At 36.4% G+C, this 51,707-nt stretch overlaps 4 protein-coding genes across 8 annotated transcripts; all 4 read right to left on the minus strand.

Annotated features, from left to right (window-relative positions):
- Positions 1-9,470: 9,470 nt before the first annotated feature.
- LOC306865819 (protein AMBP-like) lies at positions 9,471-15,842 on the minus strand. Its single transcript, XM_079410647.1, has 10 exons — positions 15,660-15,842; positions 14,438-14,580; positions 14,289-14,365; positions 14,092-14,208; positions 11,584-11,685; positions 11,458-11,504; positions 11,101-11,176; positions 10,030-10,197; positions 9,753-9,929; positions 9,471-9,635 (listed from the first exon to the last, which is right to left on the minus strand). Exons 1-10 carry the CDS (start codon positions 15,822-15,824, stop codon positions 9,607-9,609), a joined length of 1,101 nt encoding a protein of 366 aa, XP_079266773.1. The 5' UTR covers positions 15,825-15,842; the 3' UTR covers positions 9,471-9,606.
- A 444-nt stretch (positions 15,843-16,286) lies between these two features.
- LOC306865820 (prostaglandin-H2 D-isomerase-like) lies at positions 16,287-19,506 on the minus strand. The gene is made up of 7 exons (XM_079410648.1): positions 19,408-19,506; positions 18,694-18,833; positions 17,870-17,946; positions 17,679-17,789; positions 17,473-17,574; positions 16,515-16,549; positions 16,287-16,396 (listed from the first exon to the last, which is right to left on the minus strand). Exons 1-6 carry the CDS (start codon positions 19,492-19,494, stop codon positions 16,515-16,517), a joined length of 552 nt encoding a protein of 183 aa, XP_079266774.1. The 5' UTR covers positions 19,495-19,506; the 3' UTR covers positions 16,287-16,396.
- Positions 19,507-22,080: 2,574 nt separating this feature from the next.
- LOC306865821 (long-chain fatty acid transport protein 4-like) lies at positions 22,081-39,829 on the minus strand. Of its 2 annotated transcripts, none has more exons than XM_079410650.1 (13): positions 39,503-39,827; positions 36,431-36,592; positions 32,437-32,831; positions 31,327-31,485; positions 30,557-30,626; positions 30,335-30,426; positions 29,962-30,071; positions 28,172-28,381; positions 27,753-27,879; positions 26,824-26,961; positions 26,569-26,733; positions 25,116-25,262; positions 22,081-23,784 (listed from the first exon to the last, which is right to left on the minus strand). In XM_079410650.1, the coding sequence occupies exons 2-13, from the start codon at positions 36,589-36,591 to the stop codon at positions 23,627-23,629; spliced, it is 1,932 nt and encodes a 643-aa protein (XP_079266776.1). In that variant the 5' UTR covers position 36,592; positions 39,503-39,827; the 3' UTR covers positions 22,081-23,626. The 2 variants fall into 2 exon arrangements, with proteins under 2 accessions (XP_079266776.1, XP_079266775.1); XM_079410649.1 differs by having other exon boundaries at positions 22,087-23,784; positions 39,794-39,829.
- A 360-nt stretch (positions 39,830-40,189) lies between these two features.
- Positions 40,190-44,619, minus strand: swi5 (SWI5 homologous recombination repair protein). 4 transcript variants are annotated; one of them, XM_079410713.1, is made up of 6 exons: positions 44,402-44,619; positions 44,267-44,321; positions 43,933-44,042; positions 42,545-42,639; positions 42,019-42,131; positions 40,332-41,824 (listed from the first exon to the last, which is right to left on the minus strand). In XM_079410713.1, the coding sequence occupies exons 1-5, from the start codon at positions 44,476-44,478 to the stop codon at positions 42,067-42,069; spliced, it is 402 nt and encodes a 133-aa protein (XP_079266839.1). In that variant the 5' UTR covers positions 44,479-44,619; the 3' UTR covers positions 40,332-41,824; positions 42,019-42,066. The 4 variants fall into 4 exon arrangements, with proteins under 4 accessions (XP_079266837.1, XP_079266839.1, XP_079266838.1 ...); XM_079410712.1 differs by having other exon boundaries at positions 40,332-41,862; XM_079410711.1 differs by having other exon boundaries at positions 40,190-42,131.
- Between the last annotated feature and the right edge of the window lie 7,088 nt (positions 44,620-51,707).

Below are 51,707 nucleotides of genomic sequence, written 5' to 3' on the forward strand. Positions count from 1 at the left end.
TTCTGCAGTGAGTGTTTGTGGTGATGCGTGTATTGACATAGTGAAACTGGCTTAAAGAATTAGCTCTCTCTAAAATGAAATTCTTTCATCTTTAATCACCCTCATGTTGTTCCAAACCCACATGACTTTGTTTCTTCTGTGGAACACAAGAAATTCTGAACACTTTTTTCCATGCAATTACATTATATGGGAACTGGAAGGGGACAAAGGAATAGTTCATCCGAAAAACCTCAACCTCATTTCATTCCAAACCCGCATGTCTTATTTCTTCTGTGGATCAAAAAGAAGATATTTTGAATATTTTAATAGTTTTTGTCTATACAATAAAAGTCCAAAACAACACTGGATATTATGGAGCCCCAGATATGACATGTGGGAAAAATATTTATTACCTTAGCCACAAATTCCTGCGACGTACTAATACATCAGCAAGTAGCTTTTAAGTAAATCGTGAGCACGATTTAGTAATCCGTTCCCTCGTTTTAAAGGGGCCATATGATGCTTTTTTAAAGATCATTATCTTGTGTATTTGTTGTAACAGAATATGCGGACATGTTTTATTGTTCAAAAAACACATTATTTTTCAAATACTGTACATTATTGTAAGTCCTCTATGCCTCGCCTCTCTCAAACGCTTCGATTTCTACAAAGTCCCTCCTTCTGACAAGTGCAGTCTGCTCTGATTGGCCAACTGGCACAGTGCATTGTGATTGGCCGAAATGTTCGCGTCTGAAATGTTATGCTCCTTTCCATAATCGCCAGCTTCAGCTTTCAAAATTATAGTAAAGACAGTAAATAATGTCCTTAGTTTTACCATCAGTTCAAGCCTGAGAGGGGAACAGAGTCGCGTGACAAACAGTGATGATGCTCATATGTGTTTGCGCGCGCGCACACACACACACACACACACACACACAGGCTGCGTCTCAAATCGCATACTACTTGTGTAGGCACTACATTTGAATTCAAACGTACTTCTCGACCGTTAAAAAAGTACGTTCTATATGAATGAGGGTAGTATGAAGAGTAGTCGTCACAAAATTTAAAGAGCCCACTTTACTGCGAACATCAGCAATGTTGCTCGTAATTATTACCGCTTTCATCGCGTTTTAACGTTGATTGGTTCAACAGCTCAGAGGAGGCATAGGTCAGCTGCTCGCAGATCAAAAAAGTAAAGAGTGTGAAGACCATCGACTCCACCGGGCTAGGACACCGGCAGAGGATATTAGTATCGCTTTTTATTTTTATTTTATTTTTTTCCTTTATATGTTTACTATTGAAATGTTGTTGTTGTATGCATTTGTCAATTTTATTTAATTTCTGTATTTTCTTAAATGGGTGTGTATAGAGTATTTACAGAGTGTTAACTTTTAGTTTTAGTTACTTTTTCTTATTTGTAAGTCGCTTTGGATCAAAGCGTCTGCTAAATGACTAAAGTAAGTAAAGTAAAGTAGATCACGCCTTCATCGACAGCTTATGAAATATTTATCAAATAACGTAAGTATAAACACCAATTTAGCTTGCAAATTTTACCTCAAAATAAAAAGACACGTCTATGTGACAAAGGCTGATTTGGAGCAACGAAATAAAGTAATTTATTGTTATGAAGGAATACATATAAAAATACACAGGACAAACAAAAGACACATGAATCAATGAATAAACTTGAATGAATGCATACACATACATATATATATAGAGAGAGAGAATGAATGAATACAAACAATATATACATAGCCTAAATAAATATTATAAATAGATACAATATATGCATTATACTAAATTAATAGATAATATATACATATTCTAAAAAAAAACTATATACACATTTACAGACTGTGAGCCACCTGAATGCTGCTGTGATGGATCTGACCTTCGTCCCAATCAACATAAATAAATGGAAAGAAAGTGTAGTTTAATATTAATATTCTTTATTGTTTTGCCATGGGCTCTAAAAGCTGAAGGAATCTCTCCTCTCTCTGCTTTGTCTCGTCTTTCCTCTCTCTCTCTCTCTCATTTCTCGGTCTCTTCTTCTCTTTCCCTGGCCTCTCGTTCACGTCTCTCCTCTTGCTCTCGTCTCTCTCTTTCCTCGCTTTCCATCATCTCTCTCCATCTCCTCTCCTCCCTTTCTACTGCCTCCATTTCTTCTTCTGCTTCCCGCTCCTCCATATCGTGGATCAGCTCCTCTATGTCCTTCCTCTTCCTCCCTACTCTTTCAACGGTTGACCTCACCGAGGATGGTGAGGTTACAGCAACATCTGGTCTGGATGAGGACAGAATACCACCTCCAAGATGCTGCTGTAACCTCACCATCCTCGGTGCTGACACCAGTCTGTGGACATTTCAGATCCTACAAAATTTAAAAGCAAAATAGCAAGAAAGAATTGAAAATTTTGGGGTGAACTTTTTATTATTTTTATCTTACTTTATATTTTTGGAGCAGAATTTTTGCCCTCAAGCTTCTGCTCTGTCACAATAAATTCACAGAAATCAAGCACAAAAATAATTCAGTAAGACCTTTGCTTTAAGTGTTATTATGTACTACATTCAGTGTCAACAGCACCTGAATAAAACTACATTTTACATTATTTGTTTACTCAAAACCTTTGATGGCAGCATTACTCTTTCCAGTGATGAGGGCTACATTAGCGACTCTCCACTGGATAAACGAGTGTGTTCTTCAGTAAGGTCAAAGGTCAAAACAGTAAACATTAATCATGATCAATCTATTAATGCTACACTGACAAACTGAGGCATACTTATTAACAGTGGCTTGCTATGTGAAATATATATGAATGTGACATCTTATTACACCAACACACAAATAGCCTATTTTAGTATTTAATGATAGTTTAGATAAATAGTTCGACAAAATAAGCCGTGAATTTTGTTCTCCCCAGTTATTTTCAAACACGTGGTGCGTAACCTGTTACTGCTAGCTTAGTCAGTGTTTGATTTGATCAAAATTAGTGTCCAAAGATAGCATTGTTTTATCATATTTACAGCTTGATCTTATTTTCTGTGTTATTGTACCATACTTAATGTTTTCTAACAAAATTAAAAACGTTAAAATAAAATGTATAATATATAATACAATTATTATTTGTAACATATTTTATTACTATGTAGGTCTACTGTACGTATTACTGTATTAACTATTATGATTTCATACTAATATTACTACTACATATACTATTAGTAGTAGTAGTATGTGTAAGAAAAATAATATTGCACGTTCTTTTTATTGTACTTTACCAATCTCAAGTGCTACCACAGACAGTAACACAATAACAGTGTAACAATTAGAAATAAGTTCTGTAATAATTACAGATAAGATCTTTGGAATAAAATGCGGCCTTGAGTTTATTTTCATCAAAATATCAAGTAATCTGCGTAGAATTGACAATATGAGCTCTGTTGGGTTGTGTAAATAATTTGCGTGTGACTTGTGTATTTTTTCCCAGATGGTTTATTTGTACAGGACATCATTCAGGGCCTTTGCGAGCTGCAGGGCTTGTCTTGGCAGGAGGCTGAAGAGGTGTTCCTCCAGGGCCCCATTTATTACTCAAGGTATGTTTTCAATTTTTGTTTGTACAAAAACTGTTGGATTTTTGTGTTACACAACATTTCTGACAACAGCATTTATCTTTTCTTTTAGTGAAGTTGAGTTATTTGACAGAAGAATTGCTCGAGAAATGAAAAATCTCCCCTACAAGAATGCCATAAAGCATTTATTTTATTTGATGTTGTTTAATATGTAATATATACATTATTAACTCAATATTGTTTTTCACCATTTTCTCTGCATTGTTTACAGCTCGATGACTTGTAGGACCCCAAATAAAGGAGAAAATGACTCCGAGCACTATCATTTAGTGTATGTAAATATAGAATTAATGTTCATCTCCTAACTCAATACTAAAGAATGTGATAAATCCTTAATAATTAGGAAAACAATAAATGACTATGAAAATATTTAAGTAACTGAACAATTTCTATTTACATATATAATTAATAAAAATAAACCAGACTTAAATCATAACCTAGAATGTGAAATATTTTATATAATAATGCATTCAGTTATAGCGTAATATTTTATAGTAGAAAAATAGTGTAAGTTGCAATCTATCAGCAATTGAATTCAGGTTAGGTAATCTTATCTAATCAGGTTAGATAATCTTCCAAACAGCAGGTGGCACTGTCTGAAGAAACGATAGTTCTGGGTCTGAGTGTGCAGTTGGGCCTCCGGGCTGCAGCTTCATAATGTTGACACACTGCGTCTCCCTGACATGGCTTCATCAACACTACTGCGGTTACTGAAACCAGACCTTCTTTCTTTGCTTGAACATTTGGGCTGCATTATGCAAATATTTCCACATCATGACGTAGACATGTGGGCGTGTTTGAACGAGCCGTTTTAAGGGGAGTGGCAGTCTTAACTTTTATAAAGAATATCTCTTTGGTTTTGAGACTTTAGTCTTTGCAACTTCAGGGATCTTATCTATGCACAATCAGCTTGTAACACTCCAAAGAGAAAGGAAAACTTGAAATCGCATCATATGACCCCTTTCATGCGCACAATTGACTAATTTGTTAACTCATTTTAAGTACATTGTGTGCACAATTCACCTGTTTGTTCCCCTGTTTTAAGTAAATCGTGAGCACCTTTTAGGCCTTTTAATTTGTGACCCTGTTTTATGCAAATCTGTTTTGTTTGTTGAATTATTTGTGAATACCCTATTTCTCATTATGCAAAAAGGATGATTAGTTTATGGACAGGAGTTAGTAAAAGACACTCACAATTTTACTAAAATGATATAACGAATTAATAAATTGTGCTCATGGTTTACCTTAAAATGAGGTAATGAAATAGTTAATCGGGCTCATGATTTACAGTAACAAATAGGTGGGGAATTAGGAAAGCATGCGCACATTTTCTTAAAAGTAACAAATTAGTAAATCAATTTACTTATAATGAGGTAACAAGTTATAAATTGTGCAGACGTATAGGTAACGAATTAATAAATTATGTTGACGTATTAGTAAGTTGTGGGAATTAATTGTTAAATTGTGGCAACGATATAAATATTTTTTCCCAAATGTCACATCTGGGGCTCTGTAGGATCCTATTGACTTTCAATGTATGGACAAAAAACACTGAGACATTCTTCAAAAAATCATCTTTTGTGTTCCACAGAAGAAAGAAAGTCACACAGATTTAGCACGACATGAGGTTCAGTGAATGATGACAGATTTTTTGTTTTTCGTGTGAACTATACCTTTAAGAGTGTGTGTGTGTGCTTTGCAGTTCATAGCTGTGCATTCGACGTGGGCCTCTGTGGGAAAGTTTGGGTGTGATTGAATGTGTCTGTGAAAATGTATATGTGTGTGACCATATGTGTATCTGGAAGGAGAAGTGAACCCTTGTGTCTAAGCTGACTCACTTTGATCCTGTTCAGCGGTCTGAAACTGTTTTCCTGAGTTGTCAACAGACATGACACATGCACTCACGCAGACGCTCACACACTCTTTTCATATTTACACTCCAGCAGTCTTCCCACAGCAAAGACACACCACTAACCGGCCCCAGTCACACGCATACACACACACACACACACACACACACACATAAGATGCCTTATGTATCCTTCATTTAGCCAGAGCACTGTGGGAAACATGCAGATCAAAGGTTTGCAGGAGCTCTACAGCTGTTAGACTCATCTAAGTTCATGACTCAACATGTATATAGTAAGAAGACTCAATTATGTGAAACACCTTTCAGCTGTGCTAGAGCGTTTTACCAATGACACATACAATATAAAATAGATTTACATTTTCTGAGGAAAATGTGAGTGGTGCTTGCCTTTGTAAAACTCCAGCATGGTGCTGAGGTGTTCCCTGTGGTTTCAAGTGCATTGCTATGCAGCTGCTAAAGTGTTCTGAATGGTTTTTAGGATGCTGCTGTGTGCATTTTTTAAAGGCCTAGTAGTCTTGCGTAGCCATAGGAATATATGGCCGCTTTCATTGGCCAAGGCCCGCCCATGAGGCCGTTTGAATGAATGAATGAATGAATGATGCATTTATATAGGGCTTTATTGTGTATTGCTGTACACCCAAAGCGCTTTACAATCATGTGTGTGTGTGTGTGTGTGTGGGGGGGGGGGGGGGGGGGGGGGGGGGGCTCTCCTCAACCACAACCAGTGTGCAGCATCCACTTGGATGATGCGACGGCAGCCACATCACAACGGCTCCAGTGCGCTCACCACACACCAGCTACAGGTGGAGAGGAGAGAGAGTCATAGAGCCAATCAGGTGGATGGGGATTATTAGGAGGCCATGATAGACAAGGGCCAGTAGAGGGAATTTGACCAGGACACCGGGGTTACACCCCTACTCTTTACGAGAAGTGCCATGGGATTTTTTAATGATCACAGAGAGTCAGGACCTTGGTTTAACGTCTCATCCGAAAGACGGTGCTTTTTGACAGTATAGTGTCCCCCTCACTATACTGGGGCATTAGGACCCACACAGACCACAGGGTGAGCACCCCCTGCTGGCCTCACTAACACCTCTTCCAACAGCAACCTAGTTTTCACCGGAGGTCTCCCATCCAGGTACTGACCAGGCTCAACCCTGCTTAGCTTCAGCTGGCAACCGGTCTTGGGCTGCAGGGTGATATGGCTGTGAACCGTTTGACCGACATGTCAAACAACCAATTGTTCGTTTCGTTTAGCGTCAGGTTTCGGGGCGTGGAAATGTTGCCACAATAACAGACCGGTGCGTGAAACTCTCGGATGTATTTTAAAGATTATTTGCCGCGAACATTAAATATTTCACATACTTTTGAAAATCCAGCGTTTAATTGACCCTGATAAGCGTTTGTCGTCACATTTGTAAACACGACGACTTTCTTCTTTCGTGAGGGGGTTTGGCGCCACGGCATCTTTGTTTCCCGGCGGACCGAATATAAACATGACACTCACGTCTCCCGGAAATCTGGTTTAATTCAACCAGTCAGATGACGACTTCGACATTCCTGAAGTGTTTCCAGAAAAGTGTGCCATATGCATCAGCCGTTTAGCCAATGGTCCGTGGGCGTGACGTCTGAGGCTGAGACTAAAGGCCTAGTAAAATTAAAACTATTGGTTGAAATGTGCACTGCAGTCCAAATTCAAAATATTGGACAGAGTTGTTTCTCCTGCCCCTTTCTCTTCAGGCTCAATGCTCATGCAAGTTGCCAGATTGAGGACACGCAACAGGACAGAGGGCCATTAACAACAAGTTGATGGGTTGATTTATCCGCATTTTAATGTTCCTCTAGTCATAGAGCTTTTTATACCAACCTGTGAGCTTTGCGTACAAAAAGTATTCTTGTTGCTTCATAACGTTACGGTTGCACCACTGATGGCAGATGGACTATTTTGACGATGTCTTTCATACTTTTTTGGGCCTTGATCGTATCTATTACTTTGCAATCAATGGGACAGTCACAAGCCTCCTGGTTTTCATCCAAAATATCTTAAATTGTGTTCTGAAGACGAATGAAGCTTTAACGGGTTTGGAACGACATGGGGGTCAGTGATTAATGACAAAATTTTCATTTTGGGGTGGAGTAACCCTTTAAGAACTAGTTTGACCAACTAGCAGTTGAGAGTAATCAGTCTTACTTTTCTAATTTAAATTGGACCAATCTACCTTTTTGTAGCTGACGAAGTTATGACCAGTCTTGAAGAAAACAAATGAAATGATTAACTTTTAACACTAGTGTAAGCTGTTATGTATGGGTGCTAAAAGTAACAGCACATCTCTTCACAACAAGCTTCAGGTTTTGAGGTGTTTTTCATGTCTATTGTACAAAAAGTGCAAAATTTCAAGTTGAAAACCTGAAATCCCAACAAGTATGAGCGACTGTCTTAAAATAAATCACTAATAATCTTTCTCTATAGCAGATGGATGCAGGTAAATAAACCGGTAGTGATGATATTCTAGGTCTAACTGCTCACATGTAGTTTAGCATTTTCACACGGTGTTTCTTCACGGTGAACGCCCGTGTAAGAAATGAGTGCGATGTCTGAGGAAGTTCAGATTTTGCATTGTTTTTGTGGTTGGCTGAAACTGAAAAGTGTGATTTAGTTTTGTGTGTTTGCTGCATCAGCATGTGCTTGCGGATATTTGTGTGTGTTTGAGTACACGTCTTGTGCGGTTTCATTGCATTAATACTATAGACACTTTTGTAGTTGTCAAACGTTAGTGTAAGCAAACCTGTGGTTCCTCTGTTAGGGAACTGGCTTCATACATCCACTAAAACACATAAAAGTAAGAGCAAAACAGCTCAAAAGCTTGGGTAACATTTGACTTGGTTTGATATTTAGTAGCTAATGCTATGGCATTCAGACAATGTAGGCAGGCATTAAGTGTCCAGATAGTGTGTGGATGTAGAGTGCTGTTGTGAGCAGGTGATGTGGCCCTGGCCGGAAGGTCACTGAAAGCCGTCAGTTCCTTTTTCCTCTCCGGATATTCCCAGCATTCTCCCAGCAACATCACCAGCCGTGAATTCTGAGAAACAGCGGGCAGGAAGCCTGGCTGGGCTGCTGGGGACTTTGCTCAGAATGGACTCTGGACTCTTTTTTTGCCCGTATGCAGGATCAGCTTTATGAGCCTGGACGTATTGCTTTAGTATTATAACAAGAGCGAGAAAACTGGTCACAGATCAGCAGTGCAATCAGATGAGCAGGCAGTTTCACACAAGTCCAGAGACTAGAGCTGGCAAGAAGATCTCCTTCAGTAGACAACACTGACCTCTCCTGGTCACCGTCAGTCGAGGAGACCAGGCAATTATAAGAAAATGTCCAGTGGGAAAAAAATTAAAATAATAAAATTAAATAACAAAAAAAAATGTATATCATAAATATAAAATGAAAGTGAATAAATTGTAAAATGTAATATATATATATATATATATCTACTGAAATTTTATTTTGAAAGAAAGCAAAAGAAAACAAAAATACAATACAGTAAAATATAATAAAATAATGAAAAATTGTGTTTTATTTTTTACTGAATTTTGTTTTTAAAGAAAGTATTTTTAAATAAAATAAAATAATTTTATTGTTTTATAAAATATACACTGGACAACAAAATAAAATGAATTTAAACAGTAAGCTAAAATAATAAGTATTTTATTTTTCACTTAATTATATTTTTCAAGAAAGCAAAATAAAATGAAATGAAATAATTTTGTTCACTGATTTGTATTATTAAAGCAAAAGAAAACTAAATAAAAAAATAATAAATACAAACAATAATTTTATTCAAACTGGACAACTAAATAAAATGAATTTAATACAGTAAAATAAAATAATAAAATATTTGTAATAATTAAATAAAATAAAAATAAGAATAATAATAAGATAATAAAATTAAAAATAATATGTATCTTAAAATGTATTAAAAAGGAAGTGCACAACCAGTACATTAGACAGGTCTTTATTTATTAATGCTGAATGTGAATGTGTTAATGCTGATGTTAATGCAGGTTGGAAACTGATCCTTGTTGCACTTTTCTGTTTGAAACAAAGTAACGCTCCATTTTCATTCACAGCATTCTCAGTTCACTGTGAGAAACTCGTCATCTCCTGCAAATACATAACAAAACAACACAAGCGTCACAATTCTCCTTTCAATTTTGATAAAAACATGTACAACATTCATGAAAAAATCTGCTATTTTCTGGTGTAATGTGTGTGTCCCACCATTTCTCATCATAACGCCGCAGTACTCCTCACACTCCTTCTTGCTATAGAATTTATTGCCGTTGCCCTTGCAGCCTCCATATTTGAAGGACACACACTTCCCCGTGGCCGAGTCGAAGGCCCACAGGTCTGAGAACACTTTACAGGGACCAGCATCCATGGGCAGCCTGCAGGCGGCTGAGGGACCAAATAAAGTGTGTGTAATAAAACCACACCACAGACAGATGCATTGAGAGCAGGTCACTACACCCCCCCCACCCCACACACACACACTCACCCTCAGTGCGGCAGCTCTGCAGACACTCCTTTTCAGTCACAAAGTTGTTCTGGTTTCCCATACAGCCTCCATAGGTGAACATCTGACAGGCCATGATGGAGGAGTTGTAATGGTAGCGCTGCAGCATCCCAAAACACGGACCTGAGTCTGGCTGGGACTTACACGCTTCTACACACACACACACACACACACACACACACACACACACACGGGTCATTTAACTATAATATCAAAGCAACTCTTTAATTATAATCATTTTTAAATTATAGTATATATTACATGTTATAATTTATTATAACCCTAGAAGATTATAACATTCTATAATATCAAAGCAATAATCTTTTTCCCCCCTAAAGATTTATCATTACATAAACTGGTCAATAGTGACAGTAAAACCATTTAAAATGTTACTTTTAGATTTCTATTTCGAATAAATGCAGTTATTTTACATGTTCTATTCATCAAGGAATCCTTTAAAAAAGAACCATGGTTTCCACAAAAATATTGAGCACCAAGTCAATGAAATTGTAATATTCAGCTGAAATTAAAATTATATTTTACAATATTGTGTTTTTACTGTATTTTTGATCAAAACGATTTTTTGATTAAACGTAACCTTAAAAAAATATAAAAATAAAAAAAATTAAAAAAAATCAACTCAAATTTCTGAACAACAATGTATATTTAAAATCTTTATATATATATATAAATATATATGTGTGTGTGTGTGTGTGTGTATGTACACACACAAACATCCCCGCCCAAATAATAATTAAAACACATTGTTTTCTTGCTAAATTTTAAAAACTAGCTCAGCTGTGTGGATAACCAATCAAAAGGCAATTTTTTTTTAATTATTACCCATGACCTTAGTAATTTTAATAATAATAATAATAATTTAATTAAATCGTTACCAACCAGTCATGAAATCTACAAAAACACCCAGTAAATAAACACTTACATTTTATACTTTATTAAACCATAACACATTAATTAAAAATGTGTCAATTACCACATATGATATTTGTTTACATACATATATGAAAGCACATAAGTGGCACTATTGCTCACCTGGTCCTCTGAACATGGGTGTATCGTCACCCGATCCCTCCTCAGGGGCCGGCAGGACCACATTCCTCCTCGCCCTCTATTGAGATCGAATCACATGACAGGATTATTAAACACGCTTCTATCAGTCACATAAATAATTCTGTCAGATGTGACAATTATTTATTCCCCCTCAGGTGTTGTTTGCATGGATTCAGCAGACTTTAAATCATTCAAACGTTCTCCATTTACGTCCCACAAAACACAGGTTTGGAACGACATCAGGATGATGTCATTTTTGGTAACTATTAGCTATTAGCTAAAATGTAAATGTTCAGTGTTTATGGTTTTAGTTTATGGTGTGTGAGCTGAGGTCTTCACCTGGATCTGTGGTTCTGGTGTGACCTGCTCACCTGGAACACATTCACCTGACGACACAGAGCCAAAAATAATGACATCTGGTCTGAATAAAAGCGTGGTTTGCATTGGTTTGTGTCGTGAGGGTACCTTTGTTCTTTTTGATAACTATAGTGTCTTCACTCATTCCCTGCTCAGCCACCAGAGTCTTGAAGTCTTCCATGAGAGTGGGTCGCAGCTGCATAGCACGTCCTACACAACAAACACAACCCGTTCCCATTCAATGATCAAAACTGAATGTTCTCTGAATGTTCAAAATGTCCAGTTTTTAAAACTTTAAGGGAACATTCCATTTGATATTTTTTGGTCGCATTTTCTTCCCTCCCTACCCTTACCTCCCCTGCTTGCTCTCTCGTCTTGTCCTTGTCTAACACTGAAGAGACTCTCTCTGCACTATTCGACAAAACCGAAATTATGGATCTGATCAACTGGTCTCTTTACACAATTGACACCATCTTCTTGACTAGAAGTTTGGGATCGGGAGAGCCCGGGTGTCCTGCTGGAACTTTCGCAGCTGGCTACACGATGGACGCATCGGAGAGGTGGCGGGTCGTGTGTCTGGCGGCTCTTTCCGTGGAGGACATTGAAGACATCTACCTATTCGGAACCATGATAACTGGGTTTCTGCTGATTGGATTAGGCGTTGCCCTGAATTATCGGAGAATTAAGGAGACGGGAACAGCTGTCCAAAACCTCACAAGGCTGCCCTTCATGATTGAAGCAGTCGGCAGAGCGGTCGCCTCTGAGACAGAGACTATTAACCGCAATATGGATTCGATCACGGATAAGCTCTCGGCTTTGGAAAGGAAAATTGATGGACAAGGAGATCAGAATGGACAATGAGAATAGCTGTGAAATTAGGCAGCTGTTCGCCCAAAGACCAAACAATCTAATCTCTTTTCGGCTTCCCAAAACAACAGAACAGCTTGGCAAGGTTGTTCTGGAATCTAACTCCCCGGACGAATGCTGCAGGGAGACGCTCTTTCTTCCCTCCCCCCCTCAACAGACACCTTGTGATTGTCGAGTGTTTGGGCTCCGGCCAAGGTCGTTTCCATGGCAATTGCTGTGTCGCACCACAATCTGCGGACTGAGACAACTTGTTTGGAGTGCCAGCGCGGCGGATCTCTAGGCACACGAACTTACACATACACACACTCATACGCTCATATATACAGATATTCATTCACCTCCCTTTACCCACATCCAACGCCTTTCCCGCTTCTTCCCGTCAGTCTGATAACGGGTCTGTGTTAGCGCTGTAATGGCTGCAGACCGGATGGCTGGTCGTCTGAAATGGATTACTCTCTGCAAGTTCCTGTATTGACTGTGCTCTATGCTGAGGTTTTTTGTCTGTTCTCACACTGTACTCCCGTTCAGGAGCATAGTGTGAGGATTATTTTTTTCTCCTTCCTTTCCTCATGTTGTGCTGTATTTTCTTCTCTATTGCATTTCGTTGCCTTGTATCTACATGTGCAATGACAATAAATTGAATCCAATCCAATCCAATCTTTACTCAATATCCTAATGATTTTTTGGCATAAAAGAATTATGGAGAATCAATCCATTATAAATCATTTATTGTTATTGTGAATAACATGCAATCATGTAATCAGTTAAAGAGTAACTGTAGTCTGATTACAAGTATTTCCAAATGTAATTGAATCTAATCATAAGTACTTAATTTTTGAAATCTGATTACGGAATCCAGATTACATGTAATCAATTACTACCCAGATCTGTTACTGAACACTGTAAAAAATGACAGTGATTTTAATGGTAAAAAACTGAAAATGCTACAGTAAAAACCTGTTAAATGGTTAACGGTAAGTTCCTGTGAAATCTACAGGGAAAACCCGTAAACTGACGTTCCCAGAATTCCCTGCGTTGCATTTCAAATTATGTTTGAATTTGATGTTTTTTCTTTGAAATAACTGTTTCTTCTTATCAGTTCTGTTTATTAGGGTTGTATGTTACATCTAATGTTGTTAAATTAATGTTTATTGCATATTTCAGTTTAATGAGTCTCACCATGATGGTGTTTAGTGCTTGTGTGAATGATACTGTCCACCTTCTCTATATGCTATTGTTTAAAAGTTGCTTGTGATGGGCTTTGGTTCATCATGTGACTTTCTCATCACCACCTATATTTGGTGGTTATCAGAGTATTTCAAAGGTTCAAAACAGATTTCAGCACTTCAGTAGGTTGGTATATTAACATTATATCAGTTAATGAAATTACTGTATTTAACTGTAAATTTAAGTTAAAACCATAAAACCTAAAATGACGTTACCGTATTTTTTTACGGTAGAATTCCAGCAACCACAGCTGCTGTTTTTTTACCGTAAATTTTACGGAATTTGTTTTACAGTGTAGTATTACTCTATACTCCCCAATGTTTTTCAAATATACACTCTTAAAAATAAAGGATCCATTTAGACAAAAAAGGTTCTGCTATGGCATCGTGAAGCACCTTTATTTTCAAGAGTGCAATATTTTTACATTTGAAAATCCCTAGAAACAGTATGCAGTACTATTTTGATTTGAGATCATGAAAGACCAATACTAATTGTGTTCCAAGAAGAAAACAGATGTTTTACCGTAGAGTTTGACAGATGTGGTTTTTTCACCGCCTGGTTTTTGTTTATACATCACCACCAGAGCGTACTCATCGTAGTTTGTGTGAACCACATAGGTGTCCACGTCAGCATTCCACTCTACATGAGCAAAGACACATACACAGCAGTGAAATGACGCAAGGACACTCTGTGATTGACAGCTGTGGAGCTGAACTCACTGGCGTTGTGGTAATGAAATCTTCCAGGGGTTTTGGTCAGCTGATATTCTCCACTGATGGATTTACAGGTGCCATGTCTGCAGAATAAACACACAATGCCTGTCATGCGGGGTCTGTTTTGAGTAGTGTGTTGATTGGATGTGCTGTACCTGTGGCCGCTCCAGGTCATGCTGATGGTCTGGGTCGAGCCGCTGGACTGCAGCTCCATAGAGCCGATGGCTGCATCTGCCTTGTGACGCTTCATCCACGGGCATGTGGACGCAATCGCAATATCATACCATTTGCCCATCAACTTCCAGAGGAGACGAGGAGGTCAGATTAAGAAAAATAAGGTCAATTAGAGGCTCAAATGCAGGTGGATGTGGACGCATTAGAAGGATCACATCAGGCCAGATTATAATATTCATGGTAATAATGCACTGCACTGCATAATTATTGTTGTATAAATATACATTACAATTGATTTTTTTAATTTTCATTTATTTATTTTAGGGGCATATCTTTTACAGAAGTTATAATTGTTATTAAGTTATTATTATTACACAATTAATACTTGTTTTGTTTCATGTTTATTTCACGTTAAAAATTTTGTATATATTATATGCCATTTCTTGTTTTATATAGCCTACTTTCTCATACAATATTTTATATTAATTACAATATAAGAAACACTAAAAAACAGATAGCCTTTTAAATAGAGATGATTTTTCTTCACCTATTTCATGAATTGATTTGATTTATTATTGACTTAATTTATTATATTATTAATATTTATAGTAACATATTCAGGACTGCATATATTGCCATTTTTGTTTTATACAGTCTGCTTTCACATAAAATATTTTTATTACAATATAAAACATCACCAAATTGCAAATAGCCTATAGAATTAAACACTTATTTCATGATATTTCTTGAATTGTGTTATTTCATGTTGTATATATTGTTTTCTTTTCCTCTCATAAGAAAAGTTTAAATGTAGTTTATTTTTATTACAATATAACATATTGACAAAATGAATAAATAGCCTATAAAATGCTTTAAACACAGATAGTTTTGTCTTTTTACCCAGTGTTTTCTAAAATTAGTGTACGTAAACAGATTCCCATTGTGACAGCATACCACATTTATTTTGACCACTGGGACATGTTGTCACAAAAGCTTAATAAGTGATAAGTCAATTATGTCTTCTTTTCCCTGGGCAATAATAGTGGAAATAATGTCTAGTTTTTTTGGCTAATTTATTTTTAGTTGTTTGTGTCGAACTGACTACACAGAAATATTTTACAAGTGTAGTAATAAGTGTGGCAACTAATCCAGGTCTGCTCTATTCACAAACAGTTTCTTAAACCTCCAAAAGGCATAACTTACCCGGGTCACATCAAAGTTTTCCTGGGGCTGGAGGACAGGCTCATCAGGCAGCGGCCCAGCATGCACCAGGCCCAGGAGCGGCAGCAGAAACACCATAACAATACACTTCATTCTGACTCTCTGTGATCCAAATAAAGTTGTGAAGAACCACGACTGTCTCTCCATCCACAGGACATCGACCTGCTGGCCATGTGTGCAACACCACCCCCAAAACCAGTCCAGCAGAACAAACAGAACAAAGGTCTTCTTATCTGCCTGTTGACTCCAACCTATTTGTGCTTTGTGTGCTTGTTTGCTCTGGCTGAAATTCTGACATGTACAACATTAATATATTAGCACGATTCTATGAAATAGTCCAATAATAAATGTTTTGAATTTACAAAACAAAACAGATTTGCTCTGCAACAAATACCATACCCTTAGAATTAGATTTGTATGTACAATTACCAAACATCTGTCACAAAAATGGCATCCAGCGAGCGTGATTTTTCAGTCACAAACACAATAACCAGTTCATATTTTTCCTTTTAACACAATCTTTGAGAAAAGAGATGTATACTGTATAATTATTTGCACATTAACTTTCATTTCTCATGCCAAACTCCAGACACATGAATACACACAATATGAACAGAAAAAAAAAAGTTTTATTTTTGCCAGGAAAGATCATCAGAGATGTAATGATATACAGTGTTTTTTCATAAATATAACTAAGCATGATGATACGTTTCCTCCAGCTGAAAGAGAGATAAACAAGTAAAAAAACAATATTCAAACTGAATGAATATCTTCTGGTGGTGTCACGAGGTGAGAAAACGGGGATTGAAAAAAACTAGATACGAAGCTCTCACTTACCTAACTTCCTGAAGGAGGACAGTTTTCTAAAAAGACTAAACAAAAATGAGAAATTGTGAGAATTTTGCAGACAGTACAACTATTTTAGACAGTCAATAAACATTTAAATGGATTGTGAACAAAGGTTGATTCTTAAGCAATTATTCGTGTCCAACCATGTATAATCTTTTAAAAAAAAGTACTTCAGCCACACTTAAAAATATGACTGAATGTCATTCACTGCATGCAAATTAAATTCTTCCCTGTAATATATAATAATGCTGAAAACAGTGTGCCAAAAGAGTAGTATGTGTGAATTCAGAGCATTCGAAAAACAGTCAAAATAATCCGATTAAAAGTACCCGGATGACTTGCTACTTGTTACTACTTGTAAAATGTTATGTCTATATATTAAATATATTCACATATAATATAAATATATATACACATGTAAATATTTTCAAAATATATACTGTATGTGTGTGTATTTATATAAACCATATTTTGGATACGATTAATCGCGATTAAACCTTTGACATCAATAGTGAATTTATATTATGTACATATCAATATAAACAGTACACACACATATATATATATAAATATATATTAAATATTTTTGTTTTAGAGTTAATTGATTTTACAGTCCTATGCATGAGTTTCTTTTTCTTCTACTGAACACAAAAGAAGATAATGTAAAGAATGTAAGCAACCAAGTAGCTGACAGTACCCACTGATATTAGTCCTCATAGTATTTTTTTTTTTACATACTATAGAAGTCAATGTCTACAGTCAACTGTTTGGTTACCAACATTCTTTAAAATATCTTTTTTTGTGTGTTCAATAGAATAAAGAAACGGTTTGGAACGACATGAGGGTGAGTAAGTGATGACCCATTTTCATTTTGGGGTGAACTGCCCCTTTAATTCAAGTCCAGATGAAGTCAAACTTGCGGGTGTAGGTGATTTGAGTGGTTTACCAGCAGCTGGTGGAGTCAGTATGGAGTCTTTAGAGAATCCTTGAGCTGTGGCATACACTCTGAACTTCTCCATCACATCTGCCCTCAACTTCTTAGTACGACCTACAGTGAAATTACAGGCACTGAGAACAATTTACAAAGTCAGAGGAATAAGAACGCCCTTCTAAACAGCTTTAGTTGCTAACGGTTGTTTATCACAGACTCACCATAAAGGGCCACTTGTGTGAACTCCTTGTTAAACTTCTTGTGTTTGAGGACCAGGGCGTACTCTGTGTAGTTGGTCTCCACCACAGTAACATCCTTCACCCGTCGGTGGCCTTTAAATTACGATAAAAACTGAACGGTAGTATCTTTTTCTCAGGCTCTGATCAGTCATATTTGTCTTATGTTGACTCACGAGTGCTGTAGTAGGTGAAGACGCCGGGCACAGATGTCTTCTTATAAATGTAGACCTTAGAATGACAGCCAGAGGAACTGGAGATGATCACAGGAGATGAGTGAATATAATATATTTAGTGCTGTCAAACGATTAATCGCATCCAAAATAAAGGTTTTTGTTTACATAATATATGTGTGTACTTTGTATATTTATTATGTATATATAAATATGCCCACACACAGTATATATTTAGAAAATATGTACATGTATTTACTTATATTCATATAATTTATATTATATTTTCCGAAATATATACATGAATGTGTGTGTATTTTCATATACATAATAAATATACACAGTACACACACATATATTATGTAAACAAAAACTTATTTTACTTTAGATGTGATTAATCATGATTAATCGTTTGACAGCACTAAATATAATATAATATCAGTTATTTTAGAAACTATTCTTAACTGTTTTAATGAAAACAAATGACAAGAATCGTCACACAGTATGTGAATATAATATATAACAATTTTAAAATGACAATAACAATCTTTTTGGAACTATTCTAACTTCATTATGAATTAAAATGAAAACAAAATAATTTTCTGAAATATGTTTCTCAGTATTAACGGAGTTCAAAGTGCTGTTGTTCTGAATACACTTATATATACTTGTTGTATGTAAAAAAACTTGTGCAATAGTATTATATATATATATATATATATATATATATATATATATATATATATATATATAATTAGTTTTACTGTATTATATACAAATAATTTTTCCTCTGAAAACAATCGTAGGTGAAAATGGGTGTCCTTCACCTCAAACTCCACATGGTCATGTTGACGTTCCCGTTCTCCTTCAGCTGCACTGTGCCCATAGAGATGGTGAGTTTGTTTCTGTGCCGCACAAAACCTGGGGAATCATAGGCCAGACCGACCCGATACCACCTCCCTGCAAACTGAACAAACACAGTCCAGCTCACAGATATCCCATCTCAAGAAAATAAGCACAATTAGACAAGGACGTCTTGGGAAAACAACAGAGAATACAGCCAAAATTTTTTTTTTGCCTAATACTAATGTCCAATCAGCATCAGATAACAGAACTGATATTTTGTGCGTCTTCCCTTAAAAAAAATTTTTTTTTTCATAAAATCTCATGAAGATGCCTTGAGAACTTGGCAGAAATCACTCGGTTCTTGTGACCTTTGCCCTGAGCTGTTTGTCTGCACTGTCTCTACCGTTAATGCAATCGCTGTCCCCTCAAACAGCCCTGTAGAGCATTGCCCCAATTAACATGTCAGTATTTCAGCCCTAGACAAGAAAAACATCCCTAAACAAACATTATTCAGCTGTTTCAATCTCACACAACACCAGCCTGAACTCAACAAAGACCCACTTGCCAAGCTGCTGTTTGGAAATTGATACTAGTCCAAAACCAGCATAACGGAACATGCTGTACAATCCTACAGAAAAAGGCACCTAAATGTCATTTCATGTGTTTAAAACATCAGCTAAAGTACAAGTTCTCACCCGCTGAAGGTCTAAGTTTTTCTGCGGTTGGACGCTGGCGTCAGACAGAAGCATCAGCAAAAAGATGCTCACCAAGCCGATCTTCATGGTGACGTTGTAGGAACACAGCCAGGGAATGTGGACTCTCGGGGTCTGCCAGCCACATTAGCTCCTCCCCCTCAGCCAATCACATGCAAGAACACACACCTAACAGAGAGTCCATTCATTGAAGGTACCATGTTTGAAATGTACAAATATTACAATTTCCATCCCACAAAGTCATAAATGTTTCTATACTTTACACGCAATAAAGTAAACAAACAGGAGCAACTACAAAGAATTAATTTTTTTTTATTAATATTGATTCTTGGATGCCATTGTTTCGAAAGAGCATGATTTACAGCTAGTCTTTAAGACTAGAGGACTTCAGTGTGACGCGGCACACCTCACACACCTCCTCTACATCAACACACACACACTCGCTCACACACACACACACCACCGGCTCACTCATAGTTTCCCTTCTCTCATCTGCCTCTGCATGTTGTTCCTGAGTACTGAACAGAAATAGACAAAATAAAAGTGCATTTATGATCAGCCTTTTCAGAGGGGTGACAAATCGGTACAATTTATAAACAAAACCAAGGAAAAAAAGGTCAGTTTTCCTCCATAACTCACAAAACACATTGGCTTTGGTGCTCAATAAAACAAGATAAAAACATAAGTTGTTACTTGAAAATGGTCCTTTGTAGCTTTAAAGCTATATTGATAAAGCAAATAAAAAAAATCCACAGTAAATAATTTGTTAAATATAAAACATCTGATATCTCTCGTAAAATAATTAGCAGTGAAAACATGAACTCAATTTTGGATGGCAACTCAGCCATTGTGTGCATGAGGAGGGAGCGTTTATCTCCTGAATGAGCACAATCTAATGGACACACATGAGAACAACAATGCATTTCACCTACTGCACGCTGATAACGGGAATGTCACATCATTTCAAGAGGGAAAATAATAATAATAATAAAACAAATTAGACACACACTTGCACACATAAACTGATCCTTTGCAACGTTTAAATTGGGACTAAATCAGAAAACAGACAGCTTTTTATGGTACAGTGGAAATTCTCTAAGTATTTAAAAAAAAAAAAATAAATACAAAAATTATTCACAGCACTGGTTTTGCATTTCACATTGCTAACACCTGAACAATATATGAAAAAGACAGAAATCTCTGTCAAAACACATTACTGAAGCTGAAGGTTGTTTGTGTGTGTGTGTCTGCAAGTGTGTGTCTTTTTACGTGACTGTAAAAAGATTGTTTAGCCAAAAATTAAAACTTTTGTCATTGTTACTGACTTTTATGTTATTCCAAACCTGTGATTTTATTTTATTGGAACACAGAAGAATCTAAAAATTGTAAAACGAAAAAAAAATCACCATAAAACAGACTGAAAATCAAGTTTTCAAGTTGAAATTGACTGATTATCTTCCTCGCCTTTTGAAACGCTTTTATTACACCAGGTCTGTTGTCAATGTGACACTGCTTTTTTAAATATGTGAAATGGAGAAGGACATTTAAAAGCTGCAGTAGCAGGAATACAAACGATCAATTCTGCTCTTCTTATGGCTTCAGAGGACTTGGAATAAGTCACTTGGATTTTTTTTGTCCATTTCAGAATCTGACAGTTGTTGTGTTCCACTAAAAATGATCAGCATTCAGGTTTGGAAAGACATGAGGGGATTCATTTTGGGTTGAACTATGCCTTTAACTGGGAGATATAATCAAGAGAGGCCTCAGCAAAAGCCTCTTGGAGAGGATTCTTGCTGTCATTGGACCCAACTCTTAACACACACTATCCCGAGAGAAAGAAGTGTCTGTAGAGCAGATTCCAGACGTCATATTGTGTCTAACATATAACTCAGCACATAAGATGTGCTTTCCCTCTCTTTCACACACCCAGAACAAAAAAAAAAAAAACAGATTAACAGAGAAATAAAGCTCAACCCACAAAAAATCATTACACATCATTCTTTTACAGAATTACAAAAGAAATGCAAGTGATAAAGGAAAGGTCAAACAACAAAATAAAAACAGGAACAGGTATTGATGGAGACAACTGCATCCGATTGGCTGACTAACCAATGACATCACTACTGCACCCTTGGCTTTAAGTATCAATTAAAGTCTAAATCCCATGTACAGCTATTGGAGAAAATCTCACTTCATCCCAAATGAAAAAAAAAAAAAAAAAAAAACGTATACATTTTGAATGAATAAATTAATTCCTTTTTTTATTGTTTTACTGAATTTAATTTATGCTAATTCTAATGAATAAAAAGACTTATTGCAATGAGAACGAGAATTTTGTTTGTCATTATGGTAATGAGAACAGAATTTTTTTTTGTCATTGTTATGGAAATGAAAATGAGATTTTATTGTCATTACAGTAATGAGAATGAAGAATTTATTGGCCTTATAGTAATGCAAATTAAATTGGTTATTACAGTAGTGAAAATGAGATGTTATTGTCATTACAGTAATGAGAATTTTATTATCATTATGGTAATGAAAATGAGTTTTTTTCCATTATGCTACAGAGAATTAGATTTTTCTTATTATGATAATGTAAAGTCGTTTTTTTTTTGTCATTACGGTAATGAGAATGAGATTTTATTTTTTGTTGTTATGGTAAAAAGAATACAAAGTACGGCAAAGTGAATTAGACTTTTGTCACTACGGTAATGAGAATGAGATAAATTTGGGGGGGGGGCATTATTTTTAATGAAAACAAATGGCAAAACAACGTAAAATAGGGTTCGTTATTTTCTAGGCTATATATTTTTATAATGTGTTTCTGGAGAGATTCACCCAAATAAGGTCAAAACAGTTTTCTGTTTTCCCACATCTGTGCTGTACGGTAATATATAGTGGCCAAAACAGTGACTTGGAGAAATTCAAGTGCTGTCACACAAAATCATCTCGTCACACGTGCACACTTAAATACTATTATATTGAGCTGTCAGTGGACGACGGAGAACAGGAAGGTTCGCAAAAGGAGATCAAGCTAAATACATGTGGAACAGAAAGGATGCCCATAGATGTAGTGCTGGACACTTTGCATGATGGGAAGGGCGTACAAGCAAGGTCTAGAAAATAAGCTAGCTGTCTAAGAGACATGGAAGAGACGTCTAGGGTCAGTTAGTGTAATGATGCAGGACGAGGGCAATAACACTGATGACAGTAAGGCACAGTGCTCTGTTTGCGTCAATCATTCATGCTGCTGAAAGAAAAACTAGAACTCTGATGACAAATAGCCTATATCGCTTTCCCTTCCTTCTCCTCCACTGCCGCTCTCTTAGGTCTGGCGCCACTATGCAGACAGATAGGATGTTTGTTCTTTAGCACCAGAGAATTACACTACTTTCATTCGCCTCCATGCAAACTCTGCTATAGTGTCCTGTAGAGATTCCTTGTTGGGAACTTAACGGTCTTCACGTCTAGCAAAACTAAGCAAACCCATGAAGCCCAGTCTGCACAATGTCGCACCGGGCTGATCGTTAAAATCTGCTTCCATGCTGATGCTGCATACTAAACGTCTGGAGAAGTACAATGGACACAGTAGCAGTGCAATCATGGACGTCTTCAACGCAGCATGACTTGTATATAGATGATGAGCTATTCTACAACTTAAATATATTTGGTGCATGTTAAATAAACAGCATTGTTCAAGTCATGGCAGCTGGCAAGTGCACAGCCAGTGCTGTGTTTGTATTGCACGTCGATCCTCGTGGTTTTGGTCTGGGCTTGAGGGCGCATTCAGTCGCTTGTCAAACCCGTTAAAATGAACATGTTTCAGTCTCGAATCCTGTAGCCAGGCGAGCATTGTGCAGCTGAGGCAAAGGGAAAGCTTTACCATTTGACAGACCTGTGTTTGGTCCTTGTGCCTTTCCTTGATGTTTATTTTTTTGTATTCTTGTTTGCTAAATTGCTTCATTTTTTTTTTTTTTTTCAAGATGGCCGTCTGGCTGAATGCCGCCTCAGTCCCGTCTCGGTCATAAGAGAGGTGGGCTGTGAGAATGAATCAACGGGGATTTGAATACACGACCAGAATGCATTCCTGTGCCCCTCACTGTGTTTGCTGAGGTAATGAAGGGCGGCGTGACGAGGGGGTAGGGTTTGAGGGCTGCTGAAAGCGGGGTGATGAGGGAATGGGTGGAGGTTGGTAGTAGTCTCATAATTTCTGCTTTCCTGAGACGATGCTGCGATAGAGCTCTACATTCAGCTCCACGTACTGTCCCTTAGTGCAGTCCAGGAAGTAGAGTTTATCAGAGACGACGTTGGGGTCGAATCCCTCCCGTCGCATGTCTGTCTTCTGGAATTTGAAAGTCCCTGAAAGAAAAAAAAAAAACTTTATGCTACGCATTGGTGTACTGTACATTCTTTTGGCTCAATTATCTGTAGTTCACCGGTGCATATAAAAATAATTAATTCAGTGATTTCAGTGATTCTTTTTCCAAACTTCAGATTTTGTTAAAGCCTTAGACTGTATATCTTCCCCAATTGTCAAATTTAATCCAACAACCCTGAACATGTCAGAGAAAGGCTGCCCCAAAATGAGCAGATGGTGCAATATAACTTATATGCACTGTCTCATGTCAATTTAAAGGGTCCATAAATAAGCTACAGCACAGTACAATACAAAACGTTCATTCTTTGGATTTTGATAGGTATCTGCAGCAGTTTAGAAATGAAAATACAAGATATGCAGAAATAAAATTAATACTGTATGTAGATCAAACCTATACAACCTCAAAATAAAACAGAATATTTTACTTAATTCTATGCACTAATATATCAATACATACGAATTAGAATTGGCTAAAATTGGATTTTGCTGAAAAATATGTTTAAAGAAAGGCAATAAACAAGAGTGTTGCTACTAATAAAATGTATATATAGAAAATGTTCTTAATCTTTCCTTTCTGACAAGATGGAATTAAATGCCAGATACATCTTATTGTTTAAGAATAATACCAATAATATCTAGAAAAAAATGCAGCAACTTTTAATGGTAAATATGGCAGAAATACACAGGTCTTTTAAATTAAAATGTCTATGCTTTGCTTCTTCCAGCTGATCATTCAAAAAGATCAGACAAAATCTGCACTCTTACAACCATCTGTAACATATGACAATATAAAGGCCATAACTAAACATTGTTATAATTCATCCATAGTAGCCCAATAAACAATCGCTTGGAATAAATTTGTGGTATTCACTGCTCTGAAACATTTGAGCTTGTTTTTACTTTGAAACTTGCAGTGCTCACATTTATTCAATTAAATAACAGACTTTTGAAGTTTAATAACCACATTACGCCATATTGTATCATGAATCCGTTTTTTTAAGACCTCCTAAAATATATTAAAATATTTACATGTTAAAACTTTAAGGACCTGCGTGAACCCTCATTATATTTAGTGGTGTCTTGAAAATGGCTGAGAAACAGCTCTTTAAATCCTTTTACAGGAACAATGCTTTAGATACGGCAGCAATGACGTGTTGCATCATTTAAGGGTGGAATGGAAAATGGCAATAAGTTACTGGCAAATTAATATCATGATTAAGCCTAGAAGAACTCTGAACATTTACATTTTGGGCTCCGTTCTAAAACAGGATGGGATTGTTACTGTGACTGAGTTAAGTGTGCAATATCTCACCTGTTTTGTTCACTTCTGGTAAGAAGCGCAGAAAGACAGGCCGGGCATAGGGCGGCAAGGCCTTCTCCAGGTCCTGGCTAAACCTCACCAGGTCTGTGGTGTGCTCCGGGTCTGCTATGGCTGCCATCCCTGCCTTGCCTTCAGCACCTGAGGGAAAACATCCACATGCATCACACAACGGCAACCGCCAAGCCTATAAGCATAAAGAGACACCATGAATTAAAATAAACTGACTAAGGAGATCATTGCCTCTCCAGGTCATATGTCACTTCTCCAAGGACAGAGATCTATGAACTACTGCAGACAGGATGAGAAACAGTGATGTTTTAAATTACTGCACTGCTACTCCAAAGAAAAAGTTGTTGTGTTTTGCTGTGCCGCTTCTAGCTACACATTGCATTCTCAGCATTGCCACAAGAGGCGCTATGGCAGCCATTTGAGTAAAATCCTCTTCTGTTCGTTTTCTCTTTGATGCCATCTACTGTTGTCTATTTATGTTTATGCTAACGCCAAGGCTATAGAAAACCCTAATGATTTCAAAATCTCACGTAAACAGTTTTCTTGCATGGTCTGTTTATCGATTTGCATGTAGACCCTTAAAACATTTCGATGCTTATCAGCGAATGATGTACACACATACACATCTATATGTTACAGACCCACAACTCTAGATCTGCTGATCACATTGTTCTGAAGGTGAGTGCGCATTTTTCAGCCGGCAGTCTCAAATGTACCGAGCTATATTCAGCACTCTTCTGCTATTCCTTTATAGATCTAGTGTAAGCAAAACCGGAGCCAGGCCAAGAGAAGACTTTGTTTGGCTGTGCATTCCCAGAATCCTTCAGGAGCTGCTGCAGTTAGCTTAAATTAATTATTCTGGCTGGGCACCCGATGATTCATGATAATACTTCATGACAGTCAGAACACTTAAAGGAACAGTTTACCACCAAAAAAAACAAAAATAAACTCTGTGCCCTCTACTGTCACAATATCAACTTGAATCTTAGATCGTATTGTGTGCAATTTTGTTTGGCAATTAACCATGTAATAAGCAAGATAATTGCCAAATTCAGCACAAAACCACTGCAGAGGTTTATTTTCCTTCCACTTGAAAATATAGTCCCTGATGAGATTGGGATGAAATGTGATTGGTGGGAAAATAAATATAGAGAAGGACGGTCACACTTTATTTTAAGCGAGTTAATTCTCGCTATTAACAAACCAAAAGCTAAGCTAATTTGCTGCTTATTAATAGTTAGTAAGGTAGTTGTTAAGTTTAGGTATAGGGATGTAGAATATGATCATGAAGAATGTGTGCTTTTTAAGTATTAATAAACAGCCATTATGTTAATAATAGACATGCAAATAAGCAACTAGTTAATAGTGAGAATTGTTCCCTATACTACAGTGTTACCAGAAGGACAAACCGAAAAGATGAGAAATGTGAGATTACCTGGCACCTCCACTCCATACACCACCACATCTTTCATGTCCAGCAGGCGGCTCAGCGTTCCCTCCACCTCAGTGGTGGAGACGTTCTCTCCTTTCCAGCGGAACGTGTCTCCTGTACGGTCTTTGAAATACATGTAGCCGTAGTCGTCCATCACCAGCACGTCCCCTGAGAGAGGAGCAGCCAACAACTGCTATTATCTAGCTGAGCGTATGGAAGGAAGTGTGCGGTTGTGTAGAGCATTTTAAAATACGATACCTGAGAGATAGGCACTATCTCCTTTTTTGAAGACATCGTGAGCGACCTTCTTATTAGTGGCCGATTGATTGACGTAGCCGTCAAATCGTCTGAGAGGATCGTTTTGAATAATTCGGCCAACCAACTGACCAGGTTCTCCTGAGAAATAAGGAAATGGATTTTAAATTACAGTTTTACACTTTCTGTAGTGTAAATTATATATGTACTTAATGTTAAAAACCCAAGCTCACTGAAGACAAGTAAACAGACAACGATTAAATAAGAATGAGTAACTAATTACAAGCAATAGGACAAAAAACTACAGTGGAACAAATAAGAAATGCATACATTGTATAAAATAATCACATGTATAAAACACTGCATATTCTTTACTGTATAAATGAAATATATATTTCTAATTAAATTTACGAAAGTGATCTAGTCAAGAGCATTGAGAGATTTTTCTCTTTTGTTGTTTAATATGAATGACAGACAGCAGGAATATTAGACTGCTGTCACTTTAAGAGCTGCCAATCTACCACACGCGTTTTCTTTCACTAAATACCTAAATTATTGGGTTTACGAGGATACTTGCAAAGACGGGCATTTTGACACATACAAGTGTGTGTATTTAACCATTCAAGGCCTATAAAGCGGCAAAACTAACTCAATACTCCTGAACTCTGTGAGCACCATCTTCACGCAAGTGCACCTCTCTGACAGCGCTCAGAAACAGGCTCTCAGACAGTGCGCACATATAGCTAAATTATTTCTCTTTTCCTGTTGATTGCATTTAGTGGCTTAAAATCATTTGTTTTTAAACCACAATGCTTAAAAACATGTGTTTTCGTGACCACGTAACACAACAACATCACATTGCCCACTCCTTATACGAGTTATTCATCAATTCAAGCCTTTGTACATGGCATGAGTGTGGGAGAGTACTGTACCTGGACCACACGGGATACAGACTCCATCAGGTCCTCTGATGAGCTCCATGGTCTCCTCGTCCACCTTGACCAAGCGGATGGGGTAAAAGAAGGGCAGGATCCGGCTATTGAATCCACAGGCACCCATCTGCAGTCAAAACAACATGTTACAACCATCTTCCACTCTTCAAAACTAAATACTACCGAGCAAATTAAACCAGTCACAGCATTTCTATTTAAATATAGCCCATAACCACCTGTGCTTGATTACTGAACATCTTGTAAATGGCCTCATAAAATATGGTAATACACAAAGCAAATTGCTGCGCATGTATCCTTTTCCATATGCCTTATCCACTATTGTAGAGGTTTAAAACTGTGTTACTCATAAAGGCTGTTTACAGACACTCCATCTAAAGTGTGCTTTTGTCAGGGCAGACCTTGTTATCGAAGTTGCCCAAGCTACAGTTGCACTCGGTGGCGCCGTAGAACTCTGCGATCTGTGGGACGTTGAAGCGGGTGGTGAATTCCTCCCAGATGGACTGACGAAGGCCGTTACCGAGGGCCATGCGGACCTTGTGTTGGTGCTCCGTGGCCTTCTTCGGCTGATTCAGCAAATATCGGCAGATCTCGCCAATGTACTGCACGATCTGAGACATACAATCAAATATCAGTTTTCAAAACTCCCTTTAAGCTCCATTTCCATGCAGAACATTAATATTAATAACATATTTTGCAATCACACAACTATAACATTAAAGCAGAGGCCTGAAAGTCCTGGGGATATTTACTGAATGCACAATATATTGACTATTGTTTGCCATAACAAATTATGCAAAATTGTTATGATTTTAATCATCTGCTCTATTTAGGCTTGAAAGACCATGTCAGTAGGTGGATTTCACATCAACAACTTATGTTATGACTCATGAGTATGATCAAAACTATATGACAAAAATGCTGGTAGACTTCTAAGGATGTGATGTTCAGAACACAGTAATTATCAGAGTGGGAAGTGATGCCCTCTGGGGGCATTTGGCCAGGGGTGTTTTAACACCACAGACAAGGTTTGAGAAAACAAAATCATTATGAAAATATTTCCTTAAAATGTTCTTCCTAACTTCAGATCTAATTCTCATGTCATATATAACTGTGACGTTCTACAAAACAACAAGTTTTAAAACTTACTGGTGAAAATGAGATGGTCAAATCTGTTTTCTCTCAGGTACATCTCAGTGTAAAGCTTCACAGTGAACTACTACATCACTCTCGTCAGCATATCAACAACAAATATATATCTTGACTCCATACAGTCGTTATTTTGGGAAAATTCCAGGTATTTTGGGCTGTGTGATTATAAAAAATATGTGCTAATATAAAATTAAATAAAGTAGTCTATATAAAATTGCAAAATAAATCTACCTATCAGTACTTTTTTTACTTAAGTACATACAAAAATTGAGTACTTTTGTACTTTCACTCGAGTAAAATTGAAAAAGCAGCACTTTTACTTGTACTGGAGTAATATTTTATTATATGTATCTGTACTTTTACTCAAGTACTTGATCTGTGTACTTTGTCCACCACTGATTGTAGGAATAAATTACATTTTAAAAATATTCAAATAGAACATTTAAATTGTAATATTTAACAATATTACTGTTTTATCAAATTTGTATCAAGTAAATGCAGCTTCAGTAAGAATAAGAGCACTTTAAGAAAATAAATAAAATGTAAAAATCATATCGACTTGAAACTTTTGAACAATAATGTGTATAATCTATGCATTTTTTCTACATACTCTTTTATTGTGTTTTTTTGTTGTATGCTTGCTAAGGCTGCATTTACTTGATACGAATTCAGTAAAACAGTAATATTGTTAAATATTGCAATTTAAAATTTCTATTTGAATATTTTAAATGTAATTAATTCCTGTGATGCTAAAGCTGAATTTTCTGCATCATTACTCCAGTCTTCAGTGTCACATGATCCTTCAGAAATCATTCTAATATGCTGCTCACGAAACATTTCGGATTATTATCAATGTTAAAGAGTTGTGCTTTATATTTTGGGGGAAATCGTGATGCATATTTTCAAGATTCTTTGATGAATAGAAAGTTCAAAACACCAGCATCTTTTATAGAATTATAAATGTCTTTTTTAATATTCACCCATCAGAAACTGAAGAACTATTCAAGCAAAATTAATTCTTGTATATTCCATTACTCACTGTGCAGTTGTATTTGATACAGTCATCCCAGAACTTTGATGCGCTGAACTTCTTCCTGATCACTACAGTCATTCCATGGATCAGACACTGTCCAACTCCCACTATGTTACCTGCCAGAGAGAACAGCACTGGCCTCAGAACAAACCTACCGCTTTCTTAAAGATTAAAGACTCACACACGCCAACATATGCTTAAATAATAAAACAAACTAAGCTGTTTTTCTTAAAAGAGCACTGGACAAGTCAAACGACCTTATATAGACATCCATCAAAACAAAATCACAAAACTGTCACAGGAAGTAGCCTGAACCAAACTCTGTGACAGGAAATGCACATATGAAGAAGGTGTAGAGAGCTTGTGTTCAGTGATGTACCGGCTGAGTGGTAAAGTGGCAAACAGTCATAAAGCACATCCTCAGACTTCATTCTGAAACCATAGTACACCAAGGCAGCCATGCGGTAATACCTGAGGGAGGAACGCAGGAAAGACAGGGTGAAAAACCGGGAACTTGATTCATTGAGAGAGAAAAATTAAGGAGAAAGCAGGGAAGGAAAGACAGTGAGAAATGGAGAAATTAACATTGTCAAACACTTACCGACTGTGAACAACAATAGCAGCTTTTGGCATTCCAGTGGTTCCCGACGTGTAAATGTAAAAGAGGCGATCTAGAGGCAAAGAAGAAGAAAAATCAAACTAATGTGATTTTTAACATGCTTTAAAGGTCTTTTTAAAAGTTACATAAAAAAAGGATTATTTTAGTGTTATTGAGTTACTATTATAATTTTTATTCATATTTTATTGTTGCCTTACTGCCTCTCTCCGTCTATGAATAATAAAACATTTGTTTTTATTTTTAGATTTTATTTCATTTGAAGTTGAATTAAAGTTTTAGTAACTTTATTTTTTTTAGTTTTAGAAATATTTCTCTAGAATTTTTATTTAAATTTTAGATTGAACTACGTTTGCAAATCAAGTTAAACTAAATGAAAATGAGAAATACTGCCTTGGCAACTAGCTTTTTTTTATTTTTATGTTAAATTTTATTTTATGTCAGGTAACAAAAGTTTTTTTTTTTTTAAGGTTTTGATATTAGTTAACTATAATAACCCTTAATGGGAATATTCAGGACTGAATTCAATGCCAAATTTTCAAAATTCTCTGAAACATGTTTGAATGTATTTTTAAAAATGTTATAATAATAATAATTGACATTCAGCATAAAGAAAAAAAATGAAAGCTAAAAAAAAAGGATAATTGCAATACAATATTTCATTACATAGTCATACAAGACAAGACTGCGTTCATAGTGATATATATTTTATTTTTTGTATTTGGGCTTTAAATGTTTATAACTGTCTGTCTTGCCTGTGAAGCTGCGATCTGGTTGTCTGGGCTGGTGTGCAGAGGTCGCCTCCAGAAGTGGCTCGAGATGCTCCGTCCCTTCAGGAACCTGTTTGGGGTCCCATTCTCCAGAGCAGAGGAGCTTAACAGTCTTTCCCATGGAGCTGTGCACCTCACACATCGCTGAGACAGTGAAAGAGCGGGAGAAATAGATGAAGTAACCACCATCACAGAGACAAATAATGTGACAAAATGAGTCTAGAAGTCTCCTCAGAGAAAGCAAAGCTGGAAATGTGAAATCAATAAGAAACGAAGCTGACTCAACATGGCATGCTTTATGATTCAGTCTCCAATTACTTAAGAGACGACTAGCAAACTCGATTTCATTAGGATTTCGCTGTCGTTCGTGACCTCTGGTATGAATCCTCTTTGGGGCAGTGAGGTTATTTCACACGGTCACCTCTGGCCATAATAAATCTGAACTCTGCGCTACTCATTCATTCATTTCTCTAGAGTACACACTCTCGTCTTTGTCCAAGTGCCACTTCCTTATTTGCTTTCTGTAGAGTGTCATTGCAACACTTCTGAACTGCTGCCTTAACCGATACTATATTGAGCCAACAGATCAAAAAATAAATCCTTGTCTAAAATCAACATGAAATCAAAACTCACACTATTTACCCTTCTATTACACATTCTCAAGTAGACCGACCCTTTTATTACAGTAAAAGTGTAGTAACCATGTTTTTTTGGTGTATTGATTACCATTTGTATAACCACAGTTTTACTACAAATACCATGCTTAAACTATGGTTAGTGTAACTATATACATAGTTTAACTATAGTAACCATGGATTTTTTTAACCATGGTTAATTTTCGTAAGGGAAGCTTGATTTTTGAGAATTTGTTTGTTTATGCAGTTGACAAACATTGAGTTAAACAGCATTTAAAAATATATTTCCCCTGTAAACAGCCTATAGTTAGGAGAGGTTTGTTAGTAGTTTGTAGCATAGATAAATACTTCTTCAAAAGCATGGTTTGACTGTGGTTGAACTACTTTAGAAGTGTAGCTTGGGAAGCTGCAGTTTCATTGTAGTTTCCTCATCACTGATAACTGTGGAGTCTCTTCTCACCATCTGTCAGCTCACTGCCGAACACCACGGCTTTGGCGCTGGAGATGTTGACACAGTGCACCAGAGCCTCCAGTCTCAGGTTGAAGTTGATGAGAGCTGCCTCCACTCCGATCTTTGCCATGCCCAGCCAAAGCCCCACGTACTGACAGCGGTTCTCCATGAACAGAGCAATCACGTCGCCCTCCTTGAAGCCCCTCTGAAGCAGAAGGTTAGCCACGCGGTTGGAGTAGTCGTCAAGCTCCTTGAAGCTCCATTTCGCGCCCGTTCCTTCAAAAATCAGAGCTGTCTTGTCACCGTATTTCTTGACAGACTTGGCAAAAAGTTTGGGAACGGTGTTGCGCTCACGGAGGTTCTTTCTGACGTTCAGTTTTACCCTCAGCAACACACTGGCTGCACTGCAAAAGAACACATTTTGATATGACATTATGATTACGATGGCTTATTCTGGGCAAATTCTTTAAAACAACTTTTGAGTAAACGTTTCACTTAAAGGGGTCATATGATGCGATTTCAAGTTTTCCTTTCTCTTTGGAGTGTTACAAGCTGTTTGTGCATAGATAAGATCCCTGAAGTTGCAAAGACTAAAGTCTCAAAACCAAGGAGATATTCTTTATAAAAGTTAAGACTCTGCCACGCCCCCACGTCTACGTCACGGTGTGGGACTGCCCAAATGTATACGCAATGAAAGAAGGCAGAACTATTATTCTCGCTGTAGTGTTGTTGCTGCCGCCGGCGCCATGTCCTGGAGACGCTATGTTTCGTTGTGCAAGCGAAAGTATTTTGTTTGGGCTTCCAAAAGAGGAGACAACTAGAAATCAGTGGTTAAGTTGTATTTACAACACTGTTCCAGAACAGTTCAACCCAAATATTAGAGTGAGTGCAGCGCATTTTACGGAGGACTATTTCCTGAACCTGGAAGAGTAGCTTACAATACTGGCTTGCACAAAGGCTGTTTCTATAAAGTGGGGCAATTCCAACTTTGCAAGGACAGTCTGATGCTTCTGACGCTCAGCCTGTAAGTATGTTTCTGCTACTGACAATACAAAAGCGCGTTGTGAGCTGTGTAGAGTAGTGATTGTTGTTTGTCGTTTCTCTGATCACAAATGCAGACATTGCAATGTTTATGCGGCGCGATGCAACGCAACGCGTAAAAAGACAGTCATTATAATCAGTAATTATGTCCCCACTGGATGCAACAAATGTCGCGTTTATAATGGGTTTTATTGCTTTTGTGTCATCGCACCGGGCCACGGCATAACAATACGATGAGGGGCTTAACATTTCCGTCTCACGCTTGAGATATTCGGCCAATCACAACGCACTGGATAGCTGGCCAATCAGAGCACACCTCGCTTCGAAGAACGATGAGCTTTGTAAAAATCGACGCGTTTCAGAAAGGCAGAGCATAGAGGAGCAACAATAATGTACAGTATGTGGAAAATAATGTATTTTTTTTTACCTTAAACCGCATAAACACATTGCATTACACCAAATACACAAAATAATGTTCTTTTTAGCAACGTCATATGACCGCTTTAAAATAATTACTCTACCGGTCAAATGTTTGGACTAATTCTGATGCTTTTATTGGGATATTGGGAATATTGTGAAATATTATTACTATTTAAAATAACACTTTTCCATCTGAATATACTGTAAAGTGTCATTTATTTCTGTTATGCAAAGCTGAATTTTCAGCATCATTACTCCAGTCCATAGTGTCACGTGATCCTTCATAAATCATCCTAATATGCTGATTTGCTCAGACATTATTAATTATTATTGGTGCTCAATTATTAATAATGGTTGTTATTATAATTAATGTTGAAAACTAAAGCTTAATATTTTTGTGGAAACTTTTTCATGATTCTTTGATGAATAGAAAGTTTTTAAAAAACAGCATTTATTTAAAACAGAAATCAATGTAACATTATGAATGTATCTACTTTATCAATTTATTGTGTCCTTGTTGAATAAAAATCTTACATTCTTACAATCTTAAATCAACATTTAAAAGTTGGGGGCAAATATGATGGGTTTACAAAATGTATGCAGTAGAAAATGTATAATGATAAGCATAGATAATAAGAATAAATGTTTCTTGAGCAGCAAATCAGCATATTAAAATGATTTCTGAAGGATCATGTGACACTGAAGACTGGAGTAATGATGCTGAAAATTCAGCTTTGATCACAGAAATAAATTACATTATATAGTCAAAGAGAAAACTGTTTTTAATGTAATAATATTTCACATTATTACTGTTTTTACTGTATTTTGATCAAATAAATGCAGCCTGGTTAGCATAGGAGACCTTTATTTAAGTAAAGAAATCTTGATTATTCCAAACTTTTGACCGGTGGTGTACTTTACACCATTGTGTAGGTTTAATATATATAATCATCTGTTTAATGGTAATGGTGGTGATTCTAGCCTCATCAACTTCTTGCTTCAGTGACAAATAACAAATCTGTAAGTGGCAGGAAGTAGTTAGCATGGTGTTCTAGCAAACACAAACACTGTCACTCTGCTAAAAGCACTGATCCCTGACCCTTAGGAGTCCTTACGTCCATTAGCAGCTATCCTAAAAGCCTCAGTCCTCCAATCCAGGCTCTTACGGAGTAATCTGTGCCGCTGATATGATAAACCCACATCTCCAGGACCTGGAGAGTAAATCTCCTCCACCAGTGACAAAACTGATTGTTAGATGAGGTTTTGCCTTTTTGCTATGCAACAGCAAACAGAGAAGTTCACTTCTGATTAAAAAACAAATTCCTCAAAGTCTTAAGACACTTAGCAATCATGCTTCAGATTACTCAATTCACATTTCAAAACCTACTCTCTTTGAGGAAAAAACCAGCTGAACCTACCAGGAACAGCCCAGAAAGCCATTTCAACCACTTGTTCCCCTTAACAAACACTCAGCCCGTAATACAGGAATATGCGGTTGTGTTCGCTGAGGAACTGTTCAGCCAGATTGAAATGCCCCAGGTTAATATGAACATTAGTCACAAAACCACATCTACAGACATAAATCAGATTCTTTATCAGTGCATAAAGACTGTCAATTAATACATTACTAAGCAAAATTAAATATTGCATTAATTAAAAAAATTATATTTTACTTTAATGCATTTACTTAACTTAATTAACTGCTACATCAGGTATTACATTATTATTTGTGTGTTTTGATGTATAGTAGACAAAAATATGTAGGACCTACATGCAAATTTCTTTACAGCATTTTTAATAAATGAGATGGGACTAGATAGTGAAGGAAAACCAAGTGTCCAGCTTGTAATGAATTTATGGAATTGCAGAGCTGGAATGTAAACAAAGGGTGGAAAGCTAAAATAGAGGATATTTTTTATTTGTTTTAATTTGACATTTTTGGTCCCTGCTGAACTACTGTGTTTCTGTATTTTTTAATAGTTTTGATGACTTCAAAAATGTACTTTACTGTAGATATATATATATATATATATATATATATACACACACACGTGACCCTGGACCTCAAAATCAGTCATAAGTGTCAATTTTTTCGAAATTGAGATTTATACCTCATCTGAAAGCTGAATAAATAATCTTTCCATTGATGTATGGTTTGTTAGGACAATATTTGGCCGAGATACAACTATTTGAAAATCTGGAATCTGAGGGTGCAAAAAAATCGAAATATTGAGAAAATCACCTTTAAAGTTGTACAAATGAAGTTCTTAGCAATGTACATTACTAATCAAAAATGAAGTTTTGATATATTCACGGTAGGAAATTTACAGAATATCTTCATAGAACATGATCTTTACTTAATATCCTAATGACTTTTGGCATAAAAGAAAAATCAATAATTTTGACCCATGTATTTTTGGCTATTGCTACAAATATACCCCAGATACTTCAGACTGGTTTTGTGCTCCAGGGTCACACACATTTATATAAACCCTATAAAGTATAAAAAGACTAAAAAGGATATTGTAGCAAATAAACTTACTGCAAATCGCGGTATATGGTCTTTGAAAACACATGTAAGGAATTCCATCCTCCAGAACCCAGGAAGAAAATGAAAATGGACGGCAGAACCAGGAACCAGGACAGGCCGACGAACAGCCTGAGCACGAAGAGAAGGGCCGTGGAGCACGCCAACCGCAACATCCTAACACACACAAACAACACAATCCTTCACACACCATCACCTGACAACTTCAACATCCTCTCTCAACACTGGATTATTGCATTTACATTTCATTTGACCTGTGTGATATGAAAAATGTTGTTGCTCATTGATAAAAGTGATAAAATAATCATCATAAACCTGATAATTATAAGGGCTGATATGCAAAACTCTGAGAGATTCCGAGATTAACACAAGATAAGTCTCTTAATCATATCAAGACAAGATAGCTGTTGAAGGTACAGCAGTCCAGAGTACTTTTATCATCTGGGAGAAAAGTACGACGCTGTAACTTAGATTTCAAAATGTGTTTCTTTTATTTTTTTAATTGAAATATTTAATGCTGCTTTTATTTTTTTATATATTATACGTATGAAGGTTATCGTTAGATATACAAACGGAGGTTACTTTTGTATCTCTGATGTGCACTGTAGATGGATACAGATGATCAAACATTGACAAGAACTTAAAATGTTAATTATTAAAATGCTCCTTTATATTAGAAAGCATTGAAGCGTTTCTAGGCCTTCTTTGGCATTAAAAACACCTGTAAAGTAACTAGGGTGGATTGAATGTCAGTGACGGAAGGCAACAGAGCTATTTGATCTGTACTATCCTTTCCAACAGCTCATCTGAAAGCAGATGCAGTATCACATGATCCCTAAGTGCACCTATATAGGGAAGACCGGGGCTAGTTGTCACAAGGGTTTTATCACAGTAACTATAAGATTTTGAGTCAAAAGAACATAAATGTGGGTTTTCCATATTGGTTTCAAACATCTAGTTCACATATTATCTTAATTTTTGTGAAAATTTTCTATGTATAATATTGCTGTAGCAGTTAATATATAGCAGGTTGCAAAACACTCTGAAATACATTCTGGTATGAATTTAATCTATATATGACCCTGGAGCACAAAACCAGTCTTAAGTAGCACGGGTATATTTGTAGCAATAGCCAAAAATACACTGTATGGGTCAAAATGATCCATTTTTCTTTTATGCCAAAAATCATTAGGATATTAAGTAAAGATCATGTTCCATTAAAATATTTTGTAAATTTCCTACTGTAAATATATCAAAACTTCCTTTTTGATTAGTAATATGCATGGCTAAGAACTTCATTTGGACAACTTTAAAGGCAATTTTCTCAATATTTAGATTTTTTGGCACCCTCAGATTCCAGATTTTATATCTCGGCCAAATATTGTCCTATCCTAACAAACATCAACGGAAAGCTTATTTATTCAGCTTTCAGATGATGTATAAATCTCAATTCAAGAAAACTGATCATTATGACTGGTTTTGTGGTCCAAGGTCACATAAAATGAATTGTGAATTATTATGCAGACAGCTTAATAATTAGACAGTTAATTTCTGCTTTCTGATCGTGTTTGTCAATATTTAGTTTAATTAACTGTTTTTGGTGTTTTATAATTGTTTAAATTTAGCTCAAAAGCCATTAAATAAGCTTCCCATTGTGACAGCTTATGCCACATAGTAAGAACAAGTTAATTTTACACACTTTAGTAAATCAAAGTATGTTAAATGAACTGTATATCTGTGAATGATATATATATTTGCTCTGCATCTTGTAGACAACACTTCAAGGTGTGTCTAGAAATTCTATTAATCAACCTACTCTGTAAAATAGCCTACTCACTGGCGTACATGTGACAACTAGCCCCGGTCTGATGTACCTATAGGTTATACGCCATCTCACACAAACTCAATCTTATGACTGACAGCAATTATGGTTACACATCGTCGTACGTTTCCGCAGCACCAGGGAAATCCTACAATGTGCGTCTGTCTATCCAGATCCTGAGCGAGGGATGCTGGAGAGAATCAACCAGCATCCCTCAATCCCTCTGTTCAATCCTTCAAACATAATGATAGACGTGCTGTGGGTGCGGATGGATATTAAAGCGATGCAGAATAGCCAGCATCATCATCATCATCAGGCGAGGGTTACCGCAGAGCCTGGAAATCTGAGCGAGCACATTTGCTATACAGCACTGTAGTGATTCATTTCCGCGAATCGGCTCTTTTGAACAGTTCATTTCAAAGAACGGATTCAAAACACCTTTTCAGAGATTATTTTATGCCATTACGCCATATATATATATATATATATATATATATATATATATATATACATGATTACGCCTCGCGGTGCTTAGAACACAAATATAACTTGCGTTTATAGCAAGCAATACTAAGATTTTCATCTCCAAATTGAAAGTATTTGTATATATTATAAATAACTCTCTATATAGTGTGTGTGTTGCTTAAGTGGTAAATATTTCAAATACTTTTATCCGTAGTATTTATGCCTGCTGTTTTAGGTTCCCTAGTTCAAGGAGTCGGTCAGTTGTTGATTCCAGAACCGCTCGAACCGATTCGTCAACGCATGGCTCAGTCCGTTTATTGACTCGGTTGAAAAGATCCGATTCAAAAGAACGAGTCGTTCACGAATCGGACATCCCTACAGCACTGCAGTACACTGAGGTTCACGCTACTGTTACAATAAGGAATTCACTCAATACATTATAACGTCTTTACACGAGCAAGCGTAAACTGTAACGTTATATCATCATCAGGCTCGGTTGCGCTGCGTTATTTGCTGTCCGTGTTTTATATTGAAACGCTCAGTGCGGATATCTGGCATCCTATCCCCTTTATCTGGATTTGGATCAGTTAAACTGTCCCATATGTACAGCATCCATTACCCAACATAAGCAAGACACAATGTATGCTAATGCTACTGTAAAGATCGGTAAATGCATCTTTAACTGGCAGCTGCGATCATGACGATTAATGATGCAGGAGATTCCGGAAATGAACAACGGTTAAAATATTTGAAATGTAGGTGTGTGCTCCGGGAAATACCTTGATTTCGGTCTCCGAGGTCACAATAACGTGCGTATTATGGCAGAAGGGGAACCTGTCCCGTACGATCCCACCTTGATCGGCTTTAAGCGAAACCTCCGTCGCGTTTACCTGCTGATGCACGCGCGCCGGTGTGTAACGGCCACACGCCTGCTTTTTACCGAACAACCCCGGCGTCTTTGGTAGACTTTACCCCCGTTTATTTCATTTTTTTAATTCTTATCTGGTATCGCTTCATTGTAACGATGGCTCGTAGCGCTGGTAATACCAATGACCTTATAATTTTCTTACATGAGTCCGCCTCCTCTCTATTCGCCGGCGCTGTGTGCGCATATTGATTGACAGCTCTTAGAACCAATCGCGTTCTCCTACTGGCCGTTTCGCCCAGGAAAGGCGGGGCTTAAAGTCCTGTCAAGGAAATGTGGCCCAGCATGCGAGTCATCACGGTTTCCACCCGGTAGTCGCAAAGCAGCTCCGCAGGACCATGAGGCATGATGGAGGAGGGCTATTGTCAGATATCTCCCATCTGCTGGCCATTGTAAAGGCAAAAACAGCTGTTTGTGTACATTAAAATGATATAATGTATATGGCAATTCAAACGTGTTAATAGGCAGGGCTTTTTACTTTAAATTAATGCATTGAAATTGTATGGAAGGAGTCAAGGATGATTATTTTACTTATTTTTTTATATAAAATGCAAGAATCAGTCTTCCGGAAGCGTTAAACCACGGTTCATATAGGTTCATATAACTTTACTTTCTCTTTGGAAAAAATGTCTGGATTATTAAAGATGCAAAATCAATTTGACCATATTTTCTTTCTTAATATGAGTTTATGGTTTTGTTGTGCACAACCAGTACCAATTACTATGCATAAAAAAAATCCATCCTAATAATCTTTCATCTAAATGTAAATTACCAGCCCTGTCGTTTAAACAATTTACCTTTTTGACTGACGTCACAAATGCCTCTTATTTCAATCCCTTATAAAATGGGTTGGGGAAAACATGCTTTGCCTAACAAATTACTTTTCAACGAATCTGTTCATGCTCTTTTATAACAAATTACAATATTTTCTGGCTTATATATATCATATTTTGGCATGTCCGAGAACAGTAATAGAAGCAAACAGACATTTCTTGTTTTAATTTCGTATATCCACTTCACTTCAGATATCATGTTTGGAAACATTTTACAACTGTCAGTTTAACAAGGCAAATTTGCTATCAGTGTAGCAGATGGTTTTTATCTATGCTATCCAAAAATATTGAGACAGAGTCCAATATTCGCTATCTTAACTTACATAAAGTGTATTTAGTTCAACTTTAACACAGTTGGATCAGTTTTTGTAACAAGACATTTGAGCAATCACACAAACATGGCATATAAACTTTGAAATAAATACATTTGTTTGTTTTCTGTAGTTAGAGTAACAAACTGAAATTGGAAACCAACAGTAATGCATAGTTAACTCAACTTGCCATGGACTTGCTCGAAGGAATAGTTCACCCATAAACGAACATTTGTATGACTATTTACACTGTTCCAAACTTTTAAGACTGACTTTCTTTAGTGGGACACAAAATAAGATGTTTTGAAGCATGTTCATGCTGCTCCTTGCTATGCAATGCAAATGGCCTGTAAGTGTCTAAATAAGAGTTGTGTGAACATTCTTCAAAGTTTCATCTCATCTCATTTTGGGTTCCACTAAGAAAGTCAGTCGCACAGGTTTTGAAACAACATGAAGGTGAGTACCTGATGACAGAAATGTCATTTTTGGGTGAACTATTCCTTTAAGTCACCAGATTTGGATGACAAGTTTATGGGCGTAGACAGATTTTCATACAGTCTCTCATGAAGAAAAACACCTTGTTTTTGGCACAAACACAATGTGAGGAAAAATGTGTGCAGCGGAGGAGCTGAGATAAACTGTGAGGCAATTCTTCTCACAATGTTGACAGAAGCCTTTCCATTTCTTTGAAGGTTTATATGTATCATGGACTGAGTTAAAGGAGTAGTTCACCCAAATATTTGTTGAAAATACTCACCCTCAAGCCATCCAAGATATAGATGACGTTGTTTCTTCATGGGAACAGATTTAGAAAAATGTAGCAATGCATCATTTGAAAGTGAAAACATCTTTCTGATACATTTGTTTCATACAAACATACAGGTTTTGACTTCACAAGACATTCACTGATGGACTGGAGTGGTGTGGATTGTGATGTTTGTATCAGCTGTTTGGTCTCTCATTCTGACGGCACCCATTCACTGCAGAGGATCCATTGGTGAACAAGTGATGGAATGCTACATTTCTCCAAATCTGTTCCAATGAAGAAACAAACTTGGATCTTTGATGTCCTGAGGGTGAATAAATTTAGCAAATTATCATTTTTATTGGAACTATTACTTTAAGCATGTTAACTTTACTGAAACATCTCAAATTGACTCATCCACCACAACAGCATGAAGAAAACAACCTGGTGTATTTGCTAAATACAAATATATAACACTAACAGTATTAAGATGCCTTCCAGTTACTCTATCTCCTCTAAAGAAGCTCAGTCAGTCGTCCAACTCGAGGCCAAAGTGACTGTACAAGTCTCGTGTGGTCACTCCACGCAGGCCGGCTGAGAGAGACACAGAGAGACAGTTGTCTTTGTCAATGATCACATGTGGGAGAATGACGTGGCACAGACCCCCTCTGGCCCTCAGACCATCTGAAGTCACAGCAAGGCTAGAGCGGGCAAGAAACTCAGCATGCTGGGAGTCTGAAAGGGTCCTTTATATTACAGAATACAGCGATAATACCGGAGGATGCCATTATCATAATCCTGACACTAGACAGAAATGCCAAGCGTATAGAGGCTACATGTAACCCACTTATATGAGTGGGATGGGAGATGTGTGTAGGCCACAAGTGTTTATGGAGAGGAGAAAAACAGTCAAAACAGTATGAAATGTGAAATATGTTGAGTATCAGACCAACATAAATCACTAATGCGTTCACTATTAAATATGAGATTGTTCTATCAGGTCTTACCTAATCTGCCCAGCAGAGTTTGTCCGATGTCTTTGATGTCATTGTATTCGTGCAGCAGGTCGATGTGTTGATCCAGCTCTTGTACAACAAATCCTCTACAAACACAAGAACAGAGGAACACCAGCTCAGTTTCATCTGACAATAAATCACAATGAAGCACTTTCTTTTTTTTGGCTAGTATAACAAAGTAATTAACAACAAAGGACCAGATTATTTTAGATGCATTTTAGATATTTTTAAGTACTGTAGCCTCATGTATGAAATAATTGTCACAAAAATGTAAATTTCTGAAATGCAACAGTCTCTCTCTCTCTATATATATATATATATATATATATATATGTATGTGTGTGTGTGTGTGTGTGTGCGCGCGTGTCAAAATTAATTTATATATACACAAATAAATTGAACTATATTTATGGCTCATATAGTATGAGAATATGCTGCTCATTCTCAAAAAGGAAAAAAAAACATAAATTTTATTCAGAGGCACAAACTGTGCAAAAATATTAAATTTTTAGTCGCTAATATTTAAATAGACAAAAAATTGAGCTGAAATTCTGATAGCTTGTAATGTAAATCAATGAGAACTTACATAAAATGCATATAAACAGCAGACTGCACTCTATCTCACAATAATGTCTTCGTAAGATGATATTTAAATGCTTAGTTTTATGATTAAATCTCTGTAGTTTCAAAACTTATAATGCAATGCAATGTTTGAGAAATGAACAAATAAAAGTTCCTTAAAAGACTGATCGATCATATTTGATAATCACAGTTTAACGTGGTTTTTCTAAAAAATTATGTATGGATAAACAAGTAAACCTAAGTTGATTCAGTCCAGTAAGTGTTCGTAAAATATTACTAACAATATAGAAGTTATTCTTTAACAGTGCTGATTTCATTATTTCATTTCATTGAATTCAATTTCACTAAATAGAAAAGAGTGAAGGATGGTCTTCAGAACATCATGCAGGTTTGGAACGACATGAGGGTGAGTATACAGTGTTGCCAACTGCTTTCAACTGAAAGTAGCTAAAACTGGTAGCTAAATGTCACTAGATGACACAATGGCAAATTCACTGATCTATATAAAGATGAATAGATCAGTGGGCAAGATGAGAACTTAGGTAAGGTATGTCCAAGAAGCTGCTATATTTGTCCCTAAACTTTTGAAAAAAAGTCTCAAAAGGGGTGGTGAAGTTGCTAAATCTATTTTAATGTATGGGTGAATTATTTCTCTGATGGAATCACTTGCCATCTCCCACATGACATTTTTTCTGCAGTGCACATTTTTTTAGAATCTCCCCAAATAATTATGAACCTAATATTCCATGAACATACAACAGCATATTGGATCTCTTTTTCCCACATTCACTACCTACTCCTTTTCCAACAAGGAGATCTCTGAATCCAGCCGATCAAGTGTTTTCTTGAGCTCTTGGACTTCTTCCTCAGGGCACACTGGAGATCTCACCATACCTGGCTTCTGAACCTGTGACAGACCACAGACAGCTCACCACATATGCATATCAACCACAATCTCATATCTGATGCCTGTTATCAGTTATGCTACACATATCATGCGTGTTTTGTAGTTATCAAATTCTCCTGAATACTGATTTGTAACAGGTCTATGCATCACGACACCCATAGTATTAATACAGTAGTCCTCTGAATACATATGATTCAGTTTAAAGAAACTTGAACGTTACTTACTGGAGATTTAAAACCTGAATTGACGCTCCTGGCGTTACATCTGGAATCTGGCGGTCTGTACGGAGTAAACAAACGTTGATATTCATTTTAAACAGATTTCTATTGAACTTTTGCAGAGTTGCTATATTTGTTTACCTTCTCCGTAAAGACACGCCCCTTTGCCGTGGCGTAACTTTGACGTGCGCATCATCCACAACGGATTCCGCGCTCATTTCTTCCGAAATTCACGTTAAGCGTTCAGGCGCGGAGACGATACGATTTTAACGAGCGAACGTCTGATTTACGCGAGTTCTGAGCGTTTAACGAGCCTGTAAAAAATCCCGCCTTGTTGCGTCATCATACGTAATCGCTCTGATTGGTGGAGGTATGAGCATTTTGATTGGTCCATTGAAACACTTCCGCTGCACACCATTACATATTTTACGTACACACAGTACGGTGTGGAAATATATATTATTTCTATAAATAAGAGTCTAAACTATGTTACACAATTTTTTTAATTATTTACGTTATAATAAATAATTTTGGTCTCTAATTTGATTCATTGTTATAGAGTGTCACAAAAATATTCAAATAAATGAAAATACGACTAAAATTCTTACGGTTTTGGGGCACTTTCATATGCATACAGTAATATACATTAAACTGTGAATGTTAAAATTTGAAACACAACTAAATAGGTTTATTATATAGCAAGTCAATAAACATTATAGAAAGGATAAATGAGTAATGCAGTCGTAAAGCAGCTTCATATTTTGTCTTTAGATGGCGGCATTTCACAATGTATGCAAAACCAGATTGACACCTACTCTTTCTAGATCACTACACACAATTAAATGTCCTTTAATTTGATTAACAAACTGTATAATGTGGAAGGACAGCATCTTAGTATGGATGAAGGGAATACAGAGTGTAACCTTTAGACAAAGAACTACAAGAGATCAAATAATGGATAAAATCACTGTTTTGAGTGTCTTCAGAGCATCTTGACTCGATGTAATGCTGCAACACACTTCTGTGAGAAGACTTGAGTTTTAGAGGGAGGACCGAGGAGGTGGAAATCTACTTTGTGCTCCAGAGGTCCCCTGATGTTTAAATGTAGTTATCGGGGAAGCTGTTAAAATTGATCACCTCTGCCAGTGTTTCAGAGTTTCTGAGGGGAGTGTGTGAAAAACTAGCACATCACACACTTTATCTGTGGCTAGTGCTTGCCTGAAGGGATGCGTTTATGACATAGAGGGCCTAACGCTGTGAGATATTTAGATTGTCAGTCATCACATAGATGATGGAAGAACAAATTATTAAAGTTTATGATGATGATATGAAGACCTATGTGACAGTAAGGAGACAAAAGTGTGGTTTATTCTGTTATTTTGGCTCTCTCTGTGAATCCTTATCACTTCACACTACTGAGGTGAGTCTCACAGAAACTAAAATGTTTGGGTTAATAAGAAATTACTTAATTACTGCCTAATTTCTAATTTCAATTTAAAACAAGAGTACAAATGAAAGCAATTCTATTAATGATATAAAAAAGTATATATATATATATATTAGTGCTGTCAAATGATTGTGATTGTGAATCGCATCCAAAATAAAAGTTTTTGTTTACATAATATATGTGTGTGTACTGTGTTTATTTATTATGTATATGAAAATACATACACATACAGTATAAACAAAATAGTGTTTATATATATATATATATATATATGTATACAATTCCCCAATACTAATTTATGATGTAATTTGTATGATGTATGTTTTCTGATGTAACCCTATGCAACTAAGCAAAATACTTACCTTTACCGTGTGCTGCAGATTTGTCTTGCTCACGGCTGTTTGAGATAAACTGAGTCAGCGTTCACGGGACACATCTTTATAATATCTGTTCAAAATCCTGTGAGCTTATGGCCATTTCAGGAGCCGTCTGCCTATGGTTGAATGAGCAGTGTCAAATGAAGAAGGCTTTAAATAAATAAATAAAAGTAAAAGGACAAATTAGTCCATTTGGCCGGCACTCCTGAGCCATGTTTATTTATTCTCTGTCTATACAAAGAGCTGGGGGAGAGTGAGTGAGTGAGTGGGTAGGATGAAAAATCCTCCTCTCTTCCTTCAGATTTAAACAACAAGCCTGCGGTGGCTCTTCACTTCTCACACCAAACAAATAATGCATTTTATTTGCATGATTGCATCTGTTTGCTTCTGCAGAAAAACCTGCTGACAAGACCAGCTTAGACCAGCAGGAAAGGCATTTTTATACTAAAATGTATTTGAAATACATTTATTTCATGCTAAGTGTGCTACAAATGCATTTACATATTTATGTACTTAATGAAAATACCCTGTTATTGTAGTATACTAAACTGGTATATAAAGCCTAATTTGGAACAACTAATTTTGTAATTAATGCGCTTTAATTGTGTGGAAGTAGAGTTGAATCCAACTAAAGATATACTGAAGTATATCTGATTGTGCTAAAGTGTAACTATTGCAAGTATACTTCAGGTTCAATTTAAATATCTTGCATTTAAAGACAATCATAATCCTCATCAACAGTTACATTAAAACACATTTTAGGTTTAATATTAAGAAATGTGCATTGTGCACAAGTAGTACTCCAAATAAAGTTCAATAATAATTTTTATATAAGTCTCGAGTGATAAGTCAGTAAATATGTTCATAGTTTTTAACTATACTTAGTATGAAATAAATGTATTTTAAATATATTACTTTTTTTACCAGGGTAGTAATGGTTGACTATAAAGAAGATTGGTTGGTTAATCTAGTTAAAACTGATCATGCAAAATGAAATTTGATAATTTACTCAATCTCTTACTGTTGAGTAAAATAAATGAAGACAGAACTTTTAGTTTTTTGATTTATTATTCTTTTAATATCTATTTAAATGAAACGAATGTCCATCCATCATCATAGTAATATCTGTTTTGACTTGTTTCCATTATACTGCCTTGTTTTTGCTGTATTCACTCTTGGCCTGAGGTGGTATTTAATTGGTATAGTGTCTGAAATAAAAGCAAGCTAATGTAGAGAGAATGACTGCATTTGTTTAAAAGGTTCTGTACACTGTAAAAAGAGATAAGTTGACTTACTTAATAACTCCAAAAAGTTCAGAATGAGAGTCAAAACAGCTGATAAAAACACTGTTAGAAACTTTAAACCATTGCTTCTGGGAAAATGGTTGCCCATAACGCTAAAATGAGCCCATAACGCTTCCTCCAGTGAAAAAAAACAGTGCTTGATCTGTGCATATTTCTCTCCTGATTCAGATGAGAAGTCTTTTTCACTGCAAAAGCAAAATTATCCATAAAGCACTCGTATTTTAGCTTTGATGATAGATTTGTTTTTTACGAACATGAAGCTTTTTTATTTCAGAAGATGTTAACTGATGGACTGGAGTGGTGTGGATTACTTGTGGATTATTGTGATGTTTTTATCAGATGTTTGGACTCTCATTCTGACGGCACCCATTCACTGCAGAGGATCCACTGATGAGCAAGTCATGTAATGCTACGATTATCCAAATCTGCTCCTATGAAGAAACAAACTCATCTATATCTTGGATAGCCTAGGGGTGAGTACATTTTCAACTAATTTTTATTTTTAGGTGAACTATTCCTTAAAAATGTAAACTAGTCTAATGACTGTTTCTAAAGACTGCCCAAATATAAAACACGTTAAAGATGAAATAAGAACAATTGTGTACTAAGTATTCTACTTTATAATTAAAGGTTGACAAAATCCACTTTTCCCACATACCACAGTCATCTTTCACTATTGAGAAAATGGATCAATTATATTCATGACTCATCCTGCACTATACAGATTTTTGTCCAATCAAAGGCTCTCAAATACAGTAAGAACGACCCTCCCCCAATAGCATCTGAGTCGGACAAACAATGTTCACAACGTTACTTACTCAGATGAAAATGCTGAAAAAAACTTTTCCTGAGCTCCACACATGACATGAATTCAATAACCAAACTTATTAAATTGTGAGACCATGTTTTAGTTTATTAATTTGTTGACCAAATGAATTAGTAAAATATAGCCACACTTTCTCTAAGGAAACAAATTAATTAAACATAGCTACAAATTAATAAGCTATACTAATTAAAAAAACAAATCTTTTTTTTTTCATGTCACGTGCATGCCTCCATACTAATCATAATGTAACTTAATTTTAAACAATCACAAATATATCTTGATTGCCTTCAGCACTCTTCTTAGGCAGAATCCAGTGCCTCATATGGAAAAGTTATAGATGTGGACAGACATTTGCATGCTTATTTGCATTTCATCATGTCTGTGATTCATACAGCTGCCCACCTCTGAGACGCATCTAACACTCTTCCCTCGTGTCAGTGACTGTAAAACACACGTCCGACACGAGCTCTCTGCCGGATCTGTAAGCAGACCGAGGGAGATCCCTGACAGAGAGAATGAGGTTCATCTCGCACAGAGATAATTCAAGGCATGTCAGAAAACATCAATACTCCTCTAGTGGTCCAGCCAGCACATCTGCATGCTGGGAAACATTATGGCCTTACATAATTCAGCACAGGAAAAAAAAAAAAATCCTTCATTTAGAGTTTTAAAAGTATCTAAACACATACACATTGTTATAAAATAAATGATGTATGTGTTATTAATTAGGCTATAATACAGTGTCTTTATGAAGCATTTACATCCCTTAATTTTTTCCAACTTTTGTGTGAATAAGTTGGTTTGAGAGAGACAACTTACTGATGATCTTCTGAGACCAAATTTGGGCAGAATTTTCAAGCTACAACCACCAAACTCAGGTCAGACATTCAGACTAGTCTAATTCAGGTTGCTATGCTATATCTTTTCTAACTGATTGGACTTATGATTTTCATCAAACTGTCAGTTGAAACTAGGAAAAGTCCCATAAATTTTCACTGAGGGGGTCAAAGCTTCTGAACAGTAAGACTTATACAGTGTTTAAGCTGTCTGTCACTAGGAAAGCTTAATGACTATCCTATAGGACAACATGTTAATCATGCTAAAAACATGTTAATCATACTAAAACATGCTAGTCATGCTAGAAACATGCTAGTAACAAGCTAACCATGCTAGAAACATATCAACATGCTATCGACACGTTAATCATACTAAAACATGCTAGCAACATGCTAATCATGCTAGAAATATGATATCAACATTTTAACATCTAATCATGCTAGAAACATGATATCAACATGCTATCCACATGTTAATCATACTAAAACATGCTAATCATGCTAGAAACATGCTAGTAACATGCTAACCATGCTAGAAACATATCAACATGCTATCGACACGTTAATCATACTAAAACATGCTAGCAACATGCTAATGCAACATGCAACATGGTGGTGGTTGAGGAGAGACCCCCCACATGATTGTAAAGCGCTTTGGGTGTACAGCAATACACAATAAAGCGCTATATAAATGCATCATTCATCATTCATTCATTCATTCATTCATTCATTCTAATCATGCTAGAAATATGATATCAACATTTTAACATCATACGTGCTAGCAACATGTTAATCATGCTAGAAACATGCTAACAACATACTAATCATGCTAGCAACATGTTAATAATGCTAGAAACATGCTAACAACATACTAATCATGCTAGCAACATGCTAATCATGCTAGAAACATATCAAGATGCTATCGACATGTTAATCACACCAAAGACTATAGAATACCCAAGACGTGTCACTCGTATAGTTTTGAATGGCGAAAAATGCAACATTTAATATGGCCGCTTATGAATGAAAGAGCCAATCGCTAATCGGTAAAGTCAACGCGTCACTGCAGTTGCCGTTAGAAGTCCCGGTTGCTATAGAAACAGTCTGAGACGCGCACTCAGGACTGTGCATGCTCACTGGCTGATGTAGCCTGAGAAATAAGCTTTTTATAATACTATTTGAGCAAAAGAAACAATATTTATGACACAGTTGTTGCGATCCGATTTCATTGGTGATTTCAAATATGAAATTGAATCGTAAGCTTAGTGAACAGTTTTGGAGAATTTGATGTTTCCCCATACAAAGTGATAGGGGGTGCTCTTGGATGCCTGAGAGGCGTTTCAAAGATGGACGCCGAGTGACATGACTTGTCTTAAAGAGACTTTGATCATACTAAAACATGCTAGCAACATGCTAATCACGCTAGAAACATGCTACCAACATGCTAATCATGCTAGAAACATGATATCAACATGCTATCGACATGTTAATCATACTAAAACATGCTAGCATCATGCTAATCATGTTATAAACAAGATATCAACATTTTAACGTCATACTAATCATGCTAGCAACATGCTAATCACGCTAGAAACATGCTAACAACATGCTACTCATGCTAGAATCATATCAACATGTTATCGACATGTTAATCATACTAAAACATGCTAGCAACATGCTAATCATGCTAGAAACATGCTACCAACATGTTAATCATACTAGAAACATGATATCAACATGCTATCGACATGTTAATCATACTAAAACATGCTAGCATCATGCTAATCATGTTATAAACAAGATATCAACATTTTAACGTCATACTAATCATGCTAGCAACATGCTAATCACGCTAGAAACATGCTAACAACATGCTACTCATGCTAGAATCATATCAACATGTTATCGACATGTTAATCATACTAAAACATGCTATCGACATGTTAATCATCCTAAAACATGCTAGCAACATGCTAATCATGCTAGAAACATGCTAGCAACATGCTAGAAACACGCTACCAACATGCTATCGACATGTTAATCATACTAAAACATGCTAGCAACATGCTAATCATGCTAGAAACATGCTAATCATGCTAAAACATGATACCAACATGCTATCGACATGTTAATTATCCTAAAACATGCTAGCATCATGCTAATCATGTTACAAACATGATATCAACATTTTAACGTCATACTAATCATGCTAGCAACATGCTAATCATGCTTGAAACATGGTAACAACATACTAATCATGCTAACAACATGGGAATCATGCTAGAAACATTCTAGCACATGTTCATGTTAAAAACATGCTAGCAACACGTGATTGATGCTAAAACATGCTAATCATGCTAGCAACATGCTAACATGTTAATCATGCTAAAACATGATAGCAGCATGCTAATCATGTATGCTAGCATAATGCTAATCATGCTAACAACATGCTAACAATATGCTAATCATGTCATCAAAATGCTAATTATGCTAGATACAGGCTAACAACGTGTTAATCATGCTAACAACATGCCAGTTGTTTTAAAAACATGTTAATCATGTTAAAAATATACTAGCAACATATTCAATCATGATAGCAATGTTCTTAATCATGCTAGCAACGTTATCAACATCAATCTAATCTACTAAACTTGAAG

This window comes from Barbus barbus (assembly GCF_936440315.1).
Source record: "Barbus barbus genome assembly, chromosome: 47".
In the NCBI taxonomy this organism is placed as follows: Eukaryota; Metazoa; Chordata; class Actinopteri; order Cypriniformes; family Cyprinidae; genus Barbus; species Barbus barbus.

Bases quoted from the DNA above. Each gene is read 5' to 3' on its own strand.
- LOC306865819 (XM_079410647.1), bottom strand. From the start codon at position 15,824: ATGGAGAGACAGTCGTGGTTCTTCACAACTTTATTTGGATCACAGAGA. The intron at 14,581-15,659 runs GTAAGTTATGCC...CTCCTCTGGAAG, and splicing joins AAAACTTTGATGTGACCCGG to TTGATGGGCAAATGGTATGA. The intron at 14,366-14,437 runs GTACAGCACATC...TTTATTCTGCAG, and splicing joins ATGACCTGGAGCGGCCACAG to ACATGGCACCTGTAAATCCA.
- LOC306865820 (XM_079410648.1), bottom strand. From the start codon at position 19,494: ATGAAGATCGGCTTGGTGAGCATCTTTTTGCTGATGCTTCTGTCTGAC. The intron at 18,834-19,407 runs GTGAGAACTTGT...GTGTTTGTTCAG, and splicing joins AAAACTTAGACCTTCAGCGG to TTTGCAGGGAGGTGGTATCG. The intron at 17,790-17,869 runs GTGAGTCAACAT...CGTAATTTAAAG, and splicing joins CTTCACCTACTACAGCACTC to GCCACCGACGGGTGAAGGAT.
- LOC306865821 (XM_079410649.1), bottom strand. The intron at 31,486-32,436 runs GTGAGAAGAGAC...TCACTGTCTCAG, and splicing joins CGGCAGTGAGCTGACAGATG to CGATGTGTGAGGTGCACAGC. The intron at 26,734-26,823 runs GTATCGTATTTT...CTCCTCTCTCAG, and splicing joins AGATAGTGCCTATCTCTCAG to GGGACGTGCTGGTGATGGAC.
- swi5 (XM_079410710.1), bottom strand. From the start codon at position 44,478: ATGAGCGCGGAATCCGTTGTGGATGATGCGCACGTCAAAGTTACGCCA. The intron at 44,322-44,401 runs GTAAACAAATAT...TACTCCGTACAG, and splicing joins GGCGTGTCTTTACGGAGAAG to ACCGCCAGATTCCAGATGTA. The intron at 42,640-43,932 runs GTAGGTAGTGAA...TTGTGTTTGTAG, and splicing joins ATCTCCTTGTTGGAAAAGGA to AGGATTTGTTGTACAAGAGC.